At 31.8% G+C, this 72,089-nt stretch overlaps 6 protein-coding genes across 10 annotated transcripts; 4 read left to right on the forward strand and 2 right to left on the reverse strand.

Moving 5' to 3' along the window:
- The first annotated feature begins 13,628 nt into the window (after positions 1–13,628).
- On the forward strand, positions 13,629–14,906 carry LOC148547395 (serine/threonine-protein phosphatase 7 long form homolog). The gene is made up of 3 exons (XM_088495419.1): positions 13,629–14,245; positions 14,330–14,411; positions 14,490–14,906. Exons 1-3 carry the CDS (start codon positions 13,629–13,631, stop codon positions 14,904–14,906), a joined length of 1,116 nt encoding a protein of 371 aa, XP_088351545.1.
- A 994-nt stretch (positions 14,907–15,900) lies between these two features.
- On the reverse strand, positions 15,901–16,800 carry LOC110268360 (uncharacterized). The gene has a single exon (XM_088495420.1). The coding sequence runs from the start codon at positions 16,798–16,800 to the stop codon at positions 15,901–15,903; it is 900 nt and encodes a 299-aa protein (XP_088351546.1).
- Positions 16,801–16,821: 21 nt separating this feature from the next.
- Positions 16,822–18,253, reverse strand: LOC148547396 (uncharacterized). Its single transcript, XM_088495421.1, has 2 exons — positions 17,794–18,253; positions 16,822–17,711 (listed from the first exon to the last, which is right to left on the reverse strand). The coding sequence occupies exons 1-2, from the start codon at positions 18,251–18,253 to the stop codon at positions 16,822–16,824; spliced, it is 1,350 nt and encodes a 449-aa protein (XP_088351547.1).
- Positions 18,254–28,158: 9,905 nt separating this feature from the next.
- On the forward strand, positions 28,159–30,466 carry LOC148547397 (uncharacterized). Its single transcript, XM_088495422.1, has 2 exons — positions 28,159–28,543; positions 30,288–30,466. The coding sequence occupies exons 1-2, from the start codon at positions 28,159–28,161 to the stop codon at positions 30,464–30,466; spliced, it is 564 nt and encodes a 187-aa protein (XP_088351548.1).
- Positions 30,467–34,220: 3,754 nt separating this feature from the next.
- On the forward strand, positions 34,221–38,381 carry LOC107610659 (G-type lectin S-receptor-like serine/threonine-protein kinase At4g27290). Of its 2 annotated transcripts, XM_088497083.1 has the most exons (8): positions 34,221–35,681; positions 35,786–35,926; positions 36,207–36,370; positions 36,479–36,689; positions 37,247–37,484; positions 37,592–37,742; positions 37,890–37,911; positions 38,010–38,381. In XM_088497083.1, the coding sequence occupies exons 1-8, from the start codon at positions 34,400–34,402 to the stop codon at positions 38,057–38,059; spliced, it is 2,259 nt and encodes a 752-aa protein (XP_088353209.1). In that variant the 5' UTR covers positions 34,221–34,399; the 3' UTR covers positions 38,060–38,381. The 2 variants fall into 2 exon arrangements, with proteins under 2 accessions (XP_088353209.1, XP_016168165.1); XM_016312679.3 differs by having other exon boundaries at positions 37,890–38,381.
- An 18,735-nt stretch (positions 38,382–57,116) lies between these two features.
- On the forward strand, positions 57,117–59,036 carry LOC107612464 (65-kDa microtubule-associated protein 3). 4 transcript variants are annotated; one of them, XM_088497180.1, is made up of 5 exons: positions 57,117–57,574; positions 57,669–57,757; positions 57,891–58,072; positions 58,169–58,410; positions 58,567–59,036. In XM_088497180.1, exons 3-5 carry the CDS (start codon positions 58,052–58,054, stop codon positions 58,577–58,579), a joined length of 276 nt encoding a protein of 91 aa, XP_088353306.1. In that variant the 5' UTR covers positions 57,117–57,574; positions 57,669–57,757; positions 57,891–58,051; the 3' UTR covers positions 58,580–59,036. The 4 variants fall into 4 exon arrangements, 3 of the variants coding, with proteins under 3 accessions (XP_088353306.1, XP_088353307.1, XP_088353305.1); XR_001613770.3 differs by having other exon boundaries at positions 57,131–57,757; positions 58,567–58,776; positions 58,854–59,036; XM_088497181.1 differs by lacking the exon at positions 57,669–57,757 and having other exon boundaries at positions 57,131–57,574.
- Positions 59,037–72,089: the final 13,053 nt, after the last annotated feature.

Genomic DNA, 72,089 nt, shown 5'->3' on the forward strand with positions numbered 1-72,089 from the left:
GTGATTCTTCACATAAAATATAAATAGATCAACTCACAGCTTTAACATCATGCGTTAACAATTACTATTTATCATTCACATAAAAATTTATAGACGGACTAATTAATCTAATAGAAAGAAATAATTTGTCATTTTTTATTAACAGGGGATGAATTGTCTATTTTTTAAATGGTTAGAAGTCAGATATGGAGAGAAAAATACTCAATTTTAGTCCTTGAACTTATACTATACATAAGTCTTAATTTAATTTCTAAAGTATCAATTACCTTTATTTAGTCCTCAAACTTTATAAATATGATTCATGTTAATCCTTGAATTTTGGGCTATTTGAGCGTGCATCATTTTACAAGTTTCAACATGATATTTAATTGTCTGTATCGATGTTCTATTAATGTGTGTCGAAAATTGTCTCATGAACTAATATGAGTCATATTTATAAAATTTGAGACTGAATAAAAACAGTTAAAATTTTAAAGACTAAATTGAGACTCGTATATAAATTTAAAGACCAAAATTGAGTGTTAATTCAATATGGTATTTACTCTTGTAAAATTAACTCTTAATCGGTTTAGTGTTTTAGACTTTTATTTTTATTTTTGGACCTTTTTAAAGTGGTTATTTTGGGAAATGGAGAAATAAATTCTTTAAAATTAAGTTATACCTTTTATGTGAAAATTAATTTTAAAATAGCTATAATAGAAAATTAAATTGTACTATTATGTTATTAAGATTGTTTATATACACTTCTTAATTATTAAATTATGATTAATTTTATATTGTTTTCATGTGATTTAGCACACCTTTTAATTTGTATATATTTTTTTATGAAATGATTTTACTGCGGTAACTGCAGATTGTATTATTTACACTAGCTAGTTTGTAGGTGCTGTTAGTCTATGATATAGCGTTAACCTCTCTAAGAACGAAGTTGAGTTACTTTTGTCGGAAAAGGATTCTAGTTAACTTGTTGAAAAGCATAACAGAATTACAAAACGAATAGCCAAATGAAGGCTTTTTTTTTTATTTAAATAATTATTTAAAATTATTTAATTATCAAAATACGTACGAATAAAAAGGAGATGAAAATACACATGGCCATTTTCACTTCAAGCGTCCGCAAAATGAAATTGCCTACCACCTCAGCCTAGGCGCCTGCGAAAATAGAGGCCAATGCATCAGACACTGGTGCCTGCGAATTGAACCCGCCATGTCCAATTCTCTTTTCTGAAGGCGCACACAAATTCTGGATATATTTGGATACTGTTGTTATTGTTAGAGATGGATGCTTATTATTGATACATAAAGATAATACTTATATTGACAAGATTTTAGACATAAGAAAGATTCTATTTATTTTTTCTGTAAATTTGATTGATTGGTTTACCGAGGAATTTGTCCTTTGAGCGCCAATCATAATTTGGTTAGGACCATCATAATAAAAATGATAGAATAACCTAAAAGAAAATAAATGTTATGAGAGTGAAAAAAAATAAAAAAGAAGTATAAGTTATAATAATAAAGCATGTAAGAAGTAAAAACAAAAGAATTAGGAAGTAATTTAATTAGATAAGTAATAAATAAATTATGTCAATTAATTATTTAAACTCACGTGACATGATTAATATTAAAAAATTAAAAAATTAAAAATATATTTGGTCACCTTGGATTTTTCTGTTTTAATATATACTTACGGCTCAGCATGTTCAGCTGTTTTTTTATTATTTTTAAAAAATTAATTTATTTTTTGTTAATATATTATTCGCTCTTCAAATTTATTAGATAAATATGTTTTTTATTTTAATGTTGGCGTGACTTTATTTATATCATATATTATATTAAAATTAAAATTATTATAAACCAAAATATAACACAAAAAATAATGATAATAACATTATTCTAATTCAAAAAGAGTATATATAAACCAAAATGCATGTTAGTTATTTACAAAAGATAATTTTTACTTAAATGTCATAGATATTTATATTTGTCTTCATCTTTTTTAAGTGGTAGGCCAAAATATGAATCTAAATACGAAGATGTCTTCATTTTTTTATAAATAGTGAAAAAATAGAATAAATGAGAATGCTTATTTTTTTGTTTTTAAATATCAAAATATAAGAATAATTAATAAATAAAATAGGAGAGTATAAAAATTGTGTATTTGGACAAAACTTTTAGTAATTCATCATACATCTTCTTTTCAATAACTTCTTTAGTCTTGAAAAACGGTCAGATTTATTGACCATAAAAATAAATATATAAGCGCTTCAAGATTATTCAATTAAAAATTATGTGTAACAAAAATTAAAATAAAAATTTAAAAATATTATTTACAAATTAATTATTTATAAACGTTATTAAGTTTAATTATTTATTTTTAATTAGTATTTAATTTGAAACCGAGATAAAAATTTATATTCAAAACACTCTATCTTCATGCATAATTTCAATTTTTAAAAAATATTTTATTTTTCTTTTTAATTTTATATTTAATTTTTTAAATTATCTTTAATTTTATTATATTTTCAAAATTATTAATTTATATTATTATTATTATATCCCTTACAATATCAAACACTATTCTTTCTCTCACTATTATTCTCTATATACATACACGTCATTGTCTCATCGCCATTATTATTATTATTATTATTATTATTATTATTATTATTATTATTATTATTATTATTACCTTGTTTTCCTTTCTTGTTTTTTCCTTCTCTTTCCATTTTCAATTCACCTGATCGTCCGTAATTAATTATTACCAAGTATTATTATCGCAAGTTCGCAACTTTTAATCTTGTCTATCACTTTGATTTATAACCATCTATTATGTTAACTTTTATGAATTGTTGAAGTTTCGCTAAAAAAAAAGTAAGACATAAAGCATTTAAATTTTTTACTCAAATTATCAAATTAACTTTTAGAATGTATAAAATTTATAAATTTAAATTAAATAGGATATTAAACAAATTTATTATGTTGTTATTATGCATAAAAAATTAAAATAAAAATTTAGAAACATTATTTACAAATTAACTATTTATAAATGTTATTAAGTTTAATTATTTATTTTTAATAGTATTTAATTTGAAGTCAAAATAAAAATTTATATTCAAAGGACTCTTTATCTTCATGTATAATTTCAATTGATAAAAAATATTTTATTTTTCTTTTTTAATTTTATATTTAATTTTTTAAATTTTCTTTAATTTCATTATTTTTCAAAATTATTAATTTATAACTTTTATTATATCCCCTTACTATATCAAACATTATTCTTTCTCTTATTATTATTATTTTCTCTACACATATCTGTCATTGTCTAGTCGCCATTATTATATTACTTTGTTCTTTCTAGTTTTTTTTCTTCTCCTTCCACCTTCTCTTCACCCACCGTAATTAATTATCACTAAGTATTTATATGTTATATCTTTTATAAGTTAATCAAATAATCAGTGTCATATACCAAACAAATGATATTATAGAAGTTAAAATAAATTATATTTTTGTAATATAATTTATTTATTTTAGTTTAATTTAAAAATAAATATTCATGTACTCAAATTTTAAATATAATATTCTGTATAATTAATAATTTAAAAATTAAAAAAATAATATTATCCCATATGAAGTAATTTAAAAAAGAAAAAAATGAATTTAACAAAATATTAGACTTTTTCAATTCATCATTGATAGGTACAGACATATTTAAAAAAAAATAAAGAATACATCTGAGATGAAAAAAAATAGTTCTTCCTTGGTAAGAGAAAGAGATAGAACACTATCTTTGTACGTGAAATATTTGAGACAAATTAAAAAGGTAAAAGGATGATTAAAATATTAATTGGGTAAGTAAATTAAAGAGAAAAAAATATAGGTGGAAGTTATACGTGAATGTAGTAACTACAGTAAAATTAAATGAAATTTGTAAAGATGGATGTGATGAAATCGATGGTATTAAAGGTAAAAAAATAATAATAGCAAGAGAAATATAACAAAGTGTATTAAAGAGGTAAAAAAAAAAACAGTAGAATAGATGAAATTATAAAAAAAAATAAAAAAGATATATTTTTTATGATTATAAAAAAAATTCTAATAGAATAATTAGAACAAGGCTAAATTACCATCAGAGTACAGTACTCACAGACATACTCAAAAATTCAAAATAACACTATACAAAGTACAAACAAAGACTAACATAAAATTAAACAAAATATAATTTAAATAAATATAATTTAAATAAAGTAACCGTAAAATATTTTTAAATTATGTTAGTAAGGTTAAAATAGTAAATAGAAAATTGGACACCAAACCCCATATTTTGATATTATATATTGTTATAGATATATATATAGCAACAAACTTTGATATTTACAAAAAAAAAAAAAAAAAAACATAATTTTGTGTTACTTATATGATTTATGTAAGATTTAATAGTTTGAATTAAAAGCAAAAAGTCACATCAATTTAATTAATAATTATGTACACTAATAATAATTTTGATTGTCTATATAAATTCAAATTTATTTGCTTTTGATCTATAATTAGAATTAACGTATAAAATTTGATTGAATTAAAATTTACACTACTTAGTCTACTTTTTATTTATAATATATTAAAATTGGATTTTTTTTTTCTTAACTAATAAAAGTGGAGTTAAACTCCAAAGTAGTCCCTGAAATTCACGAAATGGATTGATTTAGTCCCTGACTTCCCAATTGCACTATTTATGTCTTCGAAATTAGAAAAAATGCACCAAGTTGGTCCCTCTCAAATTTTCTGTTCATCTGACTTCCCAGCGGGAGTGACCTGGCAAATGATTACCATGCTGGATAATGGGAAACGTCGTCGTATTAGGTTTTGGCACTAAACTCATAACAAGACGACGCCGTTTCAAGTAGGAAGGAGTTACAAAACGTTCAAACCCCCCATATTCAAAGTTCATCTTCTTCATCTTCTTTGAACTGAAAGCTCCAAAACCCTGGCATTCGAGAGTCTTGGCGAGGGTTTTCGGGGTGAAGCAATTTCAAGTTCAGAGGAACTTGATCATCGTTGGCTCAAAATCAGTGAAGGAAGGAGCAAAGCTTCTGCGTAAAATCCCCTATCACAAAGGTAGGCATGCAGTATATAAAATATTATTGTTTTATTTTCTATAGTGTTAAGGTATCCATCATTATGAATTTTACTTGGAAATTTGGTGTAGATTGATGAAAAACCAACTATACTATATTATTAGCTAGGGTCTTTTGCACCAGGTGGTGTGGGTAAGGGTTTTCAGAATGTTCTGTTTTCAAACAGAAAATAAGGGTATTTCTATAATGTCAATGAAGTAGCTGTTTATAAGCAATTTTGGATTATGTTCTGTTGTAGTTTGCTAATTATATACATTAGATAAAATGTTATAGTTTTTTTTGGTGCAGATGAAAAAAATACTGGATATCATGTTCCATCATGGTGGAACATTTAAGAAGAACGTTGATGAAAGATTGGTTTACTCACCTGACAATAGAAGTTGCTTACGAGATTTAGATGAGGATACACTTGATGTTTTTTTGTCAGAAACTATTTCAAGGAGTTAGAATATGACATGGTAGTTGAATGCTGGTGGCTGGTTTTGGATAGGATGAGGATGATACACTTGATGTTTTCTTCATCGGAAAACTTCCTCCTGTTATTCAGAGCTGGTTAGAAAAGGTTAGGAAAGAATCAAAGAACTGGGTTCTCATATGGACTGGAGATGAAGACTATGAAAAGTTTGAGGTCCATGGACACCCAACAAACATAGTTGTCGATCTAGGCAAAAGACTTTGCACCTACCAGTTCTGGATGTTAACAGGTTATATTTTTTACATTTACAATAACTTTATTTTTAGTTGAATTATTACCTGAGTTGGTCTGGAGTTGAACTGACTTTTGATTAATTTACTGTAGGCATACCCTGTGTTTATGCCTGTGTTGCTCTTGCACGGATGAATAAGAGACCAGAAGATTTTTGTCACCCCTTGCTCACAATGAAATCATACAAGGAGACCTATGAACATCACATCAATCCTCTCTCAAGCAAATCTATGTGGAAAAAATCAGTCTACAATCAGTGACAAGCTCCTAACATTAAACAAAAACCAAAAAAACTCACGATCAAAAGAAGAAAGGACACTGATGAGGGTACCAATGGAAATAAGAAAGTTAAGCAAACTATTATTCTAAAGAGACAGTTGAAGCCATTCACATGCACATATTGTAGAGTAAAGGGCCACACTAAGAGAGGATGTAAACAGAAGAGAACTGATGAGGTTGCTGCTGCTCTTGCAGGTGCAGGCGTGCAACGACTCCTGTGGCAGCTTCAAAGGCTAAAGCTACTCCTACTGGGAGTACACCTGCAACTGAAGCAAGCAACACTACCAACGAGGTACCACAAGTAGCTGAAGCTTCTTCTGGTGCAAGTGTTACAGACACCCACCCTTCCACCACCAGTAGCTGCACCCCAAGCTATAGAAGTTGAGTTATCCCAACCAAACTATGGTGGAACACAAGATGAGGTAAAACTATCCAAAACCTTTGTTTTTTACTTCTTTGTCATAACTCTCCTGTTCACATTAACTCACACTAATTTTCACACTTTATTCAAGCACCACCACCACCAACAACAAAAAGGCCACATAAATTACCAACTAAAAGGAGGAACTCACCCCACCAGTAACTGCTTCTGTTGATCCCATGCAAGGAGCAAGTGCAGTAGCATCTTTTAGATTGGCAAATATTATTAAATTTGTTCCAACACCACATTTCAAGACACCAAGAAAGAAAAACACTTGATATTAGATGTACTAGCTGCTGATTTTGGATTATATATGGGATTTGGGTATTGGTTGTTTTTTTTTTGTTAGTTCCATCAAGAATAGCACATAACCAAAATGTATGGTTTATTTTTTTTTTTGTAGTAAATACTTTACAAGAGTTTAAACTTAAAGATCTTCTTGTTTCAGTTTCTGGTGGTTGTATTATGTTATTTATCATTATGTGGTCTATTGACAGTGTGTTTGTTTGACAATGTGTTATTTATAATCAAAAACTGCTATTATCAATTTACTTGTTCTATTCATTCAGTTTGAATTTTATTTTTGTAAAATCTTTCTACACATAACACACCAATAAACTAAAGAGTTCCCATACATTCATTAACAAATACTTTCAAACACAGTTCTTACATTTTTACCATCACAACTAAAACAACTAAAAACAACAACTAACAGGAAGAAAACCAGCAATTCTAACACTTGTATTATATATTTCTGGGTCTTTAATTCAGTCTCTAAATTGCCGATCCTCAAAGCAAGACTGACGCTCACGTCTTCATTGTTGTATGCTGCAGCGTCTTCCAAATTTCCACTATCATCTTCAACAATGTCTGCCCATTGAAAAAAACCACACCATCTTTTTCCACTACTCTGTGAATAGCAAATTCAGGAGTTAGAATAAAAATACTCAACAACAAATCTTAAGGAAATACTCACATTGTAATTCGGGCATCCAAAGAAAGGCTTATTTGGGTGGGTATCCATTCCAGACCATCGAAGCACAGGACGTTTCCCACACCCACACTGCTCTGGCACTTGCGAGGCTCTGCTCCTACTTGGCATCCTTGTCATTGATCGCATAGAACTTCCATCTCCTTCATTTGCACGTCCAACCATCTTCCAACCAGCAGAACAACGGCAACGAAAATAAGCAGGGAAGAAAAAGAAGAAGTGGTGTGCTACTTTTGCAATTAGGGTTAAAAAGGGGATCAGGGACCAAATTGGGTTATACACTTTTAATTGCCACATCATGTAACCGTTAGATATTCCAGCGTGGCAATCATTTGCTAGGTCACTCCCACCGGAAAACCAGATAAACGGAAAATTCGAGAGGAACCAACTTGGTGCATTTTTTTCAATCTCGGGGGCATAAATAATGCAATTGAGAAGTCGGGGAATAAATCAGTGCATTTCGTGAATTTCAGGGACTACTTTGGGGTTTAACTCAATGAAAGTGAGGTGTCAATTTCTCATGAATTATTTTTCCTCCAAAATGAAAGCACTATTCTTTTCTCTAAATTTATTTTAGAAAAATATCTTTATTATAATTATATTACAATTAAAATTTAATGAATAATGCATGATTATACTAATTTAGAAAAATATCTTTATTATAATTATATAAAATCAATATTTAATATATTATCAACTAATAAAAGTGAAGTTTCAATTCCACAAGAATTCATTTTTCTTCCAAAATGAAAGCACTATTCTCTTTTTTAAATTTAGTTTAGAAAAATATCTTTATTATAATTATATTACAATATTACAATTAGCATTTAATGAATAATTCATAATTATAATAATTTAGAAAAATATCTTTATTATAATTATATAAAATTAGTATTTAATACATTATTAAACTAATTATCAATCGAGAATAATTTTAATCATTTTAATTATATTGATACAATTCTAATTCTCATTCATTATGCAATAATTTTATTTGTGGCAAGTTGTTATGTTAATGGTGACCCATTTATAATAATAATAATAATAATAATAATAATAATAATAATAATAAATAATTAAATGCTAAAATAATTGCCAAACATTATGTACCTAGCCTCAATTAGTTAACAAAATTAATTTTAGTTGCTATGTTTTATTTTCTATATAATTATATCAATTGTCAACCATTATACATCAAATTAGCATTTAATACAAAATTATGTTAATTGTCAATAATTTTTTTATAATTATACATCAAATTAGCATTTAATACATAATTTTGTTAATTATCAATAATTTTAATTTTCAATCATTGTAATATAATTTTAAATTAATTGTAATTTTTTGACAAGTTGATACTGATATCTACCTTAAAAAATTAAAATAAAAATCTATGATTCTAATCATAATAAAAAAATGTATATAATATGATAATAACTTATTCAATCACGGCAAATATATGATGTATAACGTAAATAATAAAAAATTAACTTAATAATAACTAATTTATATAATTATTTTTGTTCTAATAAATGTTATATATAGTATTTTTTTTCTTGTGGTTCATGTATCTAGATCTGAGAGTCAACTCATTTTTTAATTTATTATTCTTTCTTGACTACTTTATAGAATAAGAATGTATTCTTCATTTTTCATTGAAGTTGATCTTTTAAGGTATAATTTATAATGACTTATAATATTTTTTATATACTCATTCTATTATATTATTCTTTTGATAATTCAATGATTGTTCTTACTCCAACTTATATTCTTTTCGTCTAATATTCCAGTGTGATTATCTTTTGCTGCAATTGTTTACAATACACCACATCCATCAAATACCATCTCAAGTTGTATTCACTGATTCGGGTCCTAATTACATAGATGTAAGCATCCAACGAAGGGGCATTAAACTCTATTTTACCGAAGGGTGGTTGGATCTACTCACATATTATGACCAACCTAATGGAATGTGGATAAAGTTAGTTTTCTTGGGAGGAGCTCGATTTTTTATTGAGGAATTATTTTCGCGGAACTTTGTAGGCCAAGTTCAAGTTCTATCCCCTCTATGCTTTCTACGTCTAACCAAATATCTTCGAAGTGGAGCACATAATGAGATTGAATTTTCTCAATTTAAATTCAGTTTTGGTAAATTCGTGTCAAACTCAGAGATGCAATTTTAACGATGGGTAATATATACAAATTTTCTTATTTTAAACTTTTTGTAATTAAAATAATTTTATAACATATGGTGATTTTTTTTTTCAGAAATTACCAGCCTTCTTTTGCATCAATGCAATGCCATTGAGGGGAATAAATGTTAGTTTAGTTTCTCGGTGTGGCAATTCTATACCTTACCGCATTGCATGAATAGCGGATGATGAAGCTTATTTAACAAAGGGATGGTTTGAATTTGCACGAATTTTAAATATTCGAACTTATAATGTTGTTTTAGTTGGTTGTCGTTACGAGAATGACTCTAATCTATATGTGTCTAATGACTAGAATAGATTAAATATTATTTAAATAATTTAATTCTAATATTGGTATTTGATTAAATTAATTTTAAAAAAATTTAAATTGTTGCCTCAATTTATATATTACGACTATTTTTCTTGGATATGTTATTTTTAAATTTTTTAATATAAAATTTCTTTTTTTTTCGATTTTTAAGTTTATTTTTTTTTTTGGATATATGTATCACCTTTTTTCTTTTTTGTATTTCAAATTAGTAATTCAATTATAACGAGAAGTGGAGTAAACACCCAATTCGCTCCTTGTCCATTTTCACGAAGGACAAAGCGATCCTTGTCCAAAAAAAAAAAAGGGACACTTCGACCCTCAACCTTTTTATTTTGGGACAATACGGTCCCTCTGTTAAAAAATTCATTAATTAATAATAAAAATTAGTTTTGTGGGGGTTTTATTTGTATTTTGTGGGGGTTTTAAACTTCCACAAAAATCTTTTTAATAATATAACCAATTACTACCATTACTATCATTATCTTTTTCATCCTCATTATTATCATTCCTACCTCTATTATTTTTATTGTGTAACCAAATTTTATGATCATCATTATCTCCTCTACCGTCATCATTACCAATACCAATATTAATAACTTTGTTTTTAAACGATTCCTTCATCAATGGTGGTTAAGTGAAAAAAAAATTATTGATAAAAATGATGCTACAAAAAAAAGTAATTATAGTACAATACCTTTTAAAGGAAAAAAATAACATCAAATAAGAAATGAAAGAAGAGAACTTTAATGTTGATAATATTGGTATTGGTGATGATGATGGTAGAGGAGATAATGATGATGATAAAATATGGTTACACAAATAAAAATAATAGAGGTAGGAGTGATAATAATGAGGATGAAAAAGATAATGATAGTAGTGATAGTAATTGATTATATTGTTGAAAAGGTTTTTGTGGAGGTTTAAAACCCGCACAAAAGACAAAATACAAATAAAACCCCTACAAAACTAATTTTTATTATTATTTAATAATTTTTTTAATAGAGGGACCGTATTGTCCCAAAATAAAAAGGTTGAGGGTCGAAGTGTCCATTTTTTTTGGACAGGGATCGCTTTGTCCTTCATGAAAATGGACAAGGACCAAATTGGGTCTTTACTCCGAGAAGTGTAATTCATCAATAGATTAGAGTGATTAAAAGTTTAATTATATTATATGGCCATAAGATTAATTAATTAAGATTAAGACACGATAAAAGAAAAATAGTCACAATACGTGATTTTGCTTTTCTTGCTAACATATGAAGATACGTGAAAGAAAAGAAAAATTAAAACATCACTATTTAAAAAAAAATGTTAAGAATATACATGGATATAAAAAAGAGTAAAGTATCGTTTTTGTCTTCAACGTTTGGGGTAAGTCTCAAAGTTGTCCCTAACATTTGAATCGTCCTATTTAAGTCCCTAACGTTTTAAAATTGACTCAATGTTGTCCTACCGTTAGAAATATGTTAACGAAATTGACGGTAGGACAAAATTGAAACGACTTTGAAACGTTAGGGACTTAAATAGGACGAACACGTTGGAGACAAAAATGATACATACATATAAATAAATTTTAATTTTATCCTTCAATAATATCAATTTTTTACGGTACATGGTTATTCAATTATTTTTTAATCACATCTAAGTAAATTATATTTAATCACATTAATTTTATTCTAAATAAATTTATTTTTTATAATTTTACTCTTAAAAATTTTTACTCATCATAAAATATTTGTAGAATGACTAATACATAAACTTGTAGAAAAAAATGATACATATATAATAAAGTAATGTGATTCTAGTCATTTTACAAACACTTCATAATGAGTAAAAATCTTTAAAAGTAAAATTATAAAAAAAATTAATTTATTTAGAATCAAAGTAATGTAATTAAGTGTAATTTACTTAAATGTGATTAAAAAATAATTGAATAACTATGTACTGTAAAAGATTGATATTATTGAAGGATAAAATTAAAATTTATTTCTATATATCTTTTTGTACCCAACGTTTTCGTCCTATTTAAGTCTCTAACGTTTCAAAATCGTCTCAATTTTGTCCCGCCGTCAATTCTGTTAACAGATTCTTAACAGCAGGACAACATTGAGTTAATTTTAAAATGTTAGGGGCTTAAATAGGACGATTCAAATGTTAGGGACAACTTTGAGACTTACCCAAACGTTGGGGACAAAAATGATACTTTACTCTATAAAAAATTATTACACGATTATAGAATAAAAAATACGGAATTTATTTTTATTATGGAAAAGCAATCGGTGTTTTGGGAGAATATTGGAGGCTGGGGTGATTTACCGGGTGGTGGAATACGCAGTCAACACGCAGGGGCGTGGTGAAGCTGCTGCGGACCAACGTGTCACCACCACGCAGGGGCGAGGTGACGCGGCGACCAAGCAGGCCTCTGTCACCACGCAGGGGCGAGGTGCAGCTGGCGGACCAACGTGTCACCACCACGCAGGGGCGTGGTGACGCGGCGACCATGCACGCGTCTGACACCACGCAGGGGCGAGGTGCAGCTGGCGTCGCGGAGTTCCAATGTTCCTTATTCACCTCGGGGGGCGTGCTGCAGGTGCTGGCATGCAGGGGACGGGTTCCCCGGTAAACATCAAAGCGTGGTGGTGTTCAAGCTCTATATAAGGAGCATTATTCCCCTCCATATACAAGACAGAAAGGGTGAGTTTGTGAGAGGGTGAATTTGTGAAAGAGTTTCGAAAGGGTGTTAGTGAGAGGGAAAAAGGGGGTTGCATGGGAAGGGTGTTGCTGTTAGTGGATAGGGTGAAAAAAAATAATAGGCAAAAAAAAAATATTATTTTGTATTTATTTTGAAGAATGGTTCGTAATTATAATACTCCGGAGGAACATATAATAAATTATTTGGATCATCCTATATATGTAAGTTGATAAATTATATTTTTATTGTATATTTTATCTGTTATTTTTTGTTGTTTAATATGTTAAAAAATTATTTTTTTGTTAATTTTACATTAATTTTGTAATATAAAAATACTAAAATAAAATATATATTATATTAAACTATACTATACTATACGATATACTAAAAGTTTTTAAAAAAAATATCTACGATAATATATAAAAATAATACTCTAATAATGTACCGAAAATATATACTGTAAGTAAATAAATATATATATTTTTAACATATTCAAAAGTTTAACATATAAATGTTAAAGTAATAAATAAATATTAAAAATATATATAAGTTGTTATTTATAATATTAAAATATCAGAAAAAATATTTTAACTATTAATGGTACTGCAGTCCACGTTAATAATTTTGATAAATAAAATATTAAAATAAATAAATATGTAAATAATATTATTAATTGAAGTGATTACATACATTTTATAAGTAGATATGGTAATATTTGTTTATTAATAAATGAATAGTTATAACTAATATAACAAATATATTTTTGTTGATGCCCTAACAGAAATTTGTTGGTTCGTAAATTGGATCCACCATAGAGTTGGAATCCGAGGGTCGAAAACTACTTACGCGCCACTGGATTCTACCACGTATCTAGGATTGGGATGATAAGAGGATTTCACCCGTTGTTAGCTGCTCTGGTTGAAAGGTGGAGGCCGGAGACTCACACTTTTGTGTTGCCGGTGGGTGAGGTTACAGTGACATTGGAAGATGTCGCACATATATTTGGGTTACCAATTGATGGAGAGCCTGTGAGTGGATGGACTGATAGTAGTAGTGATTTCGTTCAGAGTCAGAGCATGGCAATATTCGGACGTCAACCGGTGCTCAGTCGTAATTCGAAATCCTATATAAAGCTTGGTTGGGTTCGAAGTATCAGAGATGAAGAGCCGTTGGATACTGAAGAGTCCATAATGAGATACGTGAGATGTCAGATTTTCTGTCTGTTAGGGTCGACTCTATTCACAGATAAGTCGACCGCATACGCCCATGCGAAGTATCTACCGTTGCTTCGCGATTTCGAGCGGATCCATACTTATAGTTGGGGTTCAGCATGTCTTGCACATCTTTACAGAGCACTATGCCGTGCATCACGATATGATACGAAGGAGATGGATGGTCCTCTTAATCTGTTGTTTGTTTGGGCATGGGAGCGAATGCCGTGTATCGCGCCTGTACCGAGACATATCCTTCCACCTGCTGAGATACCAGTTGCCATGAGGTAAATATTTATGGTTATTGTCAGAGATTATATTCATTATGCATGTTTCAATTAGGGGTATTTACGTAAATACACATGTTTCAGGTGGAGTCATTCGGACCGGAGCACAGCGTGGTTAGAGAAGACCGTTGAGATCTTTAGGCATGACATAGACTACATGCAGGAGGTAAATATTTATGGTTCTAATGAATCCTAGTTCCATACATTACTGTTAGGGTTATGACATTGGAAATATCTGTGGCAGTTTGAGTGGCGGCCGTACTTAGGAATGATCGTACCCGGCGAGTTACATGGACATCTTGATGTGTGTGATATCGTTGCTCCGTTGTTGTCATTCGAGTGTATCGAGTGGCACCCTGCGGACCGAGTTATGCGTCAGTTTGGGTTCGCACAGCCCCCCCCCCCCCCGCAAGAACCAAGGGTCATTCCACTAGACCAGCATTGCATGGCTCTTCGCGGAGTGCAGCTTTATGACTGGACAGTTGTTCATGGGGTTTGGATATCGGAGTGGGGCAACAGGCGAAACACTCGACTGCGGGATCTACACCCCCTTCCGACCTGGGATTTCGTACCGACCCCGGAGTATCGGGATTGGTACATGCGCTCGTACGGACATATGCTGAGATTGACGGCGTATGTTCCTCAGCCAGCTGCACCATAGCCACCTGCACCTTAGGTCCCACCTGCACCTCATGTCCCACCTCAGTATGCAGTGTTTGAGCCAGTTCCATATTATGTACCACAGCCACCACAGCCACCACAGCCACAGGACCAGAGTGCGTCCAGCCACCATTCCCAGCACTCTCAGCACAGCCACCATTCACAGCACTCTTAGCACAGCCACCATTCACAGCACTCTCAGCCGATGCTGACGATTCCAGTCGGTCATGATTGGTTTGACTTCTCCATCGGCGGTCACGGAGATCAGCAACTACAAAATTGGGCCAATGCTAGTTTGGGTGGTTGGTCAGATTTTAGTGCTATGCATTCACCGTCAGCCTCAGCTGATCCACGTGGGACATCAGTAGGTATGAGCCATGAGGTGCAGCGTCCTGCTTCCGACCACACGTCAGAGGGTGCATCGTGTGATAGTGGTTTCATTCGGCGGACATACACACTTGTTGACGAGTTCAACCCCGGTGCATCTGCTCCAGCAGAGGCGGGTAGGTCGGCACCTAGGGAAGAGGCAGGTGGGTCGGCCGCTGCAGATATGGGTGACGCAGTTCCCGGTCACCCATATGACCTACGGACGGAGCGAAATCCACCCGATAGGTATACTCCGTCAAAGCCAGGTCTGGGCATGATGGGTAAGGGACTGAACTGGATGGGCCGTAAGAAGTGAGCATGGGGTTGGGGTGTTTAGATTTCATACTGGGGTATCAATGTAATGTGTATTTAATGTTCTGTATGTTCGCCAATGTTATTAGTAGTTAAAAATTTGTATCTTTGCTTCAGTAAGGCAGTAAATGTTAACATTATCACGGTCTTAAACATCAATGGATAACCTCAAATTTAAAGTTACAAACACGACTAAGACAAAAAAGAAAATCTATTATAAAAATGCAAATTCGAGGACTGAAAATAAAAATAAAAATAAAAATAAAAATAAAAATAAAAATAAAAATTCAAAGATACAATCACACTGAAAATAAAAGTCATTCCCCCCCACCACTTGATCCAGCACGCTGAGGACATCGACTCCGACTATGTCCTTGAGCACCACAGAGACGGCATATCCGAGGACCACGCATGTCGCGTGAGTCCATTTCGTTCAAGTATCTGGTCAATTTTGGGCGACCTTTCGACGTTCGCCTCAAGGCGGGATTAGCGACCAATGTGGGTCCCTCATACGCAGGCCATATCTCGGCATCACCTAACGGTGAGAACTCGAATTTATATACCTTACGGATCTCTGTCATCTTGTACACGTCATGCACATACACGTGCCAATCGATCCGCTGGTTAGCACAGCAAGCAATAACATGGCGACATGGTATTCGTTCCACCTGAAAGTGCCCACAATCACACGTACGTCGTGCAAGATCAACGACTAATACCTTTCCGCTACTCATTTCGCGCACCTCAAATACTTCATTCCGTCTGTCAAAACGGTGCACAACTATATTCCCAGCCTGTTGCATACTTGCCTCTATCCGCTGTTGTGCGAATACAGAATAAGTATATCCAGCACGTTTGCGTTCGTGAGACTCAGCACTCTTCCGTGTGAATAGTTCATTTAACCGATAATACGTTGCTCGGACTAGCGCCAACACAGGTAGATTACGGGCACCCTTCAACACTGAGTTAATGCACTCGACAAGGTTCGTCGTCATATGGCCCCATCGATGTCCCTTGTCGAATGCCAATACCCAATGTCTAAGTCCAATGGCATCGCACCACCTGGTATATGCCTCGCCTCGCTCTTGCAACCTCTTATAGTTGATATTATACTCCTCCACCGTTCTTGAATACCCAATATTGACCACAAGCTTTTGCAAGTGAGGGACTTTGAATGCTCGTAAGAAATTGCTGCCGATGTGCCTTATACAAAACATCCACCATGCTCTTGGAGGTTGTCAGTCACCTCCGGAACGATTTACTGCTGCTCGAATTGACTCATGCCGGTCCGAGATGATACCCACACCATCTTTTCTAACAACATGCATTCGCAGATTCCTTAGAAAGAAGTGCCACGCATCAGCTGTCTCCCCTTCCACCAAGGCAAAAGCGATAGGCACAATGTTTTGGTTCCCATCCTGTGCAACAGCTACCAGAAGTGTACCTTTGTACTTTCCATATAGGTGTGTTCCGTCTACCTGAACTAGGGGCTTGCAATGCCTGAATGCCCTAACGCATGGATTGAAACTCCAAAATACGCGATGAAGTATTTTTACCCCTTGCGCCTCTTCATTCCCATTGTAGAGTGGGCGTGTTTCTATCTGGACAACTGACCCAGGCATCTTCTGAACCATAACCGAGAGCCACCACGGCAAGGCTTGGTAACTCTCTTCCCAATCACCGAAAACTTTCGCTATGGATTTCTGCTTTGCCAACCAAGCCTTTCGGTAACTGATGGTATAGTTGAACCTTGACTGGACTTCGGCTATTATAGTTTTCACCTTTATGGACGGGTCAGTCTCGACCAATGGCCTTATAGCCTCAGCAACTGTGTCCGAGTCCAACTTGGAATGATCCTGTGAAATCACTCCCATTGTGCACGTGTGCCTACCGTTGTATCTGCGTATCTCCCAACAACCTTTTTTCCGTATCAAGCTGGCTCGGATTAGCCAGTCGCACCCGCGCCCATACATCTTGCATTTTGCATAGAACGTCTGTGGCTCAGACTCATACACGTCGTAGTCAACTCCTCTAGCGATAGTGTAACTTCTAATTGCTGCCACGACCGACTTTCTAGAACTGTATTCCATTCTAATCCGGAACTCTACGTCCTCGGGATCAGCAACGCCTACAGAAAGTGCCCATCATCGTATATTAATAAATCCAAATTATATATTAAAAAAAAAACATATTATTCGGTCATCACGTACCTATGTTTAAATATTCCGGAAACTCTGGTGCATGCATGGCGTCGAGATCCAACTCACGCATAAAAGGTGGCACGTTCATTGGTTGACTGCTCGATGGGTGAACCACTACATTATCAGCTGCTGTCTCAACTCCCACATCACCATCCTGCTCTTCGTCACTACTCATTCCCTCGTACACTGCAGCTCTATCATCCTCCACCTCTAAGTCATTTTGAATCCCTTCTGCCTCTGCGGTTTCAAACTCAACATACAGCTCAATCTGTGGCTGTCGCATCTGAGTCTGCCGGTGAATTTGAAACATATTACGCATAGTCACTTCGTCAGTGACTGGCATGGTATCAAACTGTATTAGACCACCAAAAACTATAATCGGATTCCGGTACAGAATTCTGCTCACTCTCATTAATGTACCGTTCTCCATGCTTTGACAGAGACCGTTCTGAAGTTCCATAAACGTCATCGTGCATGGAACCACAAACGAAAACGGATTCTGACACACAAACCTCACTCCCTCATGAGTATTACGTATTATCTCACCGTCACGATACACTACTAACTTGCGGTATCCTCCATTACACCAGAAACACACTCAAAGAACACTCTCACACTTCCTCAGAATGAAAATGAACCCAGCCACGGCCTTATATATAGAGTAGCATTCACTGCGAACTCCAATCACGTAGTGCCACGTGTCAGGACGCCCCTGCGTGCTGACTCAGCACGCCCCCACTTGATGCCCTCGTGTACCAATCAAGCTTGGCCACGTGTCCATCACGCCCCCACGTGATGCCACATCACCATCACGCCCCCCGTGCTAGGTCAGCACGCCCCCACGTGTTGCCTACGTGGACCATTCCTGCTTCTACACGTCACCATCACGCCCCCGCGTGCTAGACTAGCACGCCCCTGCGTGGTGCCACGTGTCCATCTCAGGCCGCGCCACTTCATCACACGTACCACTTGTCGAAGGCAACACGCCCCTGCGTTTTGGGCTTGCATCCATCATTGGGTGAAACACACCATTGCTCCATTTCTGGCCAAAACACCCATTTGCTTCCCATATTCAAATTATTGAGCCTAAAAAATAACCATATATACATAAGGAAATAATCATAACACAAAAAATAATTAATATATGTGATTTAAATATTTTAATGTATAATTAATATATATGTATACATAAATAAGGAAATATTTAAAATTATTTAACAAAATTAATATATACATATATATAAACAAAAAAACTAATGTAATTTATGAAGATTACACATACGATGACATTAATAATAAAAAATAAAAAAATATTAAATGATTGTAGGCTAAAAAAATGAGTATGATAAAAAAAATAATTAATATATGCGACTTAAACATATTTGTGTACAATTAATGTATATGTATAAACTAAATAAAGAAATATTTAGAATTATTTAACAAAATATATATATATATATATATATATATATATATATATATATATATATATTTTGAGAATAAAAAAACTATTAACTAAACAATTAATATATTCATATATATAAATAAGGAAATTACTATAATTTATGAAGATTATTATATGTATGGTGGTATTAATGGAATAATAAAATTATTAAATGATTGTAGACTCAAAGAAAAATATTCATAATCAGAAAATCAAAAAATAATTAACATATGTGATAATTATAAGTTTGAAAAAAAAACAAGAATTATAAGGTTATGAAAAGTTTCATTTAAATCTGACAAGAGCAAAACGACTTACATAGAAATAGTTCTAATGAATGATAAGGTTAGTTGATTATTTTTCATGATTCTTTCAAGTGATGCTAGGTCCAGTTTATAAATATTTTAAATAGCTTTATATTTAATTTGTTTTACAGTGTGATAAAATTTATTGTTCAATTAAGAATTATTTAGCAAAGATGTTTAAAAATGAATTGATTGAGGGGAGAGTCTATATCTTCTCAAATTTTGTGATTGAGGAATCAAGCGAAATTTATCTTTCAACTGCACACGTGTGAAGAATAACTTTTAAGAAAGAGTCATGTATAGTAATAAAGTCGATGATCATAAAATTTCTGACAATCATTTCAATTTTCTTGCTCATATTGGTACATAGTTAATTTGTATTAACCTACACAAAATTGTTAATTTGTATTAACCCACAATTTTTTTTTTTACTTTAATTTTTGCCAAGAAATTATATAATAGCATCATTTATCGATAATATAAATTTTAACATTTAATTTATGCAAATGTTTAAAATTGTATTGTGACTTTTTTAAAGATATATCTTTTTATTAATATATTGTTAATTTTATCATTTCGTATGAAATAAATTGATAAAATCTCTTTAATTTATAAGTAATTTATTATATTATTCATTTATTTGTCCTTAATTTGATACTTTTAATTCAATTTTTTTTCAATCAGATGTTATTGGACGCTTGACTGGAAAATGAGAGCTTATATCATGGTCAAAAACAGGGAGAAGTGGCCATTACATTGTGGTTGATCCTCATGATTTACAGTATATAAAATTTTAATATTTCACAATGAAATTTTGTTTTGCAACAATTATCTATTATGCAAAATCTTTTATCTTTTTCATGATATATTACTACTTATTTCTCTTAATTCCTGCTTTTATTTAGAAATGAGAAAAAAATAAGGTGCGTATTGTGGGATAAATTTGCAATCCAATTACTCAATTATCTACGTGATCATCAAACAACCGAATACATACTTATTCTCCAATTTGCAAAACTTAACAAATGCATTTTTTTTTTTTGATAATTTTATCCTCACTAAGATCCCACAAGGAGGTGAGGTTACAAGTCAAGCCACCACACAACAGGTAACCCACAAACACAACTACACAAGACAAAACAAACAAGGCAAAGGAAACATAAAGTTAAACTAAAACAACACTTCCTAATAAAAGCCAAAACCAGATCCCAACAAAACAACAGCAACAACACCTCCACGAGAAGAAGATTAATTAGAAAGACCAATACAGCCAAGCTAACTAACAATCAAAAGGCGCCAAAGGAAGAGACCAACATATTGGTTTAACCTTTTATTTAATATATTTGTTTATGTTATATCTGTAATCATGTTATATCTATTTTTACGTATATATCTTTTTAAAAAGTACTTTTAGTATTAACGCTTGGTGTATTAAATAAATATTTAAAATTAATTGTAACATATGATAAAAATAAAAATTAAATTAAATAAATATTACAATTAACACAAGCACATGCACAACTTATTTAACTCAGCTCCAAACACAATCATAGTAAAAAACTTTTTAACCCATCCATTTAACTTCTTCACCTACTTTCATAAATCTACTTAGCAATTTCTCTCTTCTCTTGACCAAGATCATGAAATTCATCATAATTTGGGTCTAACTGCTATTTATTACAACCAAGCCCACAAACAATTCTAAACTCAAATAAGTGAACAAACTTAGCGGCTATTCAACGACATAAAGAACAAATCCGTTATGCCGTCATGTGCTTGCTCGCCATTAGAGTAGATTAATAAAAACGATTAATAACTACATTAGAGTTAATACACTTAATACCAAATTAAGAAAAAATGAACAACGCATGATATATTACTTTTTTATTAATCAAATAATTATAATTTAAATTAATTTTAATAAAATAACTTAAAATTATAATTTTAATTTTATCACGTGCATGACACATATTATTACACTTGTAATTAATAGAATTGTTAGTTTAAAATGATTTAATATGACTTTTATATCCATTAAAATTAAAACTCAATCTAATAATACATAGTGGTATAAATTAAAATATGGGAAAAGTATACGGATACTTATATCTGATTTTCATGAGCACATGCATGACTATTCTTTCTCCAGTTTTGGTTGAGGTCAACTGTGACCTATAATCGTTAACTAGCAATAATTTAAATGGTATAGCTTTTTTATTTTTACATAAAATTAAAATTTGAATTTAAGTTTCACTTCTAACTTTAAAAAAATTGTGACCCATAATTTTCTTATTGTCCAATCATTAAATTACTAACCTAGCCGCAAATATATAACATCGATCAATTTAATCGGAAAAAAAAATTATAAATACAAAATTAAATAATTATAAATGTAAAGCCTACTCACGAATTGATCCTAAAAGACCGAAGACCAACACCAAAATACCATCAATATAAAAATTAGATGTTGGAATCCAAATGATTATGAAAGTTTGAAGGTAGTAGTTTTAACACGGGAGAATAGACCCAAATAAGACAGGAAAGCAAGGTAGAGAACAAAATACAGCAACCCAAAACAAGCAGCAGGAACACACGACAATGACAACAGAAGTGTAACAACCACCATCCTTCTCGGCAACTGCATTGATTAGATTAGGGGATGACAAGGCTAGGGCGTGAACGACAACCATCTTCTAGCGTCAACTCCGACAGCAGAGCGTTGACGTCGATGTGCTACGACGACACAGCGGCACATCCCTTTTTCACCATCGAGTTCAAACCCTCCCTCTCTATCTCTCACCATCTCCTCTTCTTAGCTACAATGGCTTAGCGATTTTTCCTTCATCGGTGTCATTTTTCTCTCCTTTTTCTTTCTTTTTTTCATCTTCTTCTCATGTTCTTTTCTCATTCCTCCCTATCTTCTCATTCCATTCTTTCTTTGGTTATGAGTGATGGCTAACGAGGGATTAAAGGTTGAGAGTGTGTTTGTGTGTGTGATTAGTGTTAGAAAAAAGAAAAAGAAGTATGGCTTGCAATTTTATTTATTTGCATATCTTTTTTTGTTTATTTTATTTTATTTTTTTTAGTTATTACACAAGTGCAATTTAAATTTAGAATACACCAAAATTTTTTAACAATAACTGAAAACTCCTCCTCCTTTTTCTTCTTCTTCATTATCATAATCATCATCCTTTTTTTTATTGTTCATCTTCTCCTTCTTGTTTTACCTTCTCATGATGCTTCTTATTTTATTCTCTTAACATGAATAAAAATAAGAAAAAATCAAATAAAGAAGAAGAAAGAACACATAATGCTTTAAAATCAGTAAGAAGAGGAAGAACTTACATTCATTCAACTAAATAAGATTACAATACACATGTTCATTCATGTCTAATATGAGAAGTAATGCTTCTAAAAAGAAATAAGAGCAAAAGAAAAAATAAAAAAAAAAGAAAAAAAAGAAAGAACAAAAAGAAGAAAAAAATACAACATTAAAGAAAATATATTTTTGTACTTTTATAGCAAAATTTCGGTATAAAAATTAAGAAATTTATATATTATTGTTAAAAAATTTTAATGTTGTTTGTTCTGATAAATTATGTATAATTCAAAATTCTTCTTCTTCTTCGTTTTCATCTTCTGCTTTTTTTTTTTCATCTTTTTATTATTTTATTTTTATAATTTTTTTGTTTTATTATCTTAAAAGAGAAAAAGTAAAATTAAAAATAAAAAATAACTAATATATTACATGAAAAAGAGGAGGAGAAAAAAAAACAAAAATAAAAAGGAGGCACACAAAGCAATACAAAAAAAAATTTAGTTAGATTTAGTTAAAAAAAAACTTAGATGTATAACGAAATTGATTTATTATTTTTATATATGAACTTAGAAGTATAAACATAATTTCGTTTGAAGTTTTACACTATCAACTCATCAAGAAGCTTCCTTTCTCTACTTTACATTCTCTAGAGGAAGAAATTCATGTCTAAAAGCTAACTCACTTGAATTTTGTTGATCATTATACATGTACTGCGCCTGTTATCATAAACCTGAAAAGGAAAAAGATGCCATGAATGTCAGTTTTTTACAAGGTATGGCGGTGATATCTTCATCATGTTTATAGTATACGGTCACTTAACTATTTTTCTGCTTTCACAGATATTATTGACACTGTCAAGAAGAATATAATCGATTGATGGAAGCCTTTAGCCTTCTCCTGTTATGCTTCTCTCTGCTGAATTTAATAGCATTTTGTGCTCCAACAAACAATTAACATACTTCTATCTATCAGTGAAGGTGAGACGTTAGTTGCAGCAAATGAAACCTTTGCATTGGGATTATGTTGGAATTTGGTTTCACAAAGATCCAACAAAGGCAATAGTATCGGTTGCAAACAGAGAAAAACTCCTCACCGACTCCTCAGGGGTTTTGAAGGTCAACACCCCTGGAATTCTAGTCCTTCTTGATAGTAATAATAGTTTTTGTCACGGTTTAAGGTTTAAAATGAGTTATGATTGATTTTTAAAAAAATTGTCCTTTAACAAGTTTAATAAATTTGAATATAAATTAAATAAGAGAGTTATAAATATTTTTAATAACTGTACAAGTACTAGAATGAATAGTTATATATTATTTTAACAAAAATATAAAATAGATCAATGTGGTTAGATCTTATCTATGATATATGGAGTATATGATATCTAAGAACTCAACAAAAAATGATTTTTTATTGTAGATAATTGCCCTTAAATAACAAAAGCTCACACAATCGGCTATATAAAAAAATGGAATGAATTTTGTAATTCAGTGACTAAACAATATATTTATAATCTACATGAGACTATATAAGCATTATTATCAAAGTAATTTTAATTTGAAAATAGTAATTAATACTAATAAGTGAATCAATAAGAAAATTTTCAATATAGAAATTAAATAAAATATTTCACACTTGGACGGCTCCATCTCTAAGGGTAGTCCATTCTTCATGTGTGTCCATACAGAATAACAGATCCAACGTGTGGTCTACATATTAGGCTAGCAACGCCCCTGTTAGCTAAGGTTTGAGTTAGATACATCTAAGTTAACATCATGACCATCGTTAACTACGATTTTCTAATATGAGTCTCCCAAACCAATTCAAAACATATAGATCAAAATATAATTAACTAATTAACATTTCAAATACACAAAATCTCAAATCAGATCAACCAATACATTCTCATATAAATCATTTTTAATTGTACTTTCTAAATCATAAAAGATTCCAACATATTTTACAATTTCAGAATAGCAAGTATCAATAATTAGCTTTTTACGTAGTCTCATCAAAACATATAGTTTCAAATATAACATATCCTTGAATCTTTCAATATTTTAGATCTCAAATTAAATTAAATAATATTTGCTCATAAAAAATCCTTTTCAATCATGCTTTCTCAATCATAAAAAATGTCAAACATATTTTTTAATTTTAGAATACATAAGTGAGTACCAATAAATAATTCAATATTTCAAAAACGCATTCAAATCAAATCGAACAATCTAAAATAATGTAAAACTTAATCAAACATGTATATAGTCTCTTGTAAAGTTCTTAAAGTATGAGTTTTAGAAAATAAATTATTCACTCTAATAAATCAATTAATCTAATCAAACCAAAATTTTTCAATTATAATTTTATGAATATAATCAATTTTTTTTCCAGAGAAGATGTGCTTGTGTGGATTAAGGATTTGGTATTCCCTGTTGATTTTTATATTCTTGAGATGCTTTCAACGGATAATGAGAAACCTTCATCCATTCTACTTGGTAGAACTTTTTAAAGACCTCAAAATTCAAGCTAGATGCCTTTATTGGCACTTACTCATTCGAGGTAGGTGACAAGACCATTAAGTTCAATTTGGAAGAAGCGATGAGGCATCCGTCGGAGGATCACTCCATCCTTCGGTGTGATATCATCGACGAAGTGGTAGCGGAAGTGCAAAAGGAGATTCATGGAGACGTGAGTCTTAACAAGATTCAAAGTGTGGGTGAACATGAGGAAATTCATGAGAATGCCTTCCATGGTCATGGGGACAAGAAACCACAACATGAGTTGAGTGCTGAGTTAAAGCCTTTACCCCCCCCCCCCTCCATCTTAAATATGCTTTCCTTGAGAACAACAAGTTTTCAGTCATTATTACAAGTGAGCTCTCTACACAAGAAGAGAAAAAGCTCCTTGAGGCTTTAAGAAAGCATCGAAGAGCCATTTGTTGGAGCTTGGCCGACAATATGGGGATTAGCTCACATACTTATATGCATCGCATCTTCCTTGAAGACGGAGCTCGGCCAATGAGGCAACCTACAAAGAAGGCTTAATCCGACGATTCTTGATGTGGTGAAAAAGGAGATCACCAGACTGCTAGATGCATATATTATCTACCCGATTTCTGATAGCAAATGGGTGAGTTTGGTTCACGTAGTTTCTAAGAAGTTTGGGATCACAACAGTGAAGAAGGAAGATGGTGAAATGGTCACAACAAGGATTCAAAATTCTTGGCGGGTTTGCATCGATTATAAAAGACTCAATGCCGCTACTAGGAAGGATCACTACCCTCTACCATTCATCGACGAGATGTTAGATAGGTTATCTGGTAAATCCCACTATTGCTTTCTTGATGGCTTTACTGGTTACTTCCAAATTCATATTGCTCCTGAAGATAAGGAGAAGACTACTTTTACTTGCCCCTTTAGGACCTTTGCTTATAAAAGGATGCCATTTGACTTGTGCGATGCACCAACTACGTTCCAAAGGTGCATGACAAGTATCTTTTCTAATCTTATGAAAAATTGTTTGGAAGTCTTTATGAATGATATCAGCGTATGCGGTTCCTCTTTTGACTGCTGTTTAAACAACTTAGCTAAGGTCTTGGAAAAATGTGTCAATGCTAACCTTGTATTAAATTTTGAAAAATGTCATTTTATGGTTAGGCAAGGTATAGTGTTAGGTCATGTTATTTCTAGTGATGGAATTTCTGTTGACCCATCTAAGGTTGGTGTTATTGCTAGTTTGCCTTACCCCTCTTCTGTGAGGGAGGTCCATTCTTTTCTGGGACACGCAGATTTTTACAGACGGTTCATCAAAAATTTTAGCAAGATAGCCCTGCCTCTGTCCAATCTATTGCAAAAGGATGTTTGTATTTGAATTAGGTGATGCTTACAAAGAGGCATTTGAGAAGTCGAGGAAGGCCCTCACCACAGCTCCAATTGTGACAGGCCCTGGCTGGACACAACCATTTGAAATTATGTGTGACACCTCCAATCATACTGTGGGTGCCGCACTTACACAGCGCGAGGGTAAGCTTCCCTATATTATTGCCTATACTTCAAAGACATTGGATGCGGCGCAATCTAATTACACTACTATCGAGAAAGAGCTCTTAGCAGTTGTTTTTGCATTAGACAAGTTTAAATCGTACTTGCTAGGCTCTAAGATAGTAGTGCACTTGGATCATGCAGCCCTTAAGTATCTGCTAACAAAGAATGAATCGAAGTCTAGACTCATTCGTTGGATCTTGCTCTTGCAAGAATTTGACGTTAAGATTAGGGATATGAGTGGATCCCAAAACTTGGTTTCCGATCATTTGAGCCGTGTTGAGCACATTAAATATGATCCATTTTCTATAGACGATTCATTACCGCTAGATGCGTTGCAAGCAATCTCTTGCAATACCTCTTAGTTTGCTCGTATGGCTAATTACTTGGTCACCCGGATTTTTCCTCCCGATTTTCTTAAGCACCAAAGAGATAAACTAAGGAGTGATACCAAATATTATATTTGGGATGACCCTCATTTGTGGAGACGTGGGGCGGACCAAGTAATCTGTAGGTGTGTTCCGGAATCGGAATTCCAATCTATACTTGAGTTTTGTCACTCATCTGAGAGTGGAGGCCATTTTGGCCCCAAAGGACTGCTAAGAAAGTGTTAGATTGTGGATTTTGGTGGCCGACGTTATTTAGAGATTCAACCCAATATTATTTTGTTTGTCACCAATGTCAGAAATCTGGAAATGCCTCCTAAAAGGATAAGATGCCTCAGCAACCCATGTTTTTTTTATGTGAAATCTTTGATGTATGAGGCATTAACTTTATGGGGCCTTTTCCTAGTTCAAATGGGTTTCTTTACATTATTTTAGCTGTGACTATATGTCAAAGTGGGTAGAAGTGATTCCAACCCACATTGACGACGCTAACACAGTTGTTTCTTTCATAAGAAACAATATTGTTTGTCAGTATGGGTCACCATGAGCAATCATGAGCGACCAAGAAACTCATTTTTGCAACAGAAAAATGGAGGCATTGCTGAAGAGATATGGTGTGATGCACAAAGTTGTCACTACTTATCTCCCTCAAACCAATAGTTAGGCTGAGGTATCCAACCAAGAGATTAATAGAATTTTGGAGAAAGTGGTAAACCCACAATGGAAAGACTGGAATTCTCGGTTGGGTGATGCCTTGTGGGCTTACCGGACGGCATATAAGACCCTATTATAGATGAGTCCCTTTTGGATCGTCTATGATAAGGCGTGCCACTTGTCGATTTAGATAGAGCACAAGGCATATTGGGCAGTTAAGTAGTGTAACATGGACTTTACACATGCGGGTATTGCAAGAAAGCTACAACTAAAAGAACTAGAATGCCTTAGGATTGAAGCATATGAAAATACAAGGATCTATAAGGAATGGACTAAGGCATTCCATGATCACCATATTCGGAAGAAGGACTTTCAAGAAGGTGATAAGGTTATCTTCTACAATTCAAGACTTCGTCTCATGCCGGGCAAGCTTTGTTCAAGATGGGATGGTCCTTATAAGGTTAAGGAAGTGAGGCCCTATGGCGTAGTGAAGCTTCTTCACCCTCAAAGTGGGACTACTTTCAAGGTGAATGGTCATCAAGTGAAGAGATACCATGAATACAAGTCACAGAAGGAATTAGAGATGTTCCTCTTAGAGGATCCACCTAGCGCTAGCAACTGAGCATCATGTCCATCTAATTTAAGGACGTTAAAGAAAAGTGTTAGGTGGGAGACACCCCACCATGGTATAGCGTTCTAATTTTTCTTCTTTGTGTATAGCTCTTTATTAGCTTTTTAATTCTTAGTTGCAATTCTTATCTTTTCCTAGTTGAATTTGAGTTTGAAGGTGATTGGCAAGGTTTTGGTTATTGGATAGTGTTCAAAAGCTACGTATTGATGAAAAAGAACTAAAACTGCTTTTACAGACATGCGTACGCATCTCTAATGTGTACACATCATTTTTGAAAACTTGCCATTCCATGCGCACACATGAATCATGCGTACGCATGGCCACCTTCCAGTAGAGAATTGGTCTTGTGTGAGGGTTGTGCATGATTTATGCCCACACATGACCCCATTACAGTTGTGCTTGGGTTCTATGCGAGTTTTGTGCGAGAAATATGCATGCGCATGAAATGTTGATCATGTGTACGCATGATCCATGCGTACGCATGACTTTCAAACTCGAGAGGAATGGGTTTTGAGCGAACATCGTATGTGTTTCATGCTTGCGCCTAGATCTTGAGATCATGTGTACGCATGGCCACCCATCCAAAGAGTAATGCGTTGTGTGCATAACCTGTGCGGATGCACAATCTTTCAATTCTTGTAGTCATGCGTACGCATGACCCTTGCGTACGCATGACATCCCTGGTTCTCATAAAGAAGAACGATGCCTTGTTTCTCATTTCTTCTTCTTTTCTCTTCTCTTCTTCACCACCTCTTCCCTTCTTCCTTCCACCAAATTTTGGTGACCCACCGCCGCCAGAGCCATCACCATTCTTCTTTTTCTTCCACCTACTTTTTCTCTCATTTTTTTCTGGCAAGTTTCAACTGCCGGTGCCACCTCTTGGTTGGCTTTGGGATCGCTATTCACCTCACTTTTCCTCATTCAAGTGTATTTTGTTATTGAGAGGTTTGTAAATATTTGCTTATGTTTTCATGTGTCAAGAGTTAGAATGACTTTAGTTATGTGTTTATATGGTTGTATGAGCTTGTTCATTTTGATTTATGTTGTTGATTGATGCTTGATGATGAACATTGTCAATGTGGCTACATTTTATTCTTAGGTGTGCAAAGACTATAATTCATGCAAAGATGCACACCAAGTGTTTGCTAAAAGAATCCAAAGAGCTTTTGTGTAGTTTTGGTCATGTCTTTTTTAGTTGATGCTCATTCTTGTATTATCCTTATTCTTTATGCATTGTTCACGGTTTGAAACATGACCTACACTTTCAATTTTGTGATGTTGTGGTTCTTATATAAGGTTACAAGATTAGTACATTGCTCATGCACCACCCAATAACATTGATTTACTGTGCTTCATTGACTTTGAGTTTTGTGAAATTGGATTTCATAGAGTACCACTAATCTTATATCCTTTCATTAGTGAAGTAGTGTGATGCTTGACTTAAACGGTCCGCTATGCCTCAACCTAAGAGCTGACCCAGGAAGGCTGAAAACACTGATGAAGCAGACAAAAAGACCCCTTCTTCTCCAACTGTTATTGTGACTGAATGTACCTTAAGTTGTTGGAGTGAGCCATCCACTATGAACGTCGATTGTTCATCCCGGAGCACTTGGCTCAGTTTGTAGTGGACTATATTAAGCGACGAGGATGGGGGTTCCTTAAAAAAGAGGTAGGCAGTGTCAATGTGTCTTGGGTCTGCGAGTTTTATTCTAACTATTACTCGGCAGCCCTTGACTCGGTGTTTGTACAAGGAAAGCGAGTCCCAGTGACTGAAGCGGCCATTCAACAGGCACTTGGGATTCCACATGTACCGAAAGGGGATAATGCTTATCAAAGGGCGGAGAAAGAGCGTGAGTTATTTGCTTTTGAGTGGAGTGAGGTCATTAAGGTTATTGCCCATCCTTGAAGCGTTTGGGTTTATGGGGCGCATAAGTTAAATCCCAAAAGCATCTCCATGAATACCCTGACCAATAAAGCTCGGGTATGGCAACAAATTATGTCCAACTGTGTTATGCCGAGTACTCATGAGACCAATGTCACTGCAGACATGGTGGTCCTCCTCTGGTGTATCTTGAAGGAAAAACATCTACATCTTCCAAGACTCATTAGAAAGGCAATGGGTCGGGCACCTACAGTTGGAAATCTTCCTTTTTCTGCGTTAATTACACACTTGGCTTCTACAGTTGGAGTTCTCAATGAGGATGATGATGAGGTACTGGTCTCGGTTAAGTATAAGTCGTGTATCCCGTACAAAAACTGGTTCAAGCCTCAAGCCGCTATTTAGAGCAAGACCCTGTCTTCAGACCCTTCGACCACCTCGGCACCCTCCATTTCAGTACCACCTCCTTCAGCAGCCACATCTCAAGCTCATCTGCCCATATACCAGCTCGTGCAGCAGCTCTTCAAGAAGATTAATCAGGTAGAGCGTCGCAACAAGCAACGATATGAGCACTTGAAGAAACTCATTGGCTATAGCAATCCACCACCAGAAGAGCCGGACTCACCGAAAACCACCTCGGATCATAGCGGAAAAGGAGATCAAGCAGTGGATGTGGAGGCACCCCCATCACACCAGCTTGAGGACACCAGAGGTGGAGCTCCATAGACCGTTTTTCTTTCCCCTTATTAATCATAGCACGGAGGACCGTGCTAACTTCTAAGTGTGGAGAGGTCGATAACCGATCTTTTGGGTGACATAACTTCTACTCTAGACTCTTGTACTTACATTTTTTATGATGATGCTTTTTAATTTACTTTTGATCTATTTTTTAGTGTTTTGAGACTTTAATTCTCTTTTGGATTTATTATAATTAAGTCTTTAGTTTGGTTTTCATTTTAGTCTTAGTACATGTTAGTCTTCATCTAATACCCCTATATATATGAAAAAAAATTTAATGTAAGCCACTTGGTTAAAATAATACAATTCCAAGAGATTATTGTAGGACAACCTAATTGATTTGAGTTGAAATTATTTTTTATTGAACTTGCTTGAACTATAATATTGTGAAACATATAGTTAGAGCTAAGACCACACTACCATGTGATATTTGAGTTTTAATGTGTGGTTGCATCATATTAACCACTATTTTCATTCTTGTGTGTTATTCTCTCTATGATTGTAATCTTTGATTTGTTTGATTCTCTATATCCATTATTCTGTGTATATATACATGTATATGATTAAGGCCATTATTTCATTTAAACTCACTTACCCATATAGTCTTTATCTTTTTATCCACCATTGTTAGTTAATTTTGAGTCTAATAGAATCTCCTTTTGTTCTTACTCTAGCACATCACTAAACATAAGTGAAAAATAATAAATATCATTAATATGGATCTTTGATTAGTTTAGGTTAATGAAAGTGTGTATTATCTAAGTGTGAAAAATTTGGAAAACATTAGTAGAGAAACAAAATATGTGTTTTGTATTTTTTTAAAATCTTGGAAATTGAGTACATACTCATGTATTAATTGTATAAACCATATGCATTGACATTTGTGTATACTTTGAAAAAAAATGTATAAAAAAAATATAATAATAATATACAAAAAGAAAAAGAAAAAGAAAAAGAAAAAGAAAAAGGAAGCAACAAAAAGGGGACAAAGACCCCAATAAAAAGGAATAATAACAATGCATATGGAATTTGAATTGAAAAGAATACATGAGTGTGTGAAAAGTAAAATGATGGGTAGTTAAGTTTATTTTAGAATCGTATAGGTTGTTATATGTGTTTGGTAAGAGTTTAAGTTAATCAAGGATTCAAATTCTAGCTCACTTAGCCATATACATCCTTACCTTTACCCTAACCCCGTTACAACCTTTGGAAAAGTTCTGATGATACTTGCATGCATGCATTGAATAGTTGTTGATTGTTAGATGAAGAACAAATCTTAGAAATCATAATTAGAGGAGAATTGAGTGAATCAACCCTATACACTTAAGCGACTAGAACGTATACGCATCCGGTGACTGGTTCAATTGCTCAATTCTATATTTTCATATTTTGTGATTGATTATCTTGCAAGTTATATTCTTTTGCAACTCAAACTAATTCATGGAAATTGCATTAATTGCTTTGTTGTTTAAGCCCTTGATTGTATATATGTTTTCTTGGAAATTAATTTATTTTGACCAAGTAGTTACACAAAGATAATTAGATATAGTATTAGGTAGAGTAGTTGCATGCATTTAGATAGGATGCATTTAGATAGTTTGCATTGAACAAATGTTGATATCCCTTCCTTGTACTTTTCTTGATATTTAGCATGAGGACATACTTTGTTTAAGTGTGAGGAGGTTGATAAACCACAATTTTATGATTTATTTTGAATTGAAATGAGTGAATTTTATCAACTTATTTTGCACTTATTCACCACATTGCATGCAATTATGATTTCTTCTTAAATTGTGCTCAAGAGTTAAAAACATACTTTTTTTTACCCTTAAATTGATAAATTTAATTCATTTATACTCTATTTGATGTCTTGATGCGTTTGTTGAGTGATTTCAAGTTTAATAGGGCAATGATGATTAGAAGATGGAATGGAAGCATGCAAAAGTAGAAGAATCATGAAAAATGAAAGAATTGAAGATCTGACACTCATGCGTACGCAAGGCTCATGCGTACATATGACTTTCAGTCTGGCTAACTTGCATGTATGCATGCCCCATGCGTATACATGACCAGCAGCACATGCTTCATCAATGAAACATGTGAGGGGCAATTCTGAAGGCTTTTGGACCCATTTCCAAGCCCAACTTAAAGCTAATTGATGGAAGGATGGAGGGGAGGATCAACACACACTCAGAAATTAGATAGTTTTTGGTTCTTAGTTTTTAGAAAAAGAAACTCTACCTTCTAGGTTTTCTTATGATCATTACACTTTTGTTATTACATTTTGATTTGGATCTTGTTTAATTTTATAATTGCTTGTTAATTGTTCACTTTTGTTACTTATGGTTCTAGTTTGAACTCTTGTGAATATTGAATTTATTTTAATTGAATTTGAAGTTTTATGTTCTTTTTATGTTTATTATGGTCTTTGATAGTGATTATATGTAGTAGATAGTTCTAATTTCCATTTAATTTATGGGAAAAACTTAAGATATTGGAATTCTTCAATTTGGAATTGATTTTATCTAATTTTATAAACTAATTATGTTAATAGTCAATTAAAATTTCTATGTGTATGTTAGGGTGTCACTTAACGTGTCACATTAGTAAATTTTGACATCATGATTTATGAACAAACAAAATGACGGAAAGACTAACTTGACTAATTTAAAATCTTTAAAAGATAAATTTGATTAAAAATCTTTTAGGGACTAAAGAATGGTAATCTTGTGGGGATTAATTTAACCATTTACTCTAATTAAAATGGTTTGGTTTTCATTGGTCAAACCTGGGGAGTAAAGTGTTTGATGGTTCGATTGTCACCTTGAGCATAGAAAAACTGAAATTCTATCTCATCTAATCAAATTGCCTAAAATCAGCGAGGAATCAATCATTATGTGGATACAAAAAAGTCATTGCTCAACGGTCATAATCACAAGCCATGCCTACTTTTCAATTTCAGTTAAGATATATTGTTATTGTTGAAACATTCTTGTGTCCCATATTCTTGCTTCAGCACTATAATTTCTTGGCTTTTGTTTGATCTTTCACATTTTCCCACACTTATTTGTATTTTTGAGATGGAAGATTCCAACATCCGCTATAGATTAAGAATGTCAACTATTGCGTGGTTGCATCTACTCTAGTTCTTTATCTACTATTCCTCTAAAAAAGAGCACTATTACCAAGTTACCTACAATAATAATAAAGCAAAACAAAACAATGGAAACGTTCACCTTTCTTCTGTTGTGCTTCTTATTGCTGCATGATATAGCCGTTTCCACTGCCATAGAAAGCATTAGTATTACACGGTCCCTCACTGATGGTGACACCATGGTTTCAGCCGGTGGAACCTTTGCAGTTGGATTCTTAAGTATTCCAGAAAGTTCCAAGAACCGTTACCTTGGGATATGGTACAATAAAGTGCCATCTAACACAGTAGCATGGATTGCCAATAGAAACACTCCACTTAATGACTCGTCCGGGGTCTTGAAGATCACTGGCAATGGAACTCTTGCTCTTCATACTCATAACGATACCATCATTTGGCATTCCAACTCATCAAGATTCGCGCAGCGACCAGTTGCAGTGCTTTTGGATTCAGGGAACCTGGTTGTGAAGGAAGAAGGGAGCAATGATGATGATTTGAAGAGTTTCATTTGGCAGAGTTTTGATTACCCTTATGATACGCTACTGCCAGGGATGAAACTGGGAAGTGACTTAACTACAGGCCTTACAAGGTACCTAATATCGCAGATTAGTTCTGATGATCCTTCTGAAGGTAGCTATACTTATCAGCTTAATATTGTTGGATATCCTCAATTATGTATAAAAAATGGCCAATCCGTGACATATAGTAGTGGATCTTGGAACGGTCTTCGGTTTGGTGGAATTCCCCAGTTAAAACATAATAATTTTTACAACTTTTACTTTGTTTACAACAAGGAAGAGATATATTACACATATGAGCTTGTCAATAGCGCTATATATACAAGGTCTGTGCTATCTGCAGACGGATCAATGAATCGTTATGTGTGGAGTGTTAAGAATAAGAGTTGGAGTGCCTATATAATATTACCAACTGATATCTGTGATGATTATGGTAAATGTGGAGCATATGGTATCTGTAATGTAGCCAATTCCCCTGTATGTAGTTGCTTATTGAACAGATTCGAACCTAAAGTCCCTGAAGAATGGAATCAGGCAGATTGGTCTAATGGTTGTGTTAGAATCAACAAATTGAGTTGCCAGGATGATGGATTTGTAAAGTTGTCTGGTTTAAAGTTACCAAACACACAAAGAGCATCATGGTTAAATAATAGCATGAGTCTTGATGAGTGTGCTAATCTATGCATGAAGAATTGTTCCTGCACGGCTTATGCTGCTTTTGATATCAGGGAAGAAGGAAGAGGGTGTTTATTCTGGTATGATGAGCTGATAGATATTAGAGTGCTGAGTGTTCCACAGCAAGATCTTTATGTCAGAATGTCAAGGAAAGATATAGGTAAAGAAGTTCATCTTACAATTTAACAAGTTCCTTCTTTCTGTTTTTCTTTTTGCATTGTTTTCTTAGATGTACATTTTAATTGTTAATTATATTTTTCCTAGATGAAATTAAGAAGTCATCACATAAATCCAAGATCAGGAAGCTGCAGATTATTGCCTCCATCACAGTCATATCTATAGGAATTTTGATCTTATACCCATCCTTCATGCTATACAGAAGAAAGAAGCAGCAGATAAACTATAGTAAGTCACTTCTGCAGCCTCATTGATTTTTTCTAATAAGTAAAGCTGTTGAGTTTCATGGTTTCTCAATTAATCTATTAGTTAATAGAAAATTAACCTATATATGAATTTGAGGTAAACTTGCAATAACATTAAGACATTAGGGGAAAATGGAGGCTCTAGAAACAGGATAATCTAGCAACATATTTTAAGAGGCATGGGAAAATCTAGTAAGCAGATTTCTTCATTTTCCTGCAGCCATGCTATATTTGTTCTTTTCTTAATGCTTACTGCTTTACAGGAAACATGAGACACAGTCCAGAAAGATATACACATGTAATACAAGAGCATCAGGAGGAAGAACTAGAACTACCACTGTTTGATATGGCTACACTTATTGCTGCAACCAATAACTTCTCCACCAGTAACATATTAGGAAAAGGTGGTTTTGGAACTGTTTATCAGGTAGTATACTATATATCAGACAAAATGGCTAGGCTAGTGCTTTATACTTAATAGTATGAACTTAAAAGTGGATGTTCACATCAAATACTGGCATACTGCAATATTTAGGGTATGCTGAAAGATGGAAGAGAAATAGCAGTTAAGAGGCTCTCAGTACATTCTAGACAAGGTCTTCAAGAGTTCAAAAGTGAAGTGTTGAATGTAGTCAAACTTCAGCATAGGAATTTGGTGAAGCTTCTAGGGTGTTGCATTCAAGCAGAAGAAAGAATGCTGGTCTATGAATATATGCCAAATAAAAGCTTGGACTACTTCATATTTGGTTTGTTTCTAAGTTGATCCTTTCCTAGTTTTGATTTATTTACTATTAATTATTTTCTAGTTTGGGTAATAGATCTTCTATATTTCTCTACCATAACATTTAGTTAAAGTAACTGATTGAAAGCCTAGCAATCATAGCAACATATGGCTGTATTTTGTTTAAGATATTGGAAACAAGATATAAAAGACAGAGACATTAAATTAGTGTTTTTGTATTTTGTTTGGTTATAAACAAAATATAAGATAGGACAGATTATGAAAAAAAATAAATTTCTATTACTAGTATCTTTATGTTCCTCTTGTCAAAAATGACATAAGATACATTAATTTAGTATCACAAGACACAATGTCTATGTTTGTGTCTATGTTTCACCTCCCTAACATAATTTTGTATGTATCCTTATTTCTATGTCTGATGCTTGTAAAATTTTAAGGGCAATACAGTTTCTTCTAAAACAGTGGTGGTTGTTCTCCTATAAGAAATACTTAAAATTTGAGCTACAAAGACTACTTTAATCTGAAACTCAGCCTTACTTTCTTTCTTTTTATATATAAAAGATAAAGAGAGAAGCATGCAATTAGTTTGGTCTCAGCGTTTCCTTATTATCATTGGGATTGCACGGGGCATTCTCTATCTCCATCAAGATTCGAGACATCGAATGGTTCATAGAGATCTCAAGGCTAGCAATATTCTGCTAGATGATGAAATGAATGCCAAAATCTCTGATTTTGGACTAGCCAGAAGCTTTATTGGAAATGAAAATGAAGCAAACACAACAACAATTGTCGGAACTTAGTAAGTACTTGATTACTTAACATGTTAATATATATAATTAATATAAACGTCTTGAGGTACTACCTTGTGCTGAAGCTGTATACTTGTATCATTGTTGATGTTTGTAGTGGTTATGTATCACCAGAGTACCTAATTGATGGAATTTTCTCAACAAAGTCTGATGTTTATAGCTTCGGTGTGCTTGTATTAGAGATAGTAAGTGGAAAAAGAAATAGAGGATTCAGCAACAGAAATCATCGCTTTAATCTTCTGGGGCATGTAAGCTAAACTTTTGGTTGTTATTGATATTTATTATTTTACAAACCAAATAATATATGTACCTTCACCTAAGTCATGTCCTAACTTTACCTGATGTGACAAAAACTTTGTGGTTGTTATTGTATTAACTAAACTGGATACATACAGGTATGGAAACTCTTTATAGAAGGTAATTGCTCTGAAATAGTTGATCCGTCCATCAGAAATTCGTCCGATTTATCTGGAGTCACAAGAGCAATTCATGTGGGTCTACTTTGTGTTCAACAGAATCCAGAAGACAGGCCAAGCATGTCGCATGTTCTTATGATGCTGAGTAGCGAATGCACATTGCTTCAACCAAAAATGCCAGGGTTCTTCACTGAGAGAGATCCTGTTGGTGACACATCAAGCAAGAGTGAACTAGTGTCATTTAATGAAGTCACAGTTAGTGTGGTGCATCCACGGTAGCAGTTGTTTCTTAAATAATTGATTAGCTAATTTCAGCACATGACAGTAGCATACAATCCTTTTGAAAATTTAACTGTGATGTTTAGCAGTTTAGGGGATTTTGTTAATTGATTACATGTTCTTTATATGCTATTTTAAGGACTAAGGTTATGGTTCATGGGAATATGTGTTGGAATAAATTAATTTTAATGACCCAGATCATTCATATTGAATCACCAAAAATATATATATCATAATGCGGAAGCGTACCTGAATTCATAAACATGAATCATACAATTGGAAGAGTTTGGATCTTGTGGTTCTTTCGATCTTCCTCAACCAAAGCCTTCTGTATTCCTAGGAGGCTGAACTGTAACTCTTTTGATGGGGAAAGAGTAACAAAGGCGGTTTTGGTATATTGGGGACCAAAACCCTGAAGGTCTATTTATATTTGAGCATGGCACCCATTAAACCCTTAAGCCCAAATAAAATAGTATCTAAAGCCCAAAAGATAATATATCTAAAATCCAAAAAGATAATTATCTAAGGAACAAAAGATAATATCCGATTTTATTCTCATTTAATTCCAAATCAAAAGTAATAATGACTTATTCAATTAGCATTTAAAACAATAAATGAGATCATCATTATATAAGTCATTTAATTTGAAATAGCATAATTTGTGATTATAATTAATATATGTATTGCCCACAAATAAGTTAGAAAATCAAATAATTTCCTAACAATCTCCCACTTGGGCTATACATATATTATTTCTTGACATAATCACATCTTTATAAACTTTATGCGCGCATCTGAATGCTATTTCTCTCATTACTTTAACAATCTGGTCCGTCTCATACATTAGATATGGAACTACCGCAGCTTTTATCACATTAAATGCCATGACTAAACCACGCCAATCACCATCCTAATATACTCAACGACATAGATCAAATTTGGATGAGTAATATGGAAATTACATGCCAAGTGATCTCATGCATGTCTATTTCCAGCTGGTCCAACTTTATTGAGATCATACACAATACAAATATTGCAAAATGAACATTTCATATAACATGAAATAAACCATCAACTTAATTCTGCAGAAAAATAACTCAATATCTGTCATAGGACATATAGCATAAACTCCCACTAAACCAAGGTATCACAAATATTGACACCCATCCGAGCAGTGTGCTCATGAAAAAAAAAACTTTAGGGGTCAATCCCTTGGTAATGGGTCTGCTAGCATATATTCTGTTCCTATATGTCCTATGGAAATCTGTTTTTTCTTAAACTTTCTCCTTGACAACTAAGAACTTGATGTCTATATGCTTCGATTTTGTCAAGCTCTTATTGTTATTGGAGTATAGTACTGCTGACTTATTGTCACAAAATATCTTTAATGACCTTTCAATGTCATCTACTCTATGAAGCTTAGTGACAAAGTTTCGCAACCATATGCCATGAAATCGGAATCAGAGTACCTAATGATCTCCAAATTTTCTGATCTCCGACAAATAAGCATGTAATCCTTTGTTCTCTTTAAACAACGCATTACGCGTTTAACAGCTATCCAATGATCCATATCCGGATTGCTCAAGTATCTACCCAACACTCTCACTATAAATGATATATCGGGACGTGTGCAGACTTGAGCATACATTAAACTCCCTAGTGCTGATGCATAAGGCTAATCATGCATTGCTGTCCTCTCAAGATCATTTTTAGGGCATTACTTGAGACTGAACTTGTCTCCTTTAGCTACGGGTGTGTCCATTGGTCTACAACCTTCTATGACATATCTACTTAAAATCTTTTCGATATAGTTCTTTTGTGATAATCCAAGAATACCTTGAGAACGATCTCTTAGTATCTCGATTCTTAATACAAAAGAGGCATCACCAAGATCTTTCATTTCGAATTTGTCCGATAGAAATTTCTTAGTTTCATGCAACAAGCCTATATCGTTATTGGCAAGTAGAATGTCATCAACATATAAGACCAAAAAGATATTCACTCCCACTGAACTTGCGGTATACACATTCATCTATGATATTCACCTCAAAACCGTAAGAGGTAATGACTTGATGAAACTTGTGATACCATTGACGGGAAGCTTGTTTGAGACCATAGATGGATTTTTTTCCTTTTTTTTTTTTATTGGATCTCCTTAATGACACTTCTTGAGGTTGTTGAGCTTGCTGTATGGGTTGGGGTTGAGGAGGATTCTCATCATTTTCTTGTACTGTAGCAGTATATTGAGCAACAACAATATTCTCATTGTTCTCTTGTACTGTAACTGGATCTACAGTAGGATTCTCATTTTGCTCTTGTACTATAACTGTATCTTGAACAACAATAGGCATAAGGTCCTGATCATTGTCAGTTATAGAATCCTCATCAAAAGCAACATTCCTAATATTTCCTTCCCCCCAAACTCAACATCCTCAAGAAATCTCGCATTTTCCATCTCAAAAATAGACCTTGATGCAGGATTGTAAAACTTGTACCCCCGTGAACGCTCAGCGTAACCAACAAAGTAGCAACTGATTGTCCTTGAGTCCAATTTTCTTTCATGCGGCCTATAAGGTCGCGCCTCAGCTGGACATCCCCAAATATGCAAATGCTTTATACTGGGCCTTTTCCCAGTCCAAATTTCATATGGGGTTTTGTTAATTGCTTTGCTTGGCACCCTATTAAGGATGTACACTGCGGTCTTTAAGGCTTCTCCCCAGAGTGATTCAGGCAAGGAAGAATGACTAATCATACTTCTCACCATGTCTTTAAGAGTTCGGTTCCTTCGCTCCGCAACATCATTCATGCTAGGTTTGCCTGGCATAGTGTATTGCGGAACAATACCACACTCCTCTAGGAAAAAGGCCTAGGACGTTGCTCACCTAAACCGTCATATCTTCCGTAGTATTCACCACCACGATCAGATTTGACAACTTTAATTTTCTTCCCAAGTTGAAGTTCAACTTCAGCTTTGAAAGACTTGAAAACATCCAAGGCTTGGGACTTTTCATGAATTAAATATAGATACCCGTAACGAGAGTAATCATCTATGAACGTAATAAAGTACCGTTGTCCATTCCAAGAGACAGTAGGGAATGGGCCACATATATCGGTATGTATCAGTTCTAAGACATCTTTAGCTCTCTCGGCACCTAATTTCCTTTCGTTTGTTCTTTTCCCCTTTATGCACTCAATGCAGACTTCAAAGTCTGCCAAATTTAGGGGTCCAAGAATTCCATCCGACACGAGCCTCTGAATTCTCTGTTTAGAGATGTGACCTAGGCGTTTGTGCCATAATGATGCCGAATTCTCATTTAGTTTTCGTTTTGTACCTATTTGCAGTATTTTATTATTATAGGAATTTAAGTCAAGCCTATATAGATTATCCACCAAATGACCAGAGCAAATATTATTCGAATTATAGAAGAGATTGACTTTATTTTCTCCGAACGAACAAAAATAACTTGATTTGTTCAAACGAGAAACAAAAACCAAATTCCGTCTAAATGACGGTACATAAAATGTCTCTAATAAATCCAAGTAAAATCCACTCGTGGAACATAATCTAAAGATTCCTATAGCTTCGACTGCAACTATATTGCCGTCTGCCACATAGATGTATCTTTCAGCATCACTTGGCGGTCGGCTCCACAGGCAATCCCTTCTTTTCACGCCATGTGGCATATTTGGTACAATCTTTCTTCATGTGTCCCACCTTCTTACAAAAGAAACAAGTTGAAACTTGATCTTGTTTCTTAGCCTTTTTCTGCTGAGAAGGCACATCCGCAATAGTATCACGCTTTCTTTTACACTGAGAAGATGAAGCCATGTGAGCACTTTCAATCTTATCTTGCTGCAGCCTCTCTTCTTCTTGCACACAGCGAGATATAAGCTCCTTTAAGGACCAAGTGTCCTTCAGAGTGTTATAACTCACTTTGAATTGCCCAAAGTGTGCAGGAAGGGAAATCAAAATGAAATGCACAAGTAAATCTTCAGACAACTCTAACTTTAGTGCTTTCAATTTTGAAGCAAGATGAGACATTTCCATAATGTACTCCCTTATGTTCCCTTTACCTTTATACCTCATGGAGACAAGTTTGCTCAAAAGGCTACTTGCCTCCGCCTTTTCATTCTTAGTAAAGAATTTTTCAACATCCTTTAGGAACTGTTTGGCATCTTTATCCTCAGTAATTGAGCCTCGAAACGCCTCAGGAATTGAGCGTTTCATGATCATAATGCTCATTCGATTGGATCTCTCCCACTTCTCTATTTTAACCTCATTGAGGTTTTCCGGAGTGGAAGTGGGTTTCTCCTCTCGAAGAGCTATATCTAGGTCCATACAACCGAGGACAATCTCCACGGTATCCTTCCAAACTTTAAAGTTTGAACCATTCAGCATAGGAATACTGCTAATTTGTGCAGAAATATTGGTAGCTAAAGCCATAGTTTCTGGATTAGAACAAAAGAACATGCAGTAAATATTAGTTAATTAATGGGTAAAAAATCCATATTGAGATATCTAGCACAACATTAATTTTCAATCTTTGGATAGAAAAATTAACTGTAAGTGATACTCTCATTGCAGTAATCAAATATTGTCAAAATTCCTGTCACACATTAAGCCTTTCTTTGGACCGACTTAATGCGCACATGAAAACTTAAACTTCGCAACCTATTTATTACCGCATATATTTTCTATTAATTGGCCAAACAATAAACTTCCTTTGGGCTGATTATTGACCGCATAATTAATAGAAAATAAACAAAAGTGTGCAATGCTTATTATTTGGCCAAACAATAAACTTCCTTTGGGCCGATTATTGTTTGCATAAATAATAAGTATTACTTTATTCTTATTTACCCAAATATTTATTTACCATTAATATGTGTATGTAATTCGGCCAAATATAGGCCTTCCTTTGGGCCGACCAATATTCGCATGAATTACATGTCACCATATTCCTTATGTTTTGAATAAATCAATTTTCACAAAAGAGACTACTTTGGCAGCATAATGTTCAATCAATTTATTCCAAAACCAAATCTTTATAAAATAGATGGGTATACTAATCCAAATTGTTACCAATTTCCTTATGTAACAACAAAAAAAATACTTAAATCTCAAAAGAAAGTAAATCTTAATGATGTCTTTTGAGATCTTAAAGAAAAATATGATTATAATTCATATGCCAAGAATTTTTGATCCGTTAAAATTAGAATCAACCTTTATAAAATTAGTAGATATAATAATTCTTATATCTCAAAAGGATAATCCATTAATTTTATACTAAATTAATGGCACACATAAAAAAAAAACCCAAGACCATTATAATAATATTTTTGTGCTAATGTTTCAGAATAAATCAATTACTATATCAAATAAAAAAAATTCGATACGGTAAATATATATATATAAGCAGCCGAAAGTATATATATATATATATATATATATATATATATATATATAAAGCAATCCAAATAACAGTAATAACATGTAATCTGAAACAATACTAAAATCATATATATAGGCACAATCGTATATACATAATACACGCATATATTGATTAAGGAACACAAAAATATATATTCCTTTATATTTCTTTATATGCATTATTGTCATCACGTAAAGAACACAGGAGGGCATATCGATGGATATATATATATACGTATCAATTTATATATACATTGACGCACACATACAAACTCAAACAAGTTCACATATATGCGTGCAACAATTTATATCGTAAACAATATATATATATATATTAATTCGATAATAGAAAAATAAAAACTGAATATTTTCGATGATTAAATTATGGATGGCTCTGATACCACTTGTTGGAATAAATTAATTTTCATAACCCAAATCATCCATATTAAATCACCAAAAATATATCTATCATAATGCGGAAGCGTACCTGAATTCATAAACATGAATCATACGATTGGAAGAGTTTGGATCTTGTGGTTCTTTCGATCTTCCTCAACCAAAGCCTTCTGTATTCCTAGGAGGCTGAACTGCAACTCTTTTGATGGGAAAAGAGTAACAAAGGTGGCTTTGGTATATTGGGGACCGAAACCCTGAAGGTCTATTTATATTTGAGCATGGCACCCATTAAACCCTTAAGCCCAAATAAAATAGTATCTAAAACCCAAAAGATAATATATCTAAAATCCAAAAAGATAATTATCTAAGGAACAAAAGATAATATCCGATTTTATTCTCATTTAATTCCAAATCAAAAGTAATAATGACTTATTCAATTAGCATTTAAAACAATAAATGAAATCATCATTATATAAGTCATTTAATTTGAAATAGCATAATTTGTGATTATAATTAATATATGTATTGCCCACAAATAAGTTAGGAAATCAAATAATTTCCTAACAATTACTTGTTGGAATAAATTAATTTTAATGATCTAGATCATCTATATTGAATCACCAAAAATATATATATTATAATGCGAAAGCGTACCTGAATTCATAAACATGAATCATACGATTGGAAGAGTTTGGATCTTGTGGTTTTTTCGATCTTCTTCAACCAAAACCTTCTGTATTCCTAGGAGGCTGAACTGCAACTCTTTTGATGGGAAAAGAGTAACAAAGGCAGCTTTGGTATATTGGGGACCGAAACCCTGAAGGTCTATTTATATTTGAGCATGGCATCAACCCTTAAGCCCAAATAAAATAGTATCTAAAGCCCAAAAGATAATATATCTAAAATCCAAAAAGATAATTATCTAAGGAACAAAAGATAATATCCGGTTTTATTCTCATTTAATTCTAAATTAAAAATAATAATGACTTATTCGATTAGCATTTAAAACAATAAATGAGATCATCATTATATAAGTTATTTAATTTGAAATAGCATAATTTGTGATTATAATTAATATATGTATTACCCACAAATAAATTAGGAAATCAAATAATTTCCTAACAATATGTTCTTCTTTCTTGTTTAAGTCCTCTGATCAATGTGCAGTGGTGGTTGCAACATTCTTTTTTCTTATTTATTTTATGAATGATTACATGTTTAGTATGCATTCTTATGCAAGAGTCTTTTTTGAACTTAAAGTGCAATGGTGCATAGACTTTTTTCTTTCTTTTTAATTTTGCGAATTTCTTTTCTTTTGTGTAACAATTATCATACTCTTAGTCATTAAAATTTTTTATATTATATTATAAAATTATTTATTCCAGCCATTTAAGCTAATAGAAGAATGAAAAAAAATGTAATATCTCTCAATATATATAACATCTATGCACTTTTACTTGTTTATTATTGGTTTTTTTCTAACTGAGTTTGCGTTTCTGTGAAGTGTTAAGTTACCCTCATTACATAGTCAAAATCAGCCTCAAAAAATCTTCCTGGAAAAGCAGAGATCAGAGTTCAGATTCATCAAATTTCTCTTTTTTTCCTCCTAATATTTTTTTTTATGAAATCATTTTACTGCGGTAACTGCAGATTGTATTATTTACACCAGCTAGTTTGTAGGTGCTGTTAGTCTATGACACAGATTTTCATCAACCTCTCTAAGGGTGTGTTTGGAGTTCATGTTGGGGAATAGAAAAGTCCGTTTGAGCGTCTTGAACGTCCCATTGTCATGTTTGGCAATTTTTTAAAACTCCTAATCCAGTCATGTTTGGCAACTTTTTAGAACTCCTAACCCAGAAGTGCTTTTACCTCTATGTTCACGTGAAGTTAAAAATTTAAGCTTCTGCGTTCATGTTGGGAAGGTTAATTACCGTTGGAGGAATTAGGTAAGAAATTTATTCCATATCTACCAACTGTACAGTGTACCCTTCATTTCTTCTATAAAAAGGATGTACATAACTACATAATTTCACAATAGTTCTCTATATGTTCTTCTTTGTAGGTTCTTGGTTACATTTTTTTTTCAGATTTGTTTTCATCACTACCAAAGTAAAGATTTTAATTTTTTTTATTATTTTTTGTTCTTTCTTTCATATTTTGATTTTTATGTTTTTTATTGTATTTTTTATTTATATGATAAATATTTTTCCTACCATTTTTTTAGTATTCTGATGTTATTTTTATAATTTTCTATTGTTATTTTTTTTTTGTATTTTTTTATTTATATGATAACTATTGTTGATATAAATTTTTATTTTTATTAATTTTTATGATATTTTTATTATTTTTTGTTTATATAAATTATTTTTTTCTATCCTTTATTGTACTATATTTATGTTGTGTATTAAATTTTTTATTTTTTTATTTGATTTTATTTATATGAATTTTATTTATTTTTTATTATAATTTTTTTTTCATATAATATATGTTGTTGGTTGTGATTATTATATATTATGTTTGTATGAATTTTTTTTATTTTTGTTTTTTATTTTTATTGTACTTCTTACTGTACTTTATTTTTGTTTTTATTATATACTAATTATATGTAACAAAAAAATCATAAATAATAAAAATTTATAGTCCAAACTGATACTAAATTAAAGAGTACTAACGACACTAAAATAAATTATAAAATATTTTTTTGTTTAATATTATAAAATATATAGTACTCCCTTTTATATTTTTATTTCTTATTGTTTTTTAGTTCATATGAATTTTTTTATTATTTACTATTTTTTATGTTTAATATGTAAAGTGTCTTTTTTATTTTTATTTGACTTTATTCTTTTTTATTTTTTACTTATTTTTATCATTGACTTTTTTTATATTGGTTTTTTTCAGTGTTCTAATCTCTCAGGTATGTTAATTTTTTTATGGTATTTTTATTGTTTCTTGTTCAAATGAATTCTATTTTTTTTCTCTTTTATGCACTGTGTTTATATCTTATACGAAGTTTATTTTATTTTTTTTTATTTGATATAGTTCATATAAATTTTTTTATCTTTTATTATATTTTTTTATTCATATGATATATACGGTTGGTTTTATAAAATTTTTATCGTTTTTTATTTGAGTTCTCGTTTTATATTTTATTATACTTTATTTTGTTGCAATTTTGCCCAAAGATTATCTATGTTAAATCATTAAGAAAGGAAGTACTTGAATGCGGAAGCGTAAGTCTTCTGTATTCTTAGGAGGCTGAATCGTAACTCTTTTGATGGGGAAAGAGCAACAAAGGCAGCTTTTGGTATATTGGAGACCGAAACCCTGAAAACCTATTTATATTTGAGCATGGCACCCATTAAACCCTTAAGCCCAAATAAAATGGTATCTAAAGCCCAAAAGATAATATATCTAAAATCCAAAAGATAATTATCTAAGGAACAAAAGATAATATCCGGTTTTATTCTCATTTAATTCCAAATCAAAAGTAATTAATAATGACTTATTCAATTTAGCATTTAAAACAATAAATGAGATCACCATTATATAAGTCATTTAATTTGAAATAGCATAATTTATTATTATAATTAATATATATATTTCCCACAAACAAATTAGAAAATTAAAATAATTTCTTAACAATCTCCCACTTGGGCTATACATATATTATTTCTTAACATAATCACATCTTATAAACTTTATGCGCGCATCTGAATGCTATTTCTCTCATTACTTTAACAATCTGAATGCAACTTTTATCACATTAAATCCCGTGACTAAACCACGTCAATTCCCATCCTAATATACTTAACGACATAAATCAAATTTGGATGAGTAATATGGAAATTACATGCCAAGGGTAACATATTTGATTAAATATATATATACTAGCGGCTCAACAGGCACTATCGTGCCTGTTCAGCCGCTTTTCTATTATTTTTAAAAAATTAATTTTATTTTTTTGTTAATATATTATTCCCTCTTTAAATTTATTAGATAAGTATTTTTTATTTTAATATTGACGTGACCTTATTTATATCATATTTTATTAAAATTAAAATTACTATAATTTTTTTTAAAATATTAAATTATAAAAGCTCGCAATAGAGAAGTATATATATTATCAGAAAAAATATAGTTTAAAAAATGATAATAACATTATCCTAATTCAAAAAGAGTATACATAAACCAAAATATATGTTAGTTATTTACAAAAAATAATTTTTACTTAAATGTCATGAATATTCATATTTGTCTTCATATATTTTAAGTGGTAGGTCAAAATATGAATCTGAATATAAAGAGGCCTTCAATTTTTTATAAATAGTGAAAGATAGAAGAAATGTGAGTGCTTATTTTTTTTTTGTTTTAAATATCAAACCGTAAGAATAATTAATAAAAAAATAGGAGAGTATAAAAATTATGTATTTAGAAAAAATCATTCATAATTCATCATACATCTCCTTATCAATAACTTTTCGAGTTTTGAAAAACTGTCAATTTATTGACCATAAAAATAATTATTTAAACACTTCAATATTATTCAATTAAAAATTATGTGTAACAAAATCAAAATATAAATTTAAAAATATTATTTACAAATTTAATATTTATAAACGTTATTAAGTAGTTTAATTATTTCTTTTTAATAGTATTTAATTTGAGACCGACATAAAAATTTATATTCAAAAGACTCTTTATCTTCGTGCATAATTCCAATTATTAAAAAATATTTTATTTTTTTAAATTTTATATTTAATTTTTAAATTTTTTTAATCTCATTATTTTTAAAATTTTTAATTTATATTTTTATTATATCCCCTTACTATATTAAACATTATTCTTTCTCTTATTATCTTTCTCTAAACACATACTTATCATTATCTGATCGCCATTATTATATTTCCTTATTTTCCTTTCTCATTTTTTCCTTCTTCTTCCACCTTCTCTTCACCCGACCGTAATTAATTATTACCAAGTATTATTATCGTAATTTTTAATCTTGTCTATCACTTTGATTTATAACCATCTATTATATTAATTTTTATGAGTTGTTAAAGTTTCGCTAAAAGAAGTAAGACATAAAGCATTTAAAATTTTTATCCAAATTATCAAATTAACTTTTAGAACGTATAAAATTTATAAATTTAAATTAAATAAGATATTAAACAAATTTAGTATGTTGTTATTATAGGTAACAAAATCAAAATAAAAATTTAAAAACATTATTTACAAATTAACTATTTATAAACGTTATTAAGTTTAGTTATTTATTTTTAATAGTATTTAATTTTAAGTCGAGATAAAAATTTGTATTTAAAACACTATTATTTATCTTCATGCATAATTCTAATTGATAAAAAATATTTTAATTTTCTTTTTAATTTTATATTTAATTTTTTTAAATTATCTTTAATTTTGTTATTTTTTTAAAATTATTAATTTATATTTTATTATATCCCTTTATTATATCAAACACTTTTTTTCTTATTATTATTCTTTATACACATACTTGTCATGGTCTCATCGCCATTATTATATTACCTTGTTCTCCTTTCTCATTTTTTTCTTCTCCTTCCACCTTATCTTTACCCGACCATAATTAATTATCACCAAGTATTATTATCGCAACTTTCAATCTTGTCTATCACTTTGATTTATAACTATCTGTTCTGTTAACTTTTATGAGTTGTTGAATTTTTGTTAAAAGAAGTAAGATATAAAGCATTTAATTTTTTTTTCAAATTATCAAAATTTGATGTCAATAATCCTAAAAAATAATATCAACGTATATTACTTTTAACCAAAATAATAAAAAAAATACATAATTGTAAGTTTTTTAACTAATAATTATAAATTTAAGTCGCAATTTAATATAGTACATTGGGACAAAAGGCAACCATTGCTATTCATATTTGACTGCTACTATCTAAGTTTTACATTTATTTTATTGTGCACATTAATTTAAGTGCACTTTATTATTTTATTTTACATGTTTTGAAATAATGCCATTGTATTATAAGGATGAGATTAACTTTCATAATCTAATGCGAATCTTTTTATTATTTTGTTTGTTATTTTGTTTGTTCATAAAATAATTTTGAAAACTTTTAGATTTATCGTTCTGGTTTGCTTCTTATTAATCCTCATTTAATATACTCAAATTTAATGGCTTTAATGGTAGTGAATTTTTGTAATTAGTTAAAAAAATTTAACTTTTTTTCTCTATCTACGATTTTGAACAAACTCAATTTTATTATTAAATAGTTTTTTAAATTCGGAATATTTTTAACCTTTTGTATAAAAATTAGACTTAATAAATTACCAAAATTCAAACCTATTCTCTTGAATTACTTTTTGATTGTATAATTGGAATTGTTTAAACGGAAGATCATTAGACCCCTAAAGTTTTTAAAGTAAAAGAAAAATATAATAAAATAAATTAATTAAAATATATATATATATATATATATATATATATATATAAATTAAAACTTACATGGCTCATGAATTAGAAACATAAAGAGAAGAAAATAATTATAAAGGTTGAAACAATAAAAAATGTATAACATAGTTTTTATTTTGCCACATTTAAATGTTATATGTAAATCTAATAATTAATAAAAAATAATATTATCTAATATAAAATAGATTAAAAATAAAAAAGAGATTAACAAAATCAATTAACAAAATTCTTATCTTAAGTCACCAGATCATTTAAAAAATCAATTAACAAAGTTTTTATATTGCTACATTTGTTGTGTTATATGTCAAACTAATAATTAATAAAAATAATATTATCCAATGTAAAATAGATTACAAATAAAAAAAAAGAAGTAAACAAAATATGTGTGAAAATTTTTCATTCTACTGATAGGTGTAGGCTTTTTTTTATCTGTTATATGTTAATTATGTGACAAACAAATAATATAAAATTAACTAATTTTTTTGCAATACAATTTAGGAAATTAATAAATATCAACCATAGTACTCTATATAATTAAATATCAAATCCAGTACTCTATATAATTAATAGCTTAGATAGTTTAGGAAATTAACATATTAATGTTTTTAACGAATCTTTGATGGGTGCGAATTTTCTTGCGTCCTATATATATATGCCAATCATATAACTTAGCCAATATGCAAAATAAATAATATTGTGGTAGACAAAATTAATAATTTAATTTATTTTCAAAGTAAATATTTATGTAATCAAATTTTGAACATAATACTCTACATAATTAATATTTTAAAAAATTTAAAAAATATTATTACAAAGTAATTTAAAAAAATAAGTTAACAAAATATTTATGGAACTCTTTCATTCAATTAGTGATAGGTAAGGACATATAAAAAACATAAAACACATATCAAATAAAAAGAAACTGTTTTCTTTCTGCATCAAATTGATAAGACAAAAAAAAATATTTCTTTCTACATTAAATTGATTAAAAAAAAAGACATAGTAGTATTTTCATACGTCAAAAATTGAGAATAAATTAAAAAGGCAGAGGAATGCTTGAAAATATAGATTAGATAAGTAAACTAAAGAGAAGAAAAAATATAAGTGGATGTTATATGTGAAAGTAGTAACCGTTGTAAAACTGAATGAAATTAACAACCGCAGTTGATGAAGGCAATGGAAGAAGACGAAGGCGAGAGTGTTGAAGAAAGGAGAATAACAGAACAGCAAGAAAAATACAAAAAAGTAAAAACTAAACTATTGAAAGGATAACGTACTCAAAACAAAAGGATATAAATTAAAATTAATATAAAATTAAACAAAATATGAACATGATAAAGAATGCGAAGATATTGACAGAACAAACTATATAAACTAAAACTAACATAGAATTAAACAAAGCATGAAGATATTGATAGAACAAACGATATAAACTAAAACTAACATAGAATTAAACAAAGCATGAAGATGATAAAAAATGTGAAGATATTGATATTTATACCAGTTCATTTTCTTTTTATTTATTAGCAATTTGCAGATGTCTTACATTTTTTAAAACTGTCATTTTAGTAGAAAGTTATTGGATTTTTCAAAACAAATTTTATGTCTATTTTGTCCTTATAATTTAGTTTCCAAAATAGTTTATTGTAGGATTAATATAGTCCAAAAAATTAGACACCAAAGTCATAGTCAATTCTCTATATTGACTCTATATATTGTTGTTAGACGTATAATATATATGAAAAATAATAAATTAAAACTTACATAGCTCATGAGATAGAAAAATAAAGAGAAGAAAATAATCATAAAGATTAAAACAATAAAAAATGTATAACATAGTTCTTATCTTGCCACATTTAAATGTTATATATCAATCTAATAAATTGATAAAAACAAAAGAAGATACAGTACTGTTTTCATACGTCAAAAGTTGGGAATAAATTAAAAAAGCAGAGAAATGACTGAAAATATAGATTAGATAAGTAAACTAAAGAGAAGAAGAGATATAAGTGAATGTTATGCGTAAAAGTAGTAATTGAATAAAATTTGTAACTGCAGTGGATGAATGCAATGGAAGAGGATGGAGGCGAGAGTGTTGAAGGAAGGAGAAGAACCAAACAGCAAGAAAAATATAGAAAAGTAAAATACAAACTGTAGTGGATGGAGGTAATAGAAGATGTGTTGTTATATTTATAGAAGTAACAGAACTGTTTTCATTTTAGTGGGAAGTTAATAGAAGTAACAAAACTGTTTTCATTTTAGTGGGTAGTTATTTGACTTTTTTGTGGGTTAATGATTTTTAATTAAAAACAAAAATGTATTTTTACTATTTTGTCCATAATTTTAGTTTATAAAATAAATTATTTGAGGGCAAATGATGTCTACCAAAATTGGACACCAAACTCTGATATTGCCTTTATATATCGGTATAGATATATATATATATATATAGAGACGGTTCTATGTACAGTGGTGTGGGGGCAAGTGCCCCACTACGATTTGAAATTTTTTTGAGTAGTATATGATAATAATATTTATTTGTCCCCATTAGATTATTAAATTTGACCCCACAATAATTTTTTACTCAACTTTTGGTACTTAATCGTCAATTTAAAAATTTTATATTAGAAATTCGTTAGAATGATTAATTCTCAAATTTAAACGAAATTAGTGTTTTTTTTTTTAAATCAACTCAAAAGAATATTATTTATCTTCTTTTTAAATTAGCTTTAATTTTTGCATAACAACTGTATTAATTGAAAGAACTTTTTTAACTATAAATATCAATAAGAGTCGATTTCTAATTGCATTGGGAAGTGGATTTCTAAATAATTATTTAGTAATATATATAAAAAGAGAGAAATTTTGATGGTAGTGTTAAGAGAAAAATTATTTAATTTTTTAAAATATAAAACCTAAAATAATAGAATTTTAAATTATATATTATTATTTAAATTACTATTTTAGTATTGTAATTTATATATTAGATATTTTGAAGGCTAATCATATTTTACAATAATAAAATATAATCATAACAATAATCATGTTATATGTACATAAAAAATAATTATTTGTATAAAATATATTAAAATATAAAATACACATTAAAAATAAGTTAAACAATACATATATTTATACACATATATAATGGTTAATAGATAATTTAATATTTAATTTTTTATATACACATTATTTCTATTATAAAAATTATTATGATGTTATATAAATTTTGCCCCCACTACCAAAATTTTTTGGATCCGTCACTATATATATATTTTAATAAAATAATGAGTAACAATGAATCTCTAAAGACAAAAACACCATGGGACATGGAGACTACTAAACAATTTATCCAAGTATGTTTAGATTAAGTTGCTAAACAGCAACATAATGGAACCACTCTTACAAAGTTGGAAGGATGCTTTGTCTCAATTTAATGAAAAAATTGAAAAACAATATAATAAGATTCAATTAAAAAATAAGTGGGACAATCTTAAGAAGGAATGATCAGCATGGTACAAGCTTTTTGGCAAAGAAACGGGTTTAGGATGAGATTATACTAAATATACTGTTGATGCACCAAATGAATGGTGAAAGAGAAAATAATTGGTACGTAATAACTTATTATTAAAGCAAAAATTTCAACTTTAATTTTGGTAATAAGTCTTGTGTTGATTAGTTGTACACATGCAGAAAAATCCCTTATATGAAAAATTCAGAAATAAAGGACTTTCTTTTAAAGATGAGTTAACTATATTATTTAAAGATGTTATGAACGATCACAAATTTACTTGGGTTCCCTCATCTGGTATGTTAGCTAGTGGCATAGAAGAAAATGGTGATGACTATCGACCATACTTTGAAGAAGGCCATGTTGATATAGAAGAATGTTCTGGAGATAGTGAAGAAGGTATAGGTGCTAGTGTGGGAGTTAGTTCTGAATTTCAACACATAAATCTTAGCTCTTCTCAAGAAAACAATAGTCAAAAGAGTACGGAAAAAAGAAAGAGAGATGTGGTTTGTGAAACAACAAAAAAGAAGAAAAATTTTAAAGTCTCTGCCTCAAAGCAAATTGTAGATGCAATAAATAGAATTGCCAATCACGCTCAACTATTGTGTCCACATTTCTAGTACCCGGTGCATCTATTAGGGAAGTAATGGCTAAGATTCAAAAGATGGAAATGATCACTAGTGATGATCCCGATTTTCATAGTCGTTGTTATCAACTAATGATGTTTAAACTTGCTAGAGAAATGTTTGTATCCTTAAAAAGATATGAGCAAAGATTGTTGGATTGGCTCAAACATGCAGCATATAATCTACTACCATTCATACAAATTTTTTTTTTTTTTTATCTTCATGCAAAACTAATTAAATTATTATTGTACTCCATTTTAATTTGTCCATGAATTTTTTGTTATGCTAGGATAAGACAATAGAAAAATTTGTGTATTGCTTATTTATCATTTTATAATATAATGTTTGTGGTACTTAATTATTGTTCTTATTATATATAATTTATTTCTTAGCTTGGTATTGATAAGAATTTATTTATATTTTTATGTAGGACTTAATTTTTGTTAATTAATTTGGAATGAACATGGAGTATTTGTTTGAAGAGTATGAAAAGGAACAACATGAAGAATCAAAATTATTTTCCATTATAGAAGAAGAAACGGATGAAATTGAAAATATTTCTGCATTAATTGGTCAATATGCAATCAATTATCTATGCAAAAAATATGCAGAACTAGTGAACAAATAAGTTATTTATGGGTGCAAGAAATTTTATGTGGCCATGGCATTCGTTGTTATGAAATGTTTCAGATGAAAAAACATGTTTTTTTTTTTTTAATTTTGTGATGAATTAGTTGAGCAAAGATTAAAATATACAAGACAAATGGGAGTTCAGGGAATGGTTGCAATGTTCTTAAATACGGTTGGTCATAGAGTGGGTAATAGGAGGATACAAGAAAGGTTTTAACATTTTGGAGAGACAGTAAGTAGATATTTTTATGAGGTATTAGTTGCTTGCTTGAGATTATCTATTAAATATATTAAGCCATCAGATCCTAAGTTTCAGAATGTTCATAGCAAAATAAAAAATGACCAACGATATTGGCCATTTTTTAAAAATGCTATAGGAGCAATTGATGGTACTCATATCCCATGTATGGTTAGTCCAAGTGATCAACCCAAATTTATTGGAAGAAAAGGATATCCAACACAAAATATAATGACTATATGTGATTGAGACATGTGCTTTATTTTTGTTTTACTAGGATGGAAAGGCACTACACATGATGCTTGTGTATTTGATAATGCTATTACAACTCCTACCATAAATTTTTCGAATCCTCCTCCAGGTTAATTTTTATCATTTTCTTACAAATAAATTATATTTACTTGGTTATCATGTAACTATTTTTTTTTCTTTATTGGGTAAATATTATTTAGTAGATGCCGGTTATCCAACACCGAAAGGATATATTGGTCCATATAAATGTGAGCGCTATCATCTTGCAGATTTTAGGCGTTCTTCTGGATTTACAAATCATAATGAAGTATTTAATTATTATCACTCAAACTTAAGATGCACAATAGAAAGGACTTTTGGAGTGTGAAAAAATAAATTTGCTATCTTGCAACACATGTCCAAGTTCAAAATTGAAACTCAAGTGCAGATAGTGTGTGCAACAATGGCTATTCATAATTTTATTAGAAGACATTCTGAAATAGATACTGAGTTTAATCAATATGAACATGCAAATATTTTTGATGGAGAAGATAATAGTTATATTGGTGAAAGCTCATATCAAACTCTAACAATTAGCTCTTCTGCTGAAATAATAGTGTTCTTATGTACTAATTTTGTATAAGATATTAGTTTTTACATATTTCATTAGTGTTTTATCTTTTAATTTAATATTTATTAGTGTTTTTATGTATTAAAATATATTTTGTCAATTTTTATATGTTACTTTAATTTAGTAAGTAAATATTAACTTTATTATAAAATGAATTAATAAGATTTATTCAAATATCTAAAGTAAAATAATAGAATAATATAAAAATTTATTTTAATTAATGTCTCTTTTAGTAATTTTTTATCTAAAAGTGATTTTGAGTAGTATAATCTAAACAACCTTTTTTTATTCCTAATTAAAATTTTGAATCAAAATCAATCTGACAGGTGTTTGCTACGGTACGATGATAAATTCATACGTATCGATACGTTAAAAATATGGACAAGTAGTAACAAGCCACGTGGAATTTATTTTTCATATCAGCATTTAATTTTTTCTTTTTTAAATATATATTATATCACCACTTTTACTAATATACCCCTTTTAATTAAATAAATATAAAAAAATATTTTTAATTTAATTTTAAAAAAATCTTAAAACATTCTTTGATTAAACAAAAATACCCTTTTAAATTAATCAAATTTTAAAATTCAATTAATCTTAATTTTATAATTTCAAATAATTTAAACAACAAAACAAAAACATATTAAAAAAAAAAAACAAAAATCAATCGTTTTTCATCTCCTCCGTTTCTCCTAATCATTCGTGTTCTCATCTAAAACAAATCAAAACATATCAATAAAACTAAAAATCAATAGTTCTTCGTCTTCTTCAATTTTCCTAATATCATTCGTCCCCCCTTCCGAAGGAAAGACTTTCAAACAAAAATGGCAAAACCCTACTCCTAGGTTCTTTGCCGCGGCCGTCCCCTGTCTCAGCGCTTCCGCTTCTTCCTCTTCCCTCTGTCCGGAACCCAGGTAGCTCGGCACGTCGTCCCCATCCTGCTGGCTTCTCTGTCCGTGGCTTGGAGCAGCTTGTCATCGGGTCACTGCTTGCCGTCGTCTCTGCTCTCGCCGTCGTGTCGCCGGTCGCTGCCAGAACTGGGCTGGATAGGGTGTTTGAAGGGGATGGCTTCCATTCAAACTACTGAGTGAAAGGCGAGCTACTGGTCTACGCTTGTTCCTGTGCGAGAATCTCCGGCTTCAAATTTTAGATTTTTTATCCCTGCTCGCTCTGTTGCACATTCATATCCGGGCGAGTCTAGAACAAAAACAAGGGCTAGGTAGGTAAAGGTTACAGGGTTACAGCCAGCATAAAGGATTCTTAGGCGCCAAACAAATAACCTCTTTCTTTGTTCCTTTTCCGTTTTCTTCCAGCATATTTGTTACCAATGTTTCTGAGCAACCATAGCAGTCAGTTTGCTCATCAAGAAACAGCTTGCTACTTGTTACTAAAAGAACTTCAGGTTGTAAGTTGTTGTGAGGAAGACACATCTTCCCAATTTATTGCTTACTTTTTACTTCTGTTTCTAGAGAGCTTTCTATTTTTTCTAAAATTGCTCATTCTTGGTTTGTGTGATCCTCGTGTTCTAATGTTAGAAAATATGGGATGACGTTGGAGAGTCTGATTCTCAGAAAGATGCAATGTTACTTGAAATAGAGCAAAAGTGTTTGGAGTTGTATAAGAAAAAAGTGGATGAAGCAAAAGCATATAGAGCACAAATTCAGCAAGAAATTACTTAGCTGGCATCTGTGCGGCGATGGGCGTACAGCCACCACATGTAATTACTTAGGCACTCCAGAATTCAGATTGTGCTTTCGCCGTTTTCTCTGTCATGGAAATTTTCTAAGTAATAAATTCCGTTGCATGTCCACAGTTTGAGCACAAGACATGTGAAAGCTTGAAGAAAGGACGCAAAATTGTTGTTTTGCTGCTTGAGGAGATGCGCAAGCTGAAGACTGAGAGGAAGAAACAATTTTTAGAAGTCTTGTATCAACTGCAAAATATTTCAACTGAGCTGTATGGAAGTAAGGGGGCTAATGTATATCTAGATGAAAACAACTTGACTTTGGAAAGACTAAAAGAACTACAAAGGAAGTTCAATTTCAAAATGAAAAGGTGATATTCTGTTGTTACTCCTATTTGTTTTCTTGCCTAAACTGTTGATATGCTGAACTACAAAGTAGCCTTACTTCTATTGTCTGGCTCTAGATGAAAAGGTGATATTTTTTCTTAGAACACTTAAAATACTAATTTGGTATTCAATTGTTGCAGGCCAGTCGACTGAAGCAGGTATTTGACCTTTTGAATACTCTTAGTTCGCTATGTTCAGTACTTGGTTTGGATATAAAAGACAAACTTGGTGAAATTTGCCCCACTTTGGTTACTTCCACTGCATCGAAAGAAATAAGTGACAATACTATAAAGATTTTATCATCTGAAGTAAAAAGTTTGAGAGAGGTTAAATCACACACAATGCAGAAGGTCAATGTCATTTGCTCTTATTCTTCAAAATCCTGTATCATTACAGGAAGTAACTCTGATTTTTATTGCTTTATCAGCTTCAATGTCTTGCTACTGTACTATTAGAGATGTGGAATTTGATGGGCACACCACTTGAAGAACAGCTTCAATGTCTTGCTACTGTACTATTAGGAAGTAACTCTGTTTTTTTTTTAATATGTTTTTGTTTTGTTGTTTAAATTATTTGAAATTATAAAATTAAGATTAATTAAATTTTAAAATTTGATTAATTTGAAAGGGTATTTTTGTCTAATCAAATAAAATAAGAATGTTTTAAGACTTTTTTTAAAATTAAATTAAAAATATTTTTTTATATTTATTTAATTAAAAGGGGTATATTAGTAAAAGTGCTATGTTTGGTTGGAAGGAAAGAAATAGAGAGGAAATAAATAGAAAGGAAAGAAAAGAAAGGAAAGAAATTGAGTGGATTTTTATTTTTTTTAGATGTGTTTGGATGAAAGAAAAATAAAAAAGAAAGAAATAGTATAAAAAGACAATTTTATCCTTATGTTATAAAATATATTAAAATAAGTAAAGAGGTAATATTGGAAGTAGAGAGAAAGAATTAGTTTTCTCTCCATTTTTTCTCCATTGTTAGAGGGAAAGAAAATTGGTGGGTCCCACCAATATTTTTCTATCCCATTTTCTTTCCTCTCTCATTTCTCCCCTCAACCAAACAAAGAAAAATAACTATTTTCTTTCTAATTTCTTTCCCTTCTTTTTCATTCCTCCCATTTCCACCTCAAACAAACACACCATTAACGTATCGATACGTATGAATTTATCATTGTACCATAACAAACACCATTTTGTTTGTTAATATCATTCTCAACTTTTAGAAATTATCTTAAAATCATCCTTTTTATATAAAATGTTAATTACATAACGATTTTGCTCTAATAAAATATTCTCTTCTACCCACTAACCATCCCATTATCATCATTAGTTCATCACCATCACTGTTATTATTTCTATTACTACCACCACTATCCTCTCTCTCTTATTACAACGCAATTCAAGTCAAGTTTGTGTAGCTGTTGGATCCGAGCTTCGATTTTCTTCAAGACAGTGTTATTGAAACCGCCAAAGAGGTCGCAGTCTCCGGTGACGACGAGGACGACGGAGTTAATAGGCCCGACGTCCGTAAGGGGGACAACGATGTTGTCATCTCGGAGACTGCAATTGATGTCTTACAAGAGTCCGACGAGCGTTTCGGGGGCCTGCTGTTTAGGACGGCTTTGCAGTGACAAGCTTCATAACTTCATAATCTTGTGAGTTGTGAGATTCTTAACATAGTCGATTTTTTTTCAGAGTTTCATAGTGCCGCAGAAAATAGAAGAAGAAAACTGAGAGGGAAAGAGAGAGATGGTAATAATGGTGATGTCTAGATGATGATGAGAGAAAAAGAGTCATGGTAATGGTGGATGGAAGAAAGTGTTTTATTAGGGAGTAAAATCGTCATGTAAAATTTTTAAGGTTGAGAAAAATATTAATAAAAAAAATTAGAAACGATTTTAATTTTGATTCAACATTAGAGACCAAAGATGAAAATCATGCTCAAGGATATAGAGTTCCGTTGAAGCAGGCAAAGTGGAAAACATCATCATGTCATGTATGTACTCCGGGCTTACCATAAGTCTTTTTATTTTTCCTATTTTAACTCCACAAAGGTACAATCATATAAGTAGTCACTTTTTGTCTGTCAAATACACGTTGTTTTTTATTTTTTATATTGGAGAGATGATAGTATTTTGTAATGATATTGAAATACGGTGTATTTAGCTAAGATGTGAAGAACACAAATGAAACCAATAGATTTGTCACTTAAAACATAAATGTACCTGAATTTTTAGAATTTGTATAACGCATAAATCTGACTTGTATCTCACTCAAATCAAATCCTCAAATTTTATTTTTTTCTCCTTAATAAATCTGACCATTTAATTTGTTCAATAACAATTATAAAAAAATTAACTCCATATTAAAAAAAAATATCAATGCTTTCAATAACAAACTTATTAAAATATGACCACACACTTTTATATATATATAGTTTTAAAACTCACTTTGATCCCAAAAAAAAAGTGAAAGCAAATCACAGACAAAAAGAGAAAACAAAATTTAAATTAAATAAAACAAGAACCGAACATATAACAACATAAGACATAAACAGAGGATCTAAACTAGGCACCGAATTCAATGGTCCCAAAATGTTTAGAACATTAAATAGTCCTATAACAAAATATATTTTTTAAATTTTTTACTAACGGCTAAATAATCTTTATTTAATTTTAATTACAAATTAATTCTTTATATATTATTTAATTATAAAATCTATTTTTTATTTTATAAATTATTATTTTATCATTTATCTATCATGTTTATTAACAATAAAAAACTAAAACAATAACAAATTAGATCTTGCACTAATCGTAATAAATATTTTGCAATCTTAATCGATCATAATTTTATCATTGATATGTTTACATACATATTGGATTGGAAAAATTGTGTTTGTTAGAAATTCAATCGATTGAAACTCAGGCTTCCTAAACTTCAATTGATTGGAATGGATACACAATCGATTGAATTTTGCACGGCATGTGGGGTTTTTTTATTCAATCGATTGAAATCATTAAAGCAATTTGAGAAATACATAGATACACGGGAATAAACCTTATTTAACAAGAATTTTTTCATTATAAATTAAAAAAAAATCATTATTGTACTCCTATATATTCTAGAGACGATGATAATAGTTGTCATTGTCTATTGTGAAGCTTAATAATTTGAATTAGCCATCTCTTTTAGAATTTGAAATGAAATTCGCCTTGCTCTGCATAAAAAAAATTCATATTTGAGAAATTAAAGTTGAAAAATTGGGTTTTGGAAAATATTTTTTTTATTTTATTTTAGAAAAAAATCCATTACTAAAAGATAAAAAAATATTTTTTCATTACACAATCAATTTCATGAATAAAGAATCGAAACAAAGAATTGCAAAATTAGAGATTATATTCACTAATCTCATTTTGTAATCAAAACAATTGATTTTTTTCTAACAAAATACCGTGAAAAAATTGATTAGATCAATTAATGATGAACAAATATTTGATATTAAAGAGATGGATAAATAATGAAGAAAAATTTGATATTAAGTAGATGGATAAACAACGAACAAAAACAATGAAAAATTGATAATTAATCAGATTAATAAACGATTCTAATTGTAGGATTGAGTAATTGTTGATAGATTATTCACCAATTTATAATCTTAATATTAAAGAAAAATAAGATTAGAGTATCTAAATCAAAATAAAAACTTAAAAATTGAAGATAGAATTTTAAAGATAAGATAGATGAATAATAAAATAATAATTTATAAGCACGGGCAGAAAAATTTAGAGAAGCTTAACATATAATGCATTGCACAATTCAATCGATTGGGTAACACAACCAATCGATTGAATTGTGAAAATCTATATTGCTTTGAAGACTTAAATCGATTGGGTAATATGACCAATCGATTGAATAAGAAAAACCCCACATGCCTTGTAAAATTCAATCAATTGAAATTTGGAAAACCTGAATTTCAATCGATTGATTTGTGCATCCAATTGATTGAATTTCTAACAAACATGATTTTTTCAATCCAATACGTATGTAACAGATCAATGATAAAATTATGATCGATTAAGATTGCAAAATATTTATTAGGATTAATAAAAGATTTAATTTGTTATTGTTTTAATTTTTTATTATTAATAAACATGATAGATGAATGATAAATAATAATTTATAAAATAAAAAATAAATTTTATAATTAAATAATATATAAAAAATTAATTTATAACTAAAATTAAATAAAGACTATTTAACAGTTATTAAAAAACTTAAAAAACATGTTTTATTTTGGAACCATTGAATGGTCCAAACGTTTTGGGACCATCGAATCTTTTGCCCCTAAACTACTATACTAATGCCAAAAACATTGAAGGCACTAATTTAGAAAGTTGTTAGGGTTTGGTTTAAGAAAAAGAGTAAAGGTATTGTACGAATTTTATAAAATTAGACAATAAAACTAGTATTTTTACCCGTAATACTATTACGGGACTATAAATCTTTTAAAATTATATCGATCCTGTTATTATAGATTATGACACAAAAAATTTATAACATTAAACTATTTTTATAAAATGGTCGTAAGGGACAAAAGTCTCCGTCGACTAAGAAGACCAGAGTTTTAAACAAAATTAAATAATAAGTTTTTTAGTTATTATTTTCAAATGAAAGAGTTTAATTTTTTTTACTTAATTTTAACATTCGTTATCTAAAATTTGAAAGAATTTAACGTGTATATTTTATATTTGATTAGATATTAACTTTGTTACACAAATAGAAATAATTAATTTTTATGCTTGTTATTTAAAAATAATATTTTTTCTATATATATAAAAATATAATTAGATATTAACATAACAAAAATTTATATTGATAGTTATAAAATTAAATTATTTTTTTAAAACAATTAAATCTTAATTTTAACTTTTAATCACAATATTAATATTTTTTTTAAATTATATGTAATAAATATTTAAAAAGAAAGAGGTGAAAATATATATTCAAAAGATATTGTACGAATTTTATAAAATTAGACAATAAAATAGTAACTAGAATCAAATCTATAAAATAAAACTATTTTAGAAACACTGATGAATTTGGAAAACTCTTATTTAATTTTGATGATGAACAAACATTATTAAAATATTTAATTATAAAATTAATAATTTGATCTTAACTCATACTTACTAAATTAATAATTTTGTTGTGCAGATTTTATGTTGGGCCGAAAAATAAATTTCTGGCTTAAGCCCAATAACTAGCTCTGTTGCATGTTTTATACTAAGGAGCTGAAACTTTAAATTGATGGGCCAATGCTGATGACAGCCAAGCCCATGGTTAATTTTTGATAAAAGCTTCCTTTGCTTGATCCGAAACAAAGTTCATCAGGAAAGCAAATGTTAACCAAACGGGCCAGTTTTTTAATTTCAAAGCTATAAGCCCAAATCTCATTTGAGATGTATGATTCCAAACTTGGTCCGAAACTAAGGAAAAATGAAAGCAAAGTGCTTCCAACGGAACCAAGCCTTTAACCATGTGATGAATTTCAAAATCTATTACATTGTTAATTAATGCATGGGGAATATGAGAGAGAAAAATTCAGCTGAGTTGATTGATGGCTATTATGACAAACACGCCACTCTAAGCTAGGGAAGTAAAAGCAAGCTATTCTCATTTAATTTGTTTAACCACTTTGTATTGCTTTTCTTCAGATTCCTTTTTTTCTCTCATCTCTTTCTTCTTCTTTCTTCGGTCCTTGTCCAGGAAACTATGGAAGCTATGCTCATCAACCAAGAAAAAGAAGAAGTTGCATGCATCAAGACCATCAAGCTAATGATGGTAAGAAAACATACTAAAATAAAAATGAGCTGTGGCTGAGATATTCACCATATTTGGTTAAGATTTGGTGATGTATCTTGAGCCTTTCATGCTCAAAAATGGACGAAGAAGATTCGGCCAGTATGGAGGAGATTCTTGAAGCATGACTTGTCTTTGATTCTGTTTAACCACCACAGGGAGTAGCTAGAGTGGCGAAGTGATGGTTGAGGCAGAGATTGAAGCAGATGAAGTCATCATCATCATGAAGCATCAAGGGCCAGAATTTCATCTTGGAGAGCAAGCCAAGGATGGAGAGCTCGGATTGATGAAGGGTGATGATCAAGAAAGGACTAGAGGTAATTGCATGTTGGTTAATGCATGGTTATCTCTTCTCTCTCTATGTGGCCGAACCGGTTCTGTTTGTTGAAGGAGGAAGAAGTTGGCTTGGGTCTTTGGCTTCAAGTGTGGAGGCTTCTCTCTTCTATAAAAAGGGGGAACAGCCACTGGTTGGAGCAAGGAGTTAGAAGTAAGCATTGAGAGTGCATGGCACAGGATTCTCAGAGCTACCTAAGCTTACAATTTTTCTTCTCCTTCAATGTATTCTATTTTGTATTTTTCTGTTTAATTTTGTCATGTCTTGAGTCTCATGGAAAAAGGTAAACAGTGAGGTTTGTATGAAAAAGCCATAGAGCGAAAAAAGGCAGAGAGTGCAAAATTAAAAGAAAAAGCCATAGATGTCTTAGAGTTCCTTTGTTCATCTATGTTGTGTTTCATGATTCTGTGGGAATCCCCTTGTAAGTTGGGTTAGCACTTTACAAGTTGTAATCAGATTGATTATAGTGAAATTCCATCATTGTTGTGATGGAGACTGGATGTAGGCTGCACTGCACTTAGCAGCTGAACCAGGATATATCTGGGTGTAATTTTCTCTCTTCTCTACTCCATTTCTGTTTTCTACTACACAGGAGCAAAAACCAAAATTATCTCGTGCCAAGTGACGAGACAAAAAGAAAAGTCTCGTGGCTAGGGACGAGACAAAACAAAAGTCTCGTGTGCAGTGAAGAGATAAAAAGAGTACAATCCTCCAGAATTAGTCTAACAAGTCAGCAAGTGTTATCAAGCAAAAAAAAGGGGCTTAAGATTCAACCCCCCCTTCTCTTAAGCCACTGAAACCATCAATTGGTATCAGAGCTTGGTCTTAAAGAGATCAAGCTTTGCAGCTTGGAGCAAAGATCCTTATGGCGGAAAACAGTGGCGCAAATGTGGTGTCCTATAATCTGACTGAAGGTCAATCAAGCAATAGACCCCCTCTTTTCAATGGAAAAAATTATACCTATTGGAAGGAGAGGATGAAGATATTTGTGCAAGCAGTGGATTACAGATTGTGGAAAATCATCTTGGAAGGACCTCAATATCCAACTGTTACAAGTGCCGAAGGAGTTGTTTCTCTCAAACTAGAAGCAAGATGGACCGAGGAAGATAGGAAGAAGGTGGAGTTAAATGCCAAGGCAGTAAACCTGCTCAATTGTGCTATCAGCTTCGAGGAATACCGATGGGTATCAAGATGCACAACGGCAAAGGAAATCTGGGACAAATTGCAAATCACCCATGAAGGAACCACCATTGTAAAGAAGACTTGGACAGACATGTTGAATAGAGAGTATGAAATGTTTGCAGTGAAGGAAGGAGAGTCCATTGATGAACTGTTTAAACGGTTCAATTCCATCATTGTTGGCTTAGATGCTCTGAGAATTACACATTCTAATTCTGTGCTAGTGAGAAGAGTGTTGAGATGTCTCACAAAAGAGTGGGAAACTAAAGCTTTAATTATTTCTGAGAGCAGTAGCTTAGACTCCATGACACTTGATGATTTGAGAGGAAATCTTCTTGCTTTTGAAAATACCTATTTGAAAAAAGATACAAAAAAGAAAGGAATTGCATTTTCTTCTGTGACTAACCCTCTGGATGATGAATCCAGTGATAACTCTTCTGAAAATGAGTTTGTGTTGTTTGCAAAAAAATTCAAGAAAATGGCTAAGCTCAAAGGCAAAGGCAGCAGCACAAGGAGAATGAAGAAAGACCTTAGCAAAGTAACTTGCTACAATTGTAAGGAATTGGGGCATTTCAAATCTAATTGTCCCAAGCTGAAGAAGGAGGAAAAGCCAAAAAGAGGAAAGAAGAAAGGACTGATGGCCTCATGGGAAGACTTGGAGAATGATTCTGATGATGATGATGAAGAAACCGAGACCAAGTCACAAACATGTCTCATGGCAGACCACATAGATCAGGTAGTCTTTCATAACCCTAACACTGAAGATCTTCATCTTATGATAGACCACCTTTCTGAAAAAATAAGATGTTTTTTGCTGGAAAATCAAGAACTTGAACAACAAAACACCATTCTTAAGGCTGAAAACAGTTTTCTAAAAGAAAAAGTGAGAGAGGCCGAAACTGCTTGTGATCTTGTTGAAGAGAATAAGCAGTTAAGAGCCCAAGTTAGGAGCTGTGAAAGTAACCATTGTGTTCTTGCATATGTGGATTGTTTCAAGCAAAATGAAGCGTTGCTTAAAGAGGTTAAAAGACTTAAGGAAGACTTAGCCATGTTCACCCAAAGTTCCGAAAGTCTGAATCACATCTTGGCTAGTCAAAAACCTCTTTATGATAAGGCTGGGCTGGGGTTCTATAAATCTGAAAAATCACATTTTGAAAATATTGCATCATCTTCAAATGATACAAGATTTCAAGATCCCACCTACTTTAACAAAACAGCAACTCCAAGGTTTTGTAGACTATGCAATCGGAATGGACACTTTCCCATTCAATGCTTTTTCGGTGAAAGAATGGTTGGTGACAAGGTTTATAAAATTGTTTTTTATTACAATGGCTTAGGACATAGAAGATGGTTTAACGTTAAAGGATCCAAAAAGATTTGGATACCTAAGGTTACTTGAGCTTGTTTTGTAGGTGTGCCTAGCATCCAAAAGGAAAGAAAGTATGTGGTATATGGACAGTGGATGCTCCAGGCATATGACCGGAAAGGCAACCTTCTTCATAAAGCTTGATGACTATGATGGAGGACTTGTCACTTTCGGTGATGATGCAAAAGGAAAAATTGTGGCTGTTGGGAAAATTGGTAAAAACTTTTCTTCTTGTATAAATGATGTTCTCCTTGTACATGGCTTGAAACATAATTTGCTTAGTGTTAGTTAACTTTGTGATTTGGGTTTTGAAGTTATCTTTAAGAAATTTGTTTGTTTAGTTGTGTGTGAGAAAACTGGGAATATTCTTCTTGAAGCTAAAAGATGTAAATATGTGTATGGATTAACTCTTGAGGATTTAAAGGAACAAAATGTAACATGCTTTACATCTTTTGAATCTGAAAAATGGCTTTGGCATAGAAAGTTAGGACATGCTAGCATGTATCAAATTTCTAAGCTAGTCAAAAGAAATTTGGTTAGAGGAATCCCAAACATCAAGTTTGATAAGGATCTTACTTGTGACGCTTGTCAATTAGGCAAACAAGTAAAATCCTCTTTCAAATCAAAAGATGGAATCTCAACCAAAAGGCCATTGGAAATGTTACATATTGATATTTTTGGTCCTACTAGAACTCAAAGTTTAGGAGGTAAAAATTATGGTCTTGTGGTGGTAGATGATTACTCTAGATTTGGTTGGGTACTCTTCCTTGCTCATAAGAATGATGCCTTTCATGCTTTTTCCACCCTTTGTAAGAAAATTCAAAATGAAAAGGATTTGAAAATTGCCCATTTGAGAAGTGATCATGGAAGAGAATTTGAAAATCAAGATTTTGAAAAATTCTGTGATGACTTAGAGATTTCTCATAATTTTTCATGTCCTAGAACCCCCCAACAAAATGGGGTGGTTGAAAGAAGGAATAGAAGCCTTCAAGAAATGACTAGGGCTATGTTATGTGAGAATGAAATTCCTAAATTCTTATGGGCTGAGGCTGTGAACACAGCATGCTATATTTTGAATAGAACAATTATTAGAAAAGGGTTAAAGAAAACTCCTTATGAGCTATGGAAAGGAACCCCTCCAAATCTTAAGTATTTTCATATTTTTGGATGCAAATGTTTTGTGCTTAATAATAAAGAAAATCTTGGAAAGTTTGATCCAAAATCTTATGAAGGAATGTTTGTTGGATATTCCACGACAAGCAAGGCCTATAGAGTTTATCTCAAGGAGCATAGGACAATAGAGGAATCCATACATGTTACTTTTTGTGATTCTAACTTAATTCCCAGTATTGTGAAGGATAATGATTCAGATTGTGAAGAGGCTGCAACAAGTAAAGAAAATCTCAAATCTGTGCAAATTGAAGAATCTGTCAGCCCGGTTTTATCTCGTCAGATTGAAGGAGAAACCTCCATTTTATCTCCTGAGCAGACACGAGAAACTGAAACAGTGAGATCACCAGAAGTTCATCAAAGTTCAACACCTGGCCGAAAACCTAGAGAATGGAAGTCTATGAGGGGTTATCCTCATGACTTCATCATTGGTGATCCCTCTCATGGTGTAACAACAAGATCCTCCACCAAAAGGCAAACCGAACCTAGCAACTTTGCTCTCTTGTCACAAATGGAGCCCAACAATGTCAAACAAGCTCTTGAAGATCCATCATGGGTCAAGGCCATGCAAGAGGAGCTAGCTCAATTTGACAAGAATAAGGTTTGGACATTAGTACCTTATCCGGATGGTAAGAAGGTAACAGGTACTAAGTGGGTATTTAAGAATAAACTTGGTGAGGATGGACAAGTTATTCGTAACAAGGCTAGATTAGTGGCCCAAGGTTACGATCAAGAAGAGGGTATAGATTTTGATGAGTCTTTTGCTCCAGTAGCTAGAATGGAAGCAATTCGATTGCTTCTTGCCTATGCCGCCCATAAAGGTTTCAAAATATTTCAAATGGATGTTAAGTGTGCTTTCCTTAATGGCTTTATTGATAGAGAAGTGTATGTGGCACAACCCCCCGGTTTTTAACATAAAGAGTTTCCAAATCATGTTTTTAAATTATCTAAGGCTCTTTATGGCCTTAGATAAGCTCCAAGAGCTTGGTATGAAAGGCTTAGTGCCTTCTTGTTGGAAAATGAATTTCAAAGGGGTACCACCGACACTACTTTATTCATTAAAGCATCTAATGATGATATACTTCTTGTTTAAGTTTATGTTGATGACATTGTATTTGGTTCGGCCAACATTTCCTTGTGTGAAGAGTTTGGAAAACTCATGACTAGTGAGTTTGAAATGAGCTTAATGGGAGAGCTTACTTTCTTTCTTGGCCTCCAAATTAAACAAACTCCTAGTGGTACTTTTATTTACCAAGGAAAGTATGCAAAAGAACTTATCAAAAAGTTTGGCCTAGAAAATTCCAAAGCAATGGGCACTCCAATGCATCCTAACACAAAACTTGAAAAGGATGATGATGGCCAAGATGTGGATGAAACAAGGTATAGAGGAATGATAGGTTCACTTATGTACCTTACCTCCTCTAGACCGGATATTGTTCAAAGTGTGGGTGTATGCTCAAGATTTCAATCTCACCCAAAAGAATCCCATCTTACGGCTGTTAAACGCATCATTAGATACATTAAAAGAACTTGTGATTATGGCTTGTGGTATCCTAAATCTGATGAATTTTGTGCAGTAGGGTTTTGTGATGCAGATTATGCGGGAGATAGAGTGGATAGAAGAAGCACGTCCGGCATGTGTTGCTTCCTTGGAAGCTCACTCAACATGTGGTCAAGCAAGAAACAAGCCACAGTGGCTTTATCCACCGCTGAAGCAGAATACATTTCCGCATCTGCATGTTGCACTCAATTAATTTGGTTAAAAACACAATTGGAAGATTACAAATTAAAAATCAATAGTATACCCCTATTTTGTGATAATATGAGTGCAATAAATATTTCAAAAAATCCTGTTTTGCACTCAAGAACCAAGCACATTGAGATAAAGTATCATTTTATTAGGGAACATGTGCAAAAGGGTACTATTGATATTCAATTTGTAAAATCTGAAGACCAAATTGCTGATATTTTTACAAAACCCCTCTGTGAAGACAGATTCTGTACCTTGAGAAAAAGTTTGGGAATGTTTGATTTAAGCTTCATTGAAAATTTGTGAATATTTGACTCTGCTCAGTTTTTGCTCGTAGGTTTGGACGAGAAACAATAAATGGCAGAATGGAAGAGCTTTGGTCAAGGGGGAGGCAACGCAGAATTCAAATTTTATGGGCCCCACCAAAATTCCTTGACCCCACCATGACAGTTTTGTTAGTTTCATTTCTTTTGAAAAATTAAATAAACAAAATCCCTTGGTTGTCTCATCAAATCTTGTTGGAAGAAGCATGTTGTCAAATCAAATATTTCCTTCCAACTAATCCCTTGATTTAGGGAAACCTCTTTTCAGTTTTTGAAACCCCCTTGGATAATAACCGCTCTCTTAATGGGTAATAACTTCTCTCATTCTCTTCCCAATTAAGCATTTAATGCTTCTCTAACCTCCCATCACTCACCTCACTATTCGGCCACCTTTTCCTCTCCAACTTCCATCTCCATTGATCCTCTTCATTATGAAAAAGAAAACAGCCCCAAGGAAGAGTGAGAGAATTCGCCAATCTCAAAAACCTTCTACACCCCAATCACATACCCACATTCACATCCATTCCACCTCTTCCTCTTCTCTTTCACCCCCCTCCAAGCGAACCGAGACTATGAGGCGCAAAGTTATTGCTCAAAAATCTTCTGGAAGAAGGAAGAGCGAGAAGGCGAAGGAGCCCAGCATTAAAGAAGAAGTAGAGGAGTCTCATACCTCACCTTCTCCATCATCGCCGAAAAGAACCACCCCACATGCATCCGGAAAGAGTTCCAAGAAGACGAAGGGTTTCGAGTTCCATGAGACCAGAGAACCCACGAACCTTGGGTCAATGGAGTTCAAGAACAAGTTTTACAAACCACACTCACATTTCGATCCTTCCAGGTTCTCTACGTGTGCTGCCTTTGAATTCCACAATGAAGTCCTGGAGAAACGGCATTTGTGTCTCTCTTACCTAGTGAATTTAAAATCTCTGGCCTCCAAAGGAATCGATTTACAACCCATGTTTGAAGGTCTTAAATGGTCACCTCTGCTTCATATTCATAAAATGGTGTACCCAGGGCTGGTTAGACAGTTCTATGCAAATCTAAGGTTTATTGATGGTAGCCTTCACTCTTATGTGAAACGAGTTCAGATCATCCTGGATTCTGAAACCATCTCTTCTGCCCTTGGATATATTGATAGAGGGCCAAAGGTTTACATGAGTGATAAATGGGACTCACATGTAGGAGTTACATATAAGCAGGTGATTCATCAAATCTGTGAAAATTTGTCTGGCCTAGATGGAACTGTTCCGACTCATAAGGCTTTGGGTCCAACTAACTCTCTGCTGCACCACATTATAACTCACATTCTCACTCCTCAAAGTGGTTCTCACAACAGGGTAACCGTATCTGATTGTCTCATAATATTTGCTTTAGTTACTTCAACTTCTATTTCATTTAGCTATATTATGATTCGTCACATGTGGGAGTCTGTGAAAAGTACAAAAAAGGCCAATCTACCTTATGGAATGTTTCTTACATGCATTTTTGAGTACTTTAAGGTAGATTTAACCAATGAGGATGTAGAGAACAGAGTTTCCATGATCAGAGCAGGCGGAGCTGCAAAAAGGGGAAAGAAATCAATGGCGTCTGATGATGACTTTGAAGGCCGCCCAGAATCCTCAAAGACGACTGGTTCTCTCAGAGAAATTCTCACAGAATTCACCAATATGTCCG

Source organism: Arachis ipaensis, chromosome B8 (genome assembly GCF_059453495.1).
Source record: "Arachis ipaensis isolate K30076 ecotype BB chromosome B8, ASM5945349v1, whole genome shotgun sequence".
In the NCBI taxonomy this organism is placed as follows: Eukaryota; Viridiplantae; Streptophyta; class Magnoliopsida; order Fabales; family Fabaceae; genus Arachis; species Arachis ipaensis.

What these genes read in the sequence shown, in the direction of transcription:
- LOC148547395 (XM_088495419.1), top strand. Translation starts at nt 13,629, where the DNA reads ATGATAAGAGGATTTCACCCGTTGTTAGCTGCTCTGGTTGAAAGGTGG. An exon ending in GAGATACCAGTTGCCATGAG is followed by an intron (nt 14,246 to 14,329) that starts GTAAATATTTAT and finishes CACATGTTTCAG; the next exon opens with GTGGAGTCATTCGGACCGGA. An exon ending in ACATAGACTACATGCAGGAG is followed by an intron (nt 14,412 to 14,489) that starts GTAAATATTTAT and finishes TATCTGTGGCAG; the next exon opens with TTTGAGTGGCGGCCGTACTT.
- LOC110268360 (XM_088495420.1), bottom strand. Translation starts at nt 16,800, where the DNA reads ATGTTTTGTATAAGGCACATCGGCAGCAATTTCTTACGAGCATTCAAA.
- LOC148547396 (XM_088495421.1), bottom strand. Translation starts at nt 18,253, where the DNA reads ATGACGTTTATGGAACTTCAGAACGGTCTCTGTCAAAGCATGGAGAAC. An exon ending in TCCGGAATATTTAAACATAG is followed by an intron (nt 17,712 to 17,793) that starts GTACGTGATGAC and finishes CACTTTCTGTAG; the next exon opens with GCGTTGCTGATCCCGAGGAC.
- LOC148547397 (XM_088495422.1), top strand. Translation starts at nt 28,159, where the DNA reads ATGGACTTTACACATGCGGGTATTGCAAGAAAGCTACAACTAAAAGAA. An exon ending in AGAGGATCCACCTAGCGCTA is followed by an intron (nt 28,544 to 30,287) that starts GCAACTGAGCAT and finishes ATTACTCGGCAG; the next exon opens with CCCTTGACTCGGTGTTTGTA.
- LOC107610659 (XM_016312679.3), top strand. Translation starts at nt 34,400, where the DNA reads ATGGAAACGTTCACCTTTCTTCTGTTGTGCTTCTTATTGCTGCATGAT. An exon ending in CTTGGACTACTTCATATTTG is followed by an intron (nt 36,690 to 37,246) that starts GTTTGTTTCTAA and finishes TATATATAAAAG; the next exon opens with ATAAAGAGAGAAGCATGCAA. An exon ending in ACAACAATTGTCGGAACTTA is followed by an intron (nt 37,485 to 37,591) that starts GTAAGTACTTGA and finishes TGATGTTTGTAG; the next exon opens with TGGTTATGTATCACCAGAGT.
- LOC107612464 (XM_088497180.1), top strand. Translation starts at nt 58,052, where the DNA reads ATGGGCGTACAGCCACCACAT. An exon ending in TGGGCGTACAGCCACCACAT is followed by an intron (nt 58,073 to 58,168) that starts GTAATTACTTAG and finishes GCATGTCCACAG; the next exon opens with TTTGAGCACAAGACATGTGA.